The sequence below is a fragment of the Carcharhinus amblyrhynchos genome, unplaced genomic scaffold, assembly GCF_965287045.1.
Source record: "Carcharhinus amblyrhynchos unplaced genomic scaffold, sCarAmb.v2.hapA scaffold_38, whole genome shotgun sequence".
NCBI classification, from domain to species: Eukaryota; Metazoa; Chordata; class Chondrichthyes; order Carcharhiniformes; family Carcharhinidae; genus Carcharhinus; species Carcharhinus amblyrhynchos.
In genome coordinates, this window is record NW_027649779.1 from 2,245,647 (window position 1) to 2,301,843 (window position 56,197).

The window sequence follows — 56,197 nt, forward strand, 5'->3', positions numbered from 1 at the left end:
TGTTCTATGTTCTATGTTCTTTGTACTGTCATCTGTAAACTCCATCTCCTCCCAATGCCGTGTGTCAGACATTCGCTTTCCGTGCTTTCCAGGTGAAGCTCGGGTTTACCAACTGTCTGTTTCTGTATCAAGTAGCTAATGTAACCTTGGAGCTGGACAACCAGAGGGAGCTGGATGAGAGGCAGCGAAAGAAACGGGAAGAGAAGCGACATGATAACGTTTGGTAAATGACTTGTGCCCGTTACCCTCCGTGATGAAAGCCTGCCGTGTGTTACCTTCCAAGTTTCACAGGAGACACAGTGATGAGTTGGTGGGTTTTGGAAATTGAAAGTGTCACATGAGCAGTTTGCGGGACTATTTCACCTCACTGTCCATTTCCTGTTCCAGCTAACAGGAATCACCGCTTTCATTGGCTGAAACAGTCACTTGTGTGAGATATAAACATGGCAATGTGAAGGATAAATGTGTATTTTGTGAATAAAAAGACAGAAATAAAACAGAAGGCAGGTGGTTCATGGATAAATTAATATTTTATAATATTGTTATCAGTTTCCCTGGTGGTCTAGTGGTATTTTTTGTTTTTATTTCAGATTTCGAAAGTCCGCAGTAGGCTACTTTATGTTTGTGTCTGGAGCTGACAAATGGCAAGTGACATTCCCGCCACACTGAATGCTGACAGGCTTGGTGATGCTGTTGTCTGTGTGGTGTTGGAGGGGTGCGGGGGGCGCTGCCGGGTGGAAGTGGTCTTGTGTTTGGAAGGTGCTGTTTAAGGTGCCTTTGGTGGATTCTTGCATCATGCAGACAAGTGGGGAACATTCTATCGCACTCCTGACTTGTGCCACGCCGATGGTGGACTGTCCCACTGATTCAGGGACTATTTCCTCGAGTGGATGTAGCTGTCACTCGGGGGCATAGCTATAAGGTTCATATAGGAGGATGTCCGAGGTAGGTTCTTTACTCAGAAAGTGTTTGAGGTGTGGAATGGACTCACTGCTGTGATAGTGGAGTCGGACACTTCAGGAACTTTCAAGCGGTTATTGGGTCGGCACATGGAGCACTCCAGAATGATAGGGAGTGGAATAGCTTGATCTTGATCTTGATCATGGCTTCGGACAAAGCTCAGCACAACATCGTGGGACGAATGACCTGTACTGTGATGTACTGTTCTATGTTCGATGTTTTTTGGGAGCCAGGAGGAAAGTTACTCCTGCAGGATTCCCAGCCTCTGACCTGCTCTTTTAGCCACTGAACGAACTGATAAAATGTGTGCTGAGTCAGAATAGGTCTATCTTCTTTCCTGCTCTGTGTTGTCATGAATTTTCAGCACTTTTGTCTTTTCCTGAATGTATTTTGAGGCTGAAGTAAGAGCCAAAGTCATATGATTGTAAGATCTGTGTTCAGGTAATATTCAATAGTGGATTCACTGGCGGGAGGGGTGCGGTTTCCAGTCATGTTGTTGACGCTGGATTGATAACGCAGAGAAGCAAATGACGCTTTGAGAACCAGGGTTCGAATTCCAACACAGCAGGTTAACTCAATTCAAGGCAAAGTAGAATGACTGCGAGTGAGAATAGCAAATTTCAATTATGTAACATTTCCTCACTAAATCGAATATGTTTTGACCATGTTTCCGCCAATTTTGAAGCTTCGGACGGATATGTAAATAGTGCTGCAGCTGGTTTGGTTGTGGGCCAGTGGTGCAATGGATAACGCGTCTGACTACGGATCAGAAGATTCCAGGTTCGACTCCTGGCTGGCTCGATATGTTACTTTACTTCAAAAACTCCATGTTCGTGTTGATGAAAAATATTTTTCATTAATTTTAGACCAATTCTGGGAAATGTTGACCAAATGCAATCAGCTTCTGTGAAGATATTTATCTTAGCTACTTATTTTTCAAAAAAAAAATGTTGACAAAAAAAGAAAAAACTTTTCTTTTGAAAGAAAAATGTTTCTTTTTTAACTGAAAAATTCTCATTAAAGTATTTGGGAAAAATACGTCAGCAAGCTTAAGCTACCTTTTAAAAGTTGGAAATTTCTTGAAAAAAAACATGGAAAATTACATTTTTCAGAATGGTGAAAATATTTTCTAAAAAAAAGTTGATGAAATCTGTTGAAGAATTTCTTTTAAGCATGTTTAATTTTAAGAAGCAAAATACAGAGTTTTTTTAAAAGTTGACAAATTTCAGTTAAAACAGATGGAGGAATTTCTTCGGAGTAAGTTTTATTCTGAAAAGTTCAAATTAGCCAGAAGTTTCTGGTTTGTGATGCTGGGATTGTTGTCCATTGGAGAGCAGATTGAGGAGTGATTTAATCGAGGTGAACTAGATTAGGGCAAGTTTATAGGAGGAGAGGCAATTTATAAAATTTGGGGCAAGTCGGGGACATCACACATGCACACACACCTACACTCTCTCTCTCTCTCTCTCACGCTCACACACACACACACTTGCTCAATAATTGCCAGACTCGAGTCGAATTGCTATTATGCGACACAAACCGCTTCTTTTTATTTTCCAACAGAGGAATTAAAGAGCAGCAAAAGAACGAAAAGCACTGACATTGCAGACACCTGGAACCAGAGGATTATCACACTGTGCATTGTCAGACCAATTGAACTGGCTGACAAATTGTCCTCTCGATTGGTGCTTTGTGATACATTTAAACAAAACACACTTCAGCAAATCAACCATCTGCATGTGAAAACAAGGTCTCGCCGACATTTGAACTCGGATCGCTGGATTCAGAGTCCAGAGTGCTCACCATTACACCACGGAACCACACAGACGCACCGAAAATCCTCGTTCAATATTTCTGCCGCCTTGAATAGCAGAGAGAAATGTAAATCCCGTTGAGCAATCCCCTCAATGGCCAACACCCATTCATACTTGCATTGCCCTTACTGGTTCCTCCTATAAAAATGCTGGAAAATCTCAACATCTTTAACGAGAATCAATAAATAGTATTACAAAACTGAAACATTAGTTCTTCTGATCCGGGAATCTCAAACACGGGGACACAATCTCAGGATAAGGCGCTGATGATTTAGGACAGCAATGAGGAGAAATTGCTTCACTCAAAGACTCGTGAATCTTGGGAATTCTCTACTCCAGCGGGTTCCGATGTTCCATCATTGAACACATTTCAGTTTGGGTTAGACAGATTTATGATCTATCCAGGAATGAATGGAAGCAGGAACATGGAATTGGAACAAATGCTCAGCCACAAGTTCATGTTTCAATTGTATTTCTTTAATAGTATAATGGAAGCATATATATAATGTTATATGTAATATGTTTGAAGTCAGTTGTCATTAAATAATGTTGGTAACTCCAGATAACTGTACAGCCGGGAACAATTGAGAGCTATTTTTTATTGGCACCCACGGACACTTTGCAAACAGGCAAGTGTTTGCCGATGAAGAGAAAATAATGAAATTGCGTCCCTGTGTGAGTTTCGAACCACCAACCTTTACAGTTAATAGCCGAACGCGCTGACCAATTACGCCGCAGAGACTAAGGCAATCGCTGTTAAATACATTCTAAACTAGTGTGTCAATGACCACAATTCAATTTCTGCAAAACCTGTTCCAGAACTGCAGCATGACCGCACTGTTTACAATTCTATACAAGTCTCTTTAGTTCCGTTGATCCCGCAGCACTGCTGTAGTGTGTTGGTTAGTCCCTTTCTCCTATGAACGGGCAGGTAAAATAAATCCATTTCTCTTATCACAGGGAGGAATTTAACGGGAGGGAAGGGAACTGACCACCAGTAGCCCAACCATCCAATGGTTTCCACTCAATCATTAATAATACCATTCACAACTGCACCTCCTTCCGAATATTGTGATCCATTTCCCTCAGGATTTCTTCCAAGATTTAATACTTCCCTTGTTTTCTTCTAATTTTGATATAAGATTCGCTTCAATATACAACACAAATGGAATTACAAACCTGAGGGAGAACAGTAGGAAACAAGTCACTGGATAACACAAATCCCATGGTGCTCATTTCCAGATTCCCAACACTCAGCTTTTCAACCAAATGGAGGAATTTATCACTGAAAAGTTTTGGAAAGTTGGTGTGAATTTTATTTGTGAATCACTCGGGTGTTGTGTAAATGTTACTCGAAGGTTCAGTGAGCGGGATATAATCTATCTGCATTTTGCTGAGCTTGTGTTCGGTGTGTGGGGAGGTTTGAACGGGTTTGGACCTTGTGTCCCGGGGATGGGCAGCAACCCGCCGATTGAAGCTGCAGTCGCCGCTTTCTGCTGGCGATTGGAGACTGCGGGATATAATCCTGCTGCTTCTCCCTGTCTCACTCACTGTGGAGCCGCAGAAAAGAGAATCATTGATGGGTTTGTTTCCCGGTCTGAAATGTGGCCTCGAATAGCGGTTATTAACGGAGGTAACGCTGCGGCAGCCTTTAATAACCTGGCAAAAATAACCGGAACGTAGTCCTCCAGTGGCGCAATCGGTTAGCGCGCGGTACTTATACAGCAGTATCAGCCAGCGGGCTATCCCGAGGTTGTGAGTTCGACCCTCACCTGGAGCATTTGTTTTAGGTGAGCGGATCGTCCAGTGGTCTAATCCCTCGACCAGCTCATCATCTGGGAATCACCAGAACGGTCGTGGAATTTGAATACAACAAATAAGATCGGAATAGAAAAGCATTGATGAGCATGAAACTGCTGTCTATTGTTGGAAAAAAAATCATGATTCACGAAATCATTCATTTCGGGTGCAGTAAATGCGAATGGAGAGTGGGATTGTCTCACGCCTGGCCAGTTTGTAGGATTTTGCAAGCCCAGGAAAAATGGTGGGGGTTAAAAGTCGTGTGACATGAACCCAAGATCCCGATTGAGGCCATTCTCATGTATATGGAATTGGGTTATCAGTTTCTGATCAGAGATTCTGTGTTGTCGTGTGTCTTGAAGGCCGCCTTGGAGAATGCTTATCGGAAGTTTGGTGGTTAATGCCCTTGACTTCTTCAGTGTTCCCCACGGGAAGGGAATATTCTTGCCGGTGATTACTGAGAGATGATCCTGAAATGTGCAGCAGACAAAACTCATCTCCATTCAGAAACACAATGAGCTGCAGTGAAGAGCCCGCTCTATTTAAACTGAATTAACCTCGTCTGGACCCCAGAAAGAACAACATGGTTTCCTGTTGAATTGGCTCAGGGTCTTCACTTGAGAAAGGACAGGATACAAGACGAGACTGAGATTTGAGCGTTCTGCCAGGAAATAACTGATATTTATTGTCACGGATTGGAGGAAAGCAATAAATCTTCATTCCCTGACCTGCAATCAAAACAGCAGTGAAAGCTTCAAACTCTAACCACCAGACCAACAGATTACAGCGGGTTTACAATTTGCTTTGTCCACGATACTTTTGTTATTTTAATTTCCACGTCAGACCACTTGAACCACAATCTGACACCTGCAAAATGGCACCTTCTTTTTCAACACCAGGGACATGATCTAGTCTGATATAAACAGAGATGTGGCCCGCTGGACTAAAACGTGAGGCAATGCAGAATAAAGTAATAACTGAGAGAGGATAATGTGTAAAATGAACTATGGTATGCTTTAGCGCAGAAATAAAGGAGAGAACGTCTAACACCGTAAAACTGACACCGGGCCTAGAATAATTTTGTCTGGTGCTGAACATTGTATAACATAAACTAAGAAAAAAATCAGGCCAAGCTCTTAGGTTGATGTAAGATTTCACAGGGGCAAGTTCAGCAATAAATGAATGATGGAATGGAACAATAATTAGAGACAGGGTATTATTCGGTATAAACAGAGAGGTGAACTGGTGCTGCAGTGAGTGAGATATTGGCGAGGTTTCTTTATACGTGGCAGGTTCCAGCAATGTAATAACTGGCATAGAGCCTCGTATAATGCAATCAGTAACATGTCCTGGTGTAGTCTCAGGAGAGAAAGGTTTTAGTGAAGTAGCTACAGAGATATGGAGTGTCATGACATCAGCCAAGAATTAATTCTGCGCTGTCATAACTGCCATAATACACGGTGTAACTTCAAATGAGACTTGGTGCAAGATAATAACAAGCGGGATTTTGCTGAGTACAGAATCAACTGAGAATCACTGTCATAAAATCAGAAATATGATTTTGTATCATATAATCTGTGTCCAGTTCAGGATGGGCAAAGGCGAAGTCTATTGCAGCAATAACTGAGACGTTCTCTGTTTCGTGTTCGTGCCAAAATTCACTGCTTCACTGCCATCTCGTGGATCTCCTTTGCTATTGCAGATGTTGTGAAGCGCTCGTTTTAGTTGCTGTTTCTCATTCTTTCATTGGCTGTCTCGCCTGCTGCAGTAATTTCTGTTTAAGGCCTTAGATTGATATAAACTTCGACAGGGACAAGTACAGCAATAATTGAAACATGAAATAGGTCAATAATTAGAGTCAGGATATTATTCGGTCTGAACAGGGAGGTGGACTGGTGCAGCAGTGAGTGAGATATTGTCAATCTTTCATCATACGTGGCAGGTTGCAATGTAATAACAGAGATGGAGCCGCGTGTAATGCGTGTTCTGGTGCAGTGTCAGGAGAGAGAGGGTCTAGTGGAGTCACAACAGAGATATGAAATATTGTGGCATTAGCCGAGAATTAATTCTGTGCTGTAATAACTGGCAGAATGAACGGTATAATCTCAAATGAGGCTTGGTGCAGTATAGTAACAACTGGGATTTTGCTGAATGTATTTTCACTGCCATGTAAAAGCGGACCTGACATCTGCACTGTAATGTGATGAGGTTGGAAAAACTCAGGACGTTACATGGCATGTGTGCATAAGGAAACAAAGATAAACCTTCACCTCCATCACCTTTCATTAACATTGGGAATGTTTAGAAATAGAGGAAGTTTTTTTAAAGACGTGAAATCCAAAAGGAGGAAATATAACAACATCTGGCAGTTTGGAAATTGCGATGGGTATTTGGTCTGTTACAGCTTGTGTGAAATGAGGTTTGAAGACAGTGCGAGACAAAATATGGTGCCAATTAGTAGATAGCACAGAAAAACCAGCAGGGGCATGCTGCCGAAACCCGGGATTGAACCAGGGACCTTTAGATCTTCAGTCTAACGCTCTCCCAACTGAGCTATTTCGGCTGCCTGGTTAGCTAAACGCTTCCGTCTCCCAAATATCTAAGAGAGCAATGATTTCTGCCCACTAGTTAATGCATCATTTTCATCTTTCTTCGAATAATCTGAATCAATTGTACTCAGTGATAAAAGCAAATTTCTGCGGATGGGAAAAGAGGAAATGCTCCAAAATCTCCCAATGTCTGACAGCACCTGTAAGGAGTGAAAAAGGCCGACTTTTCGAGCCAGATGACACTTTATCAAAGTTCATTGTACAATTGTACTCACTATTCATTTCAATATTTCGTATCAATGCATTTAACACATACGTCTTCATTATGAATTAAATATTTCTGAACTTGAACATCACTGAATTGAAAACATAACTGACCAACAGAACCAATCGAATCACCGGGTAATACAAATCACATTTTTGAGATTGACTATCGTTAGCTTTTAAAAAAAGTCAACTTCATTTAAATGGAGGAAAATCAAGAATTATCTGTTCATGACACTTGAGCGTTTTTTATTATGGGTGTGAAACATTCAGGCGCATACATTCCGGCCCATTACAGGAAAGTCCAGTAGATCCGCACTGAGTCTCGATTCCCTCATCTGTCTGAGTGGCTTTTCCTGTTTCTTAGTGATGAAAAACGATTTAAAAAAAATTCTTCTGTGAAATGTTCGCCATTGCCCCTAGTTCACTTACAGTATCACTTGTATTTGTCTGTTTGAGCTCACACTACTATCAGATATTTCAGATGGTGATTATCCACATTAGTCTGCTCCTATGGACCCATTATTCTGTTGGAGAATGAACAGGATGGGAATAAATGCTCGGTGTCAAAATCGAACTTTCCCGTCAGTGCACCTTATTTCACAGAAAGTATTTGAGGGTGAAATCAGAGCAATGATAACATGTCTTTAACATCGAGGTTCGGATAATGTTGAGCAGTCAAACTTAAATTTAACAATTTTCCCTTATCCAACATGAGAAAGCTTAATGAATGTTTCTACCCGGTTTCGAACCAGTGATTTTCCGCGTGTGAGGCGAATGTGATAACCACTACACTACAGAAACAGCTGGAGGCACAACAGAGGAAATCTGCCTGTCTGCAATGTTCAACTAGGCTGTGTTGCTGCAGGTTCCGATGGTCAGACTGAGAGCCCATGTCACTGAATTCAGGAAGATAACTGTTACTTTCAATCTGATTGTACAACTTATCCCCAACATCAACATTTAAAAGCGTTCGTCTCGCAAATATCTAAGGGAGCAATGATTTCTACCCAATTATTAATGCATCATTTTCATCTTTCCTCCAATAATCATCCGCATTTTGTATCATCAGCGCTTTGTAGCCTGTCGCTCCCGTTTTCCTTTGTTCTTTAAATGTGACATTTGCAATTCAGATACTAAAGAGGAAATCTCCCTGATACTGATTCCGACAGAACTGGAAGTAACACAGGATTGTTGTACAGCAATAAACCTACATTCCCTGAGCGCGAATACGAACCGGTGTCACGGTGGTGAAAGCGCCGAATCCTAACCACTAGACCACCAGGAAAGCTGGTGCAAGTTTTATAATATATTACTTTATCCATGAGCCACCTGCCTTTTGATTTATTTCTGTTTTTTTTCACCAAATACAAGTTTATCCTTCACATTGCCATGTTTATATCTCACATAAGTGACTGTTTCAGCCAATGAAAGAAGTGATTCCTGTTAGCTGGAACAGAAAATGGACAGTGAGGTGAAATAGTCCCGCAAACTGCTCATGTGGCACTTTCATTTTCCAAATCCCACCAACCTCATCACTGTGGCTCCTGTGAAACTTGGAAGGTAACACACGGCAGGCTTTCATCACGGAGGGTAACGGGGACAAGTCATTTACCAAACGGTATCATGTCGCTTCTCTTCCCGTTTCTGTCGCTGCCTCTCATCCAGCTCCCTTTGGTTGTCCAGCTCCAAGGTTAAATTAGCCATGGAAATGTGGGGACTGTGGGAAGGCATTCGATTACCCACCCCAGCTGTAGATTCGTCGGCGCAGTCACAGTGGGGAGAGATCATTCTCACCTGCTAACAGTGGGCGATTCAGTGATGGAAAATCTATTGAATATCAAGGGGCTGTGATTAGATTTTCTCTTATGGACATTGGACATTGTCTGGCATTTGTGTGGCGCGAATGTTACTTGCCACTTGTCAGCACTTGCTAGCCCAAAACATAAAGCCTAATAGAACGTAACATACTGCGGACTTTCGAAATCTGAAATAAAATCAGAAAATACTGGGTGCTGTCGGTATTTCTGGCACTATCTGTGGAGCGAGAATCAGAACGAATGCTTCCCGTCCAGATGTCACATGGCAGACGCGGACATGATGAGTGTGGGCTCCTGCCATGTGGGTGTCTGAGTGGGCTCTTTCCGTGCTCGAAAACTCTGTGCCTTTTTTTTCGGAGCCAGTCAGCAGAAAGCCATCCCCGCCGTTTGCACCTAAAACAGATCAGGATATTTGACTTGGTCAAAAAGAAGCGAACACCGGGCTTGTCCGGGATTTTGAACCCGGGACCTCTCGCATGCTAATACCTTGAGATACCCTAAGCGAGAATCATACCCCTAGACCAACGAGCCCGTACGCCAGTAAACGGCAAAATAAAATTGTTTAACTTTCTACAAAGCAGTTCTGCCACCTCCAGTGAAAGTCGAAACTGGTGAAAACAAACTCACCGCATCTGCATTTGTGAACTTTAATCTGCCAAATATTGTTATCTCGACTGTTTGCAACTGGGGGCTTTTGTTTATAAAGTACACATGTTACAGTCAATAATTTTAACTCAGCGACTTCAATATGTAGCAACTCTGATTCTGCCTTTGATATTTGATCACTGTTGAAAGGTGTGCTCTGTCAGACAGTTGAAAGATCTGGAACAGTTAAAGTACAGATTGATGGTATTGTTCACCTGAGAGATCTGCGGGTTTGTGTGAATGGGGAAGGATTGGACTTGATCCGATAGTAATATGAGTAAATTATGAGTATATGTCAAATTCCCCAACAGTGACAATCCTTAACCCCAGTGAGGGAAAGCACCTAGACAGGACTGTATTGGCACGTTCACTATAAGTAAATTTTCCCTGATATTTAATCCCATGTGTTGTCCTGACAATGAATCATTGATTATCAACATGTGCCAGATTATCAATGAGCCCGGCGGGACCCTCATTCTCTGTGGCTCTCAGTGCACAGTAATACACGGCGCTGCCTGTCACCTGCTAATCCTTCATGGACAAGTGAAAATTGTTTTGTTTTAGGTTGAGATTCCCGCTGAAGTTTTCAAAACCCGTTGTTTTTAAACTTTGCTGCTTTTCTGGGTGAACTCCAGCTCTCTATTCCCCCCAGCAGTGCCGCCTCTCAAACTGAGGCTTTCTCCATTCTGCTTTGTTAAACTCACAGTTACTGCTTCGTGAATGAAAACTGCTTGCAATCGGTCAAGGTCAAAAAGTTTAGTGTTCCATTCATGGAGAAGTTTTCTTGTCATTTTATTCAGAAATGAGTGATGATTCTGTCAAAACAAATGGTTAAATTTGACCCGTTACCATCCAGATTTGACCTTGTATCACCATCTCTGTCGGCAGCGTTTTGCATCATATCACTGTCTTTCACTATCTGTGTTTGTTCTTAACCTGCTGCTCATGCGACATTTCCAACCCGGAATCAAAAGTGCAAATCTCACTCCACCGATTCTGGCAGAGCTGCTTTGGACTAGGAAGTATTGCTGGTTTGTTTATAAAAAAAAATCATTAAATCTGAATGTATCAAAGATAGCCTGCGACCCTGAAAGTTTCGATTCCTAACCACAAGGCCACCAGGATCCCATCTGCCTGATTCTCCCAGATACTGATTACAGGAATGTGTACAGCGCCAATTGTCCGCACTCACACACTCCTTCCTGTCTGCTAAGATTTGAAATTGTTTATGTTTTCACATTGGCTTCCAGCGTGGTGAAAGCAGAGCTGTGATAAGCTGTTGCTGTTCAGTAGATTTACTGCAGTGATGTCTCTATCAGTTCGATGCTAACATTGTTCATTGGGTATAGTCAGCTACAGTGAACTGTAACGCAGTTGAAGGTAGCCTACTCATTTTTACAGGGGGAGCCAGCAAGGGCAATGCAAATACGAATTGGTGTTGGCCATTGACGGGATTGGACAATGGGACTGATATTTCGCTACGATGTTCAAAATGGCACAAGAATTGAGTGACGATTTTCAGGCGCCTGTTGTGGGTTGGGTTCTGTGGTGTAATGGTGAGCACTCTGGACTTTGAATCCAGTGGTCCGAGTTCAAATCTCAGCGGGACCTTTCTTTAATTTGGAAATGCAAATGATTTATTTGCTGAAGGGAACTTCGTTTAACTTTCTCACAAAGTTCTCATTGAGTGGGCTATTTGTCAGCCAGATTGAATCTGCCTATTGACTTGAATGGTGCTGATCTGAACATCGAGTGCAACTATGCTGCAATGGATTAGGTAATATTTAATTAAAACACATAAGCAGAATCTGGCTCACCGCATGTAAGTGTGTTAACCTGTATAGTTCCACAACGAATGCACTGACAGGTGTAATAAACTACACAGTCAGAGAGATTTTCCACGAGGAGGAACATGATTGCTCATCGTGTAGACTGGATATTGACCAGGAGAGAGAATTAGGCAGCGTTTTCATTCTTGACTTGAACAAAACTGTTCATTATTATTTGATGCAGAGACTACTTAACTCAGCATGAACAGATTAACCCCGTTTATTGTCTTTTGTACAATGCTCATTTCACTACTTAAAAAATCCACGATTTAATTCTCATTATTTTTATGCAATAATTTAACAGGGAACATACTATACACTCTGAGTGTGGAAACACATCAGAACCTATGGAAAAAAAATCTTAAACACATGGTGCACAATAACTTTGCCAATGTGTTTGATTTGATTAGCAGAATCCATGTATAAAAAAAACAGATCACTTAATTGTCTCCCTGGAGCCTGACACCAACGATAAATGTGGTAATCTCTGAGTACAGTGGAGAAGACAATTGGGGACTTTGATCGAAATGCACTCATCACCGAAAGGTCTTCTGTTTGCCATTTACTATCCCGTCATTGCTGCTATTGGTTTTCCAGGTAAAGTCTAACGATGAATTATTCATTATGAAAATCATTGTTTATCCCTCCCGCAATTCTATTTTCTTTTCCCAAAATGTTTCTCTACAGTACCGATATTGTGGGATATTTTTTCTCAGTTAAGTTGACAATCTTCTTCTTACCTGTTGTGATTTACCCTATTTTGCTGGAGATTCACCTTCTGCACCATGACAGTTTTCATCCTCCATTTTAATCATTACATTTTTCCCTCTGCCTGGCACAATTACTCGACCTGACTGGAAATACAATTAGTTGTGCTCTCATTGAACATGAAGAGAACAGAGAATCCAAGGCTGGGCGAGTGGAAACACAATGGGTACCATTATTCTGGCCGTTTGGCAGCAGACATTATCAATATAGTGAATGACAGCATGCATCACAAACAATGTCTATTACTTAAAGCGTAAGGAGCAAATTTCCTGACGTAATTAACGATTTGGGTCTCATGATTGTGTATGAATTGAAGTAAGCTTATTGTAATGTGTTGTTTCTCGCTTTTACCGATATGTCTCTGCATTATCTGCATAACTTACCCTCTTTAACAATATACTATATTACCTTAACCAGGGTAATGTTATCACTTCAATCTTACAAGTTCGCCTTCTTTCTATTCCCAGCTCATATTGTAGGTGAACCATTTGGTTGTTCATGCTGTCACTGTGGCTGCATTACCACAACACTATCCTCATAGTAAAGTAAGTTCTGGTGTGATTTATCACTGTGACTGTGGGGGCATTGCCGTACTCTAAATGTAGCTCTGTTATGTTGTTGAGGCTGTTAATGAATAGTCACAAATTTATCCCGATGTGCGGGTTTTTTTGTTCTTTTTATTGTTTTGTTGCTTGCAACGGGAAAGACAATCCTCTATAAAGTTGGTGTTGATTTTCTTTTAACGTTTTATTTAGACAGTGTCTCAGGTTATTGTTTTTATTCCAGAGATGAAATCATAGCCAATGCAAAACTCTATGTGTGCTAAACTCTTGGAGTAGATCTGAAGTCCACTACAATTTGGCAGTTCTACTGACTGAATCATGTTGTTAACTTTGCAAGTAGAAGATATTTATTCACTACTCTAAACCATTTTTTCAATGGTTTCAATGAATTAAAAATCTGGAGTCCAAAACCATTCTCAATTCAAAGCACGTTCTTGTGTTCTAAATGAAATACATTTCCAGTTTTCTTCTCGCATTTGAGGGACTTGACATGTTTGTACAATGAAAATTATGTGATGCATTTCTGCTATATTAATATATATTTAATATTAATAGCCATCGGATTTGCCAATGACTTGGTCGTGTCTTCTCTCTTCTCTATTGGTGGGACAAGACACAAACTGATTGTATTTCCTGTAGCTGATCAAACAGTGAGGTTAACATTCAACATGTTTTTTTTCTGACAGTTCAGTGCAGTATTGAAGAAATGCTTCATTTTAGGAGTTTTGTTTTAAATCAGTGAATCAGGGGGTTCTTCAACTAGGATTGCCAATTCTGATCTCTCATCATGTTTGCTTCCTGATGCTTCAATACTATAATGATTTTCTCTTCTATTTTTCTATTTTGCATATTCATTGAGATTATTTTGTCTACAACACAGCAAATTTGGCAGTGATTGTGATCCTAGCCCGTGGAAGATGCGGTCTCTCTGGATGTATCACTTACTATTTGATATCAATGGCGGTCACAGATCTCATGGTCATTATTGCAGCTGTGATATTAAACCGGATTGCCCGTATTTATTTCCCATTCAGCTTCCTCTCCATCACTCCGGTCTGTAGTCTGAGTTTTGTGATAATTTATGGAGTCAGAGATTGTTCTGTCTGGACAACAGTCGCGTTTACCTTTGATCGATTCGTTGCCATTTGTTGCCAGAAGCTGAAGACGAAATATTGCAGCAAGAAAACGGCGATGAAGGTTACAGGGACAGTTTGTGTTCTAAGCGGTGTTGTTAACACCCCCTGGTACTTTACATATGAGCCGTCATTTATCATCGACGGCATACCTTGGTTTTGTAATGGAATAGCAATACTTTATACGTCACTAATATGGATCGTATTTGACTGGACTCTTATCATTTTAACACCTTGTCTCCCATTCATTCTGATTTTATTGCTTAATGTGCTGACCGTCAGACACATTGCAATGACCAATAGAGCCCGCAGGAGACTCCGGGCACAGAGCAATGGAGAGAATCAGAGTGACCCAGAGATGAAGAAACGGAGGAAGTCTATTGTTTTACTCTTCTGTATCTCGGGGAGTTTCATCCTGTTGTATTTGTTATTTTTTATAACTATTCTCTATGTTCAATTTGCGAATGTTACATACTCCTCAGTTTCTGATTCCAGCAACTTAGCATACATGCTGGATGAAAGTGGGACTATGCTTCAGCTTTTGAGTTCCTGCATCAACCCTTTTATTTATGCAGGGACTCAGAGTCAGTTTAGGAAAGAATTAAAGAATGGGGTAAAATATCCCCTGACACTCATTGGCAAATTATTTAATTAATCAATTCAATGTAATCCACCTGAATTGCATATTAATATCAAGCTTTAGCCCTGATTGTCTATGGAAGGCCATGCATTCACTCCCATATCCACTGTGGCATATTAAGGCACGATATGTAATAAATAATGTATAACTTGTCTAAACTGTTGTCAGTTAATCCCCAATCCATTGTCTGAACTAACTGGCGTCAGGCGCTTTCCAGGAAGCCCTGAGAGCCCCATAGTTACTCTACATTCACGTAGAGACACAGAGTCCGATTATTAACTGTTACTGGCTTACCAGATTAAAGAAATATAAATATCCAGCTTTGGTATCAATTAACCCGAGATGATAGAACATTTTCTGAAATTTAACGAAAACATGTCCTCAAACTCTGGCATCTGCGCACGAGGCGCTTTTCCCCGTCCAGATTCCTGGGCCCACAAACATAGAAGACAGGATTTGACACAAAACAATTGATAAAGACTAAATGCAACTAGTTCAGCTTCCATAAAAGAAAAGAAGTACTCCGGAAGGTGAAGATAAAAACATAAAATGCTGGATAAGCACAGCAGGCCCGGCCTCATCTATGAGGACAGAAACAGCGTGAACATTTCTAGCTCACATGACATTTCTTATTTTTCCATTCGGACATGCTGCCAGAGCTTTTATGGCTATCTAGTGATTTCTGTTTTTACTTTACCTTCCATTAGGGATATTGACCAACAATGCCTAAATATCCAGGGTATGGGAAGTTATAAAATGAAGGCAACAAAAGTACATATTTGGAAATATTAATTCACAAACACATCGTTACAATGTTTCAAATGTAAGGAGCATCTTATCTCCACGATGTCCAAAATGTCAATTTCGTCTGATAGCCGCATGATACAACAGTAAAGCTGTTCTCTCTTATTTACAATCAATCTTAATCTATTCGTTCACAACAGATTCATGGAATGAGATAGGCCTCTTTCCAATTTGTGCAACTTTTAGTAAAAGGGAGCCGAAATTATTTGCATGAGTGCAAAGGAGCCCTGGTGACTTCCTGTATTGGGTCTGATGGCAGCAAGCGGCTTCCTGTATGGAAAAAAAAGGAAAGCAACGATGTACCTTTTGTGTTTCCAAACAAGGCTTTCCTGACGACACAAACAACATTCCCTGATGTGATTCCAATATTCCTGATTTGGTCCAGGAGGAAACAAGCGAGGTAAATGTGCATCCCACTGCAACGGATAAGATGTATGTTGAATCCAGAATGCCTTTGGTAACTTGATTGCATACAAATAAATTATCAATGCCCTATATATCCTGTTCCAAAGTGTTTGGAAGTATCCTGGACTGGATTGGAGTGGCAGTGATGAGCTTCTGAATTTCACAGAGAGTTTTGCCACATGGATGATGCTATGGACTTGGTGACTTGCAAATGCTGCTCTGATCCATACTGATGTTATGACTGGATACGTCACATCCGAAGATGGGACTTAGAATGATCGATCATAACATTGAAGAGTGTGACAGAGGTTACTGATGAACATACCAAAAAAAAGTACGAGAACATGCAGACATTGGGACCAGAAACAGAAGTACGAAACTTCAGCCCTTTGAGACTGTTCTGCCATTCAATCGCATCATGGCTGATCTCTCCCTGGCCTCCCCACTTCACATCCCCAATGTTCCCCTTGTCCCTTTTTACGTCAAAAATATATGTATCACCGTCTTGAAAGCCGCGGAGCAAGTGCGACGGGGCTCGAAGTAGATGAAGGCAGCTCACATGAGAGTCGAGATTTCCAGTGTTACTTTGAAAAGTGATTAGTTATTCCCTTGATCATGAAAGTAGCAAAAAGGGGCATGTTTGATAAGCTGATGGTAGTGTTTGTTTGTACAAGGAACGCAGGAATTCGTTTGCGAACAATCAGTTCGAAAGAGAAATGGCATTTTGAGCTTTCTTGTCAAAGGATTGGCGTACAGCAATAAATAGGTATTACTGCAGTTAATAGAGTTTATTGAGACCGCATGTGGAGAATTCTGCGCAATGCTGGTCACCATATTTAAGAAAAGATATTCTTGCATTGCAGACAGTGTGGTGAAGGGTCACTAGTTTGCTCCGTAAGCTCGGGTTTATTCTGTGATGAGGGGTTGAGTAAATTGGGCTGAAATTATCTTGTGTTTAGAGGAATGAGAGGTGATCTCATAAAAACCTGCTCCATTCTGAATGGGGTCGAGAGGATGGACGCTGAGAGATTGTTTCCTCTGTGCGGGAATCTAAAACAGCATCAGCAAAAAGAGCGTTTAGGGCAGTATGGAGCTTGTACATTCTCCCCGTTTATACATAGGTTTCCTCCCTGTACTCTGGTTTCCTCCAACAGCTCAAAGATGTGCTGGTTAAGTCGATTGGACTTGGCAAATTGTCCCTTAGTGTCCAAAGGTGTGTAGGTTAGAGGGATTAGCAGGATGGGTGCGTGGGGCTGCGGGAATGGGACCTTGATGTGGTCTCAGTCGGATAGTCGTTGCAGAGTCAGACGGGCCGTATGGCCTCTTTCAGCAGGGCAGTGGTTCTATGAGATCAGAGGAATTTACGTCATGCAAAGTGCTGTGCATCTTTGAAACTCTTTCCCAAAGAGGGTTGTCGCTGCTCCTTCATTGAACACGTTTCAGACTGACAAAAGAATACGGTCTGTCTGGGAATTAAGGGATATAGGGAGCCAGTGGGAAAATGGAGTTGAAGCCCAAGGTCGAATATGATGGCATTGAATGGTAGAGCAGGCTCGATAGGCCGAGTGATCCATTCCTGCTCCTATTTATTGTGTTCATGTGTGTGAGAAAAACAGTAATTCATGTTTTTAATAAAAACAGATTGCCCCAGAAGTTCTCAGCAGGTTGGGAAGTCTTGTTGAAGTTGTACAAGACATTTTAAGGGCACATTCGTAAAACGGTGTGCAAATTCTGGTTATCCTATTGTAGAAAGGATATTATTAAACTAGAAAAAAGCGCAGAAAAGATTTATTAGGATTTATTAGTACTTGACGGATTGAGTTATAAGGAGGGGCTTTTATTTTCTCTGGAGCGTAGGAGGATGAGGAGTGACCTTATAGAGGTCTATAAAATAATGAGGGACATAGGCAAGGTAGATAGTCAATATCTCTTCCCAAAGGTAGGCTAGTCTAAAGCTAGAGGGCTTAGATTTCAGGTGAGAGGGGAGAAATCCAAAAGTGTCCAGGTGGGATTTTATTATGTCATACAGAAAATTCCAGGGGTGGTCGTGGATGCGGGTACAATTTTATCTTTAAAAAAATTTAGATAATTACATGAGTACGATGGGAATAGAAAAATATTGGCCAAATGCGGGCAATTGGAATTACTTTAGAGGTTTAAAGAAGGATGGCATGGACAAGTTGGGCCGAAGGGCCTGTTTCCATGCTGTTAACCTCCATGTCTCTATAGTAGGTCTGGCAGCAAACATGAAGAGAAAAACAGAGTTAAGTTTCAGAATCCAATATAATGTTATTCAAAACAGTAACATCTTCGAGTTATAACAATTTGCACAACATTTAGACAGGGAATTGAATTCCATCCAGGCAACGAATGTCCTGAATTTAAACTGCCGCTATATTCTTGTAGTAAAATTATTCAGGAAAGTTAGCTGTAATTTGAAAGGCTCGAGGCTTGATCGCACCGTGAGCCACACAGTTTTCCTCTATTCCTGCTTCTACTTATATTTCCAACATAGACACACTGTGTGTCCTTCTGCAACAAAGAGACATGGTTCAAGCTTTGCTGGTCTCGCTGTTATTCAGTAAGTTGATATACAGATAGATCTATGAATATTCATTTCAAATAATACAAGAGCTATTAGATTATGCTTTGGAATATTTCCAAACTATTAGAAACACTGTGTTCACAGTAACTAATAGAAGTTGTTGCTGTGATTGCAGATATAGAACTGGAACACACCACCACACCGAGTGAATCCACTGTCTGTTTAAGTGTTGATCAGTGAAAATGCCAATTATCCTCTGTGACATACAGATACCGAATCAATAAGCAATAGCCAATCAGAATAGAAACCAGAATCAGTCAATCTTTCTCTCTACTTTCAAACATGTTGTTATTTTCTGTTCCATTTGCCAGTGAGGTGAATGAAAAAGTGAACACAGTTTGTGATGTAAAAATGTGCTCACTCCTTCTGGGAACAAAATCACATTGATGCACAGAGCAACACAGACACACACACACACACACACACACACACACACACACACACACACACACACACATACACACACACACACACAAAGACGGACAGAGACTCGGACAGAGACTTGAGGAGATGCAAACATCCAGAAATCAAGGATGTTAACAGTTGGTTTCAGTCTTGTTCAATTTCTGGCTGGAGTTTAGCAAGTTATCGCTGATGAGCATTAATGAAGGAATCTGAAAGTGAAACAGGAAAAAAAAACTGGAATATTTGGAAGGATTTGATTGCATTGAACGAAGGATTAATTCTGCAGTCACTTAAAGGAATGAATGCTGAGCAGAGCAGTGGGTGAGGTTCAAATCTTCGTGAGAAAACATCAGTTTCAAATCCACTTTCACTGCTGTTTTGATTGCAGGTCAGGAAATGAAGCTTTATTGCTCTCCTCCAATCCGTGAAAATGAATATCAGTTATTTCCCGGCAGCAGACACGAATCTCAGTCTCACCTTGTGTCCTGTCCTTTCTCAAGTAAAGAATCGCAGCAAATTCAACAGGAAGCCATATTCTCCCATCTGAGGAGCAGACGAGGTTAAGGACAGTTTAAACGGAGTCGGCTCTTCACTGCAGCTCATTGTGTTTCTGACTGGAGATGGTTTTTGTTTGCTGCACATCTGATTCGGTGACGATTTCTTCATCGCCCATCCCAACTCCACTGATTTTGACATGTTTCAGTATCAATGCAGTGAAATGACAGGATGATCACAGTGCTTCCTGTGGTAGTGTGGCCGAGCGGTCTAAGGCGCTGGATTTAGGCTCCAGTCTCTGTTGAGGCGTGGGTTCGAATCCCACCACTGCCAGAGAGCAGTTGAACGCAGGGGTGTGTGTGGTCTCGTTATTATTTTGACAAACACCCTTGTAAGAACGGGATATTGCGCTTGACTCATCGATCGACAGTTCCGACGCGCCATTGCAAAAAGAAAAACTCACCAACCTCCTCAGAATGCATACAGGGGACAACGTTAGAATCCCTTCCTTCTCTAGTACGTCTCCAGAGTGGAGAAGCTTCTTGGGAACCTTCAGCATGCAATTGATGAAGACAAATATCTCGCGAAGGCCATCTCCACACCCCCCTACTTGCCTTCAAAACACAGTTCAACCTCAAACAGACCATTGTTCACAGAAAACTACCCAGCCTGCAGGAGAACAGCGACAATGACACCACACACCACCGCCACGGCAATCTCTGCAAGGTGTGTTGGATCATCGAAATGGATGCCATCATCAAACGTGAGAACATAATCCACCAGGTAGACCATATATACACATGTAACTGAGCCACCGTGGTCTACCTCATCCACTGCATGAAAGGGTATTCCGTATCATGGTATATCGCCCAGACCATGCAGACGCTACCACAACAGATGAATGGACACCGCTTCACAGCCGACAAGGCTATTCCATTCCTGTCGGGGAACACTTAAGCAGTTAAGAGCATTCAACCACCGATCTTCGGGTAAGCTTTCTCCAAGGCGGCCTTCAAGACACACCACAACACAAAATCGCTGAACAGATCTGATAGCCAAATTCCAAATACAGAGAACGGCTTCAACCGGGATTTTGCATTCATGAAACACGACTTGTAACCCCCACCTTTTGGCATGGGCTTGCAAAATCTTAGTAACTATCCAGGCTTGAGACAATTCACACTGCTTTAACCCGTCCTTATCCCCCTCTCCACTTAATCTCACAGTTACTGCTTCTGAGTGAAAACTGCCTCTTCTTCACTGGAGGTAGGAGAGTTCCTGCTTAATTCAATGAAAGTGTTTTCTTGTCACTGAGCACAAGATTTGGACCCAGATCTGCGAGATATTTGTGTCAGTAGAAGGAATGAATTTTCTCCCATTTACAGCCAAATTTTAACATCAGCATTTTATATCATCTGCGCTTTGTAGCCTATCGCTCTCTCTTTTTTTTGTTCTTTTCATGTGACATTTCCAATTCAGACGTAAAAGAGGAAACATCCTTGGCACTGATTCTAGCAGACCGGGGAGTAACGCAGGATTGTCGTACAGCAACAAATCTACATTCCCTGACCGGGAATCGAACCCGGGCCGCGGCAGTGAAAGCGCCGACTCCTAACCACTAGACCACCAGGGAAGCTGATGCCATTGTTTTAAAAGATGAACTTGTTCATGAACCAATTGCTATTTATTTTACTTCAGACTTTTGAATTCACCAAATACAAGTGTATCCTTCACATTGTCATGTTTATATTACAAAAAAGTGAATGTTTCAGCCAATGAAAGCAGTGATTCCTGTTAGCTGGAACAGGAAATGGACAGTGAGGTGGAATAGTCCCGCAAACTGCTCATGTGACACTTTCAATTTCCAAAACCCACCAACCTCATCACTGTGGCTCCTGTGAAACTTGGAAGGTAACACACGGCAGGAATTCATCACGGAGGGTAACGGGCACAAGTCATTTACCAAACTGGAAAGCAGGGAAAGCGAAGGGATGATACACGGCATTGAGAGGAGTTGGAGGTTACAGATGACAGTTCAAAGAAACACAGATATCTTATCTTCCTGATCCAGTTACTGATTACAGGAATGTACACAGTGAGAATTATCCACTGTCACACTCTCCTTTCAGCCTTGAGCTCGGAGTTAAGTTCTGAAGTGTTTGAAGTCTTGTTACAGTAATTCAGGGTTTTGTTGAGACCACATTTGGAACAGTCTGTGCTGTTTGGATCCCCGCGTTTCAGACAGAATAAAAGCAAAATCTGAGGATGCTGGAATCTGAATCAAAAACAGAAAATGCTGGAAAATCTCAACAGCTTTAATGAGAAAGTATAGATAGCATTGAAAAGCTGAGACATTTTTCCTGATCCGGGAATCTGAAACACGGGGGCACAATCTCAGGATAAGGCGCTGATGATTTAGGACTGAGATGAGGAGAAATTGCTTCAGTCAAAGACTGGTGAATCTTGGGAATTCTCTACTCCAGAGGGTTCCGATGCTCCATCATTGAACACATTTCAGTTTGGGTTAGACAGATTTATGATCTATCCAGGAATGAATGGAAGCAGGGATATGGAATTGGAACAAATGCTCAGCCACAAGTTCATGTTCCAACTGTATTTTTTTAAAGTTTAGTGGTGTAATGGAACATATAATGTTATATGTGATGTGTTAGAAATCAATCGTCATTAAATAATGATGGTAACACCAGATAACAGTGCAGCCGGGAACAATTGACAGCTATTTTTTTATTGGCACCCACGGACCCTTTGCCAACAGGCAACTGTTTACCAGTGAATGCTGATGGTGAGGAAAATAGTAAAATCCCGTCCCTGAGTGGTCTTGAACCATCAACCTTTACAGTTAACACTCAAACGCGCTAACCAATTGCTCCACAGACACTAAGCCAGTAGGCATAACGTAAATTCTAAAGTAGTGTGTCAATGACCACAATTCTATTTCTGAAAACCTGTCCCAGAACTGCAGCATGACCGCACTGTTTACAATTCTATACAAGTCTCTTTAGTTCCGTTGATCCCGCAGCGCTGCTGTAGTGTGTTGGTTATTCCCTTTCTCCTATCAACGGGCAGGTAAAATAAATCCACGTCTCCTACCACAGGGAGGAATTCAACGGGAGGCAAAGGAACTGATCACCATTTTTATTATGGGAATGAAACATTCAGGCACATAAATTCGGTCCGTTACAGGAAAGTCCAGTAGATCCGCAAAAGTCTCGATTCCCTCATCTGTCTGAGTGTTTTTTCCTGGTTCTTGGTGATGAAAAACGATATATGAAAAAAAATTCTGTGAAATGTGCGCCATTTCCCCTAGTTCACTTACAGTATCACTTGTATCTGTCTTTTTGAGCCCACACTACTATCAGATATTTCAGATAGTGATTAACCATATTAGTCTGCTCCAATAAACCCATTAAATCTCTTGTAGACTGAACGAGATGCGGATAAATGCTCGGTGTCAAAATCGCCTTCCCTGTCTTTTCGTCAAAATAACGTGCTTATAATTTCACAGTAAGTATTTGAGGGTGATATCGGATCAACGATAACGTGTTTAACATCGAACTTCGGTTCATATTGAGCAACAAACTGAAATCAAACAATTTTCTCTTCCACCACACGAGAAAGTTTAATAAATGTTTCTGCCCGGTTTCGAACCGGGGCCCTTTCGCGTGTTAGGCGAATGTGATAACCACTACACTACAGAAACAACTGGACTTGTATGCTATCGAATCTGCCTGTCTACAATGTTCAACTGCGCTGTGTTGCTGCAGGTTCCGATGGTCAGACTGAGAGCCCATGTCACTGAATTCAGGAAGATAACCGTTACTTTCAATCTGATTGTACAACTTATCCCAAACACCAAAACTTAAAAGAGTTCCTCTGGCAAATATCTAAGGGAGCAATGATTTCTACCCATTCATTAATGCATCATTTTCAACTTTCTTCGAATAATCTCAATCAATTGTACTCAGTGATAAAAGCAAATTACTGCGGATGGGAAAAGAGGAAATGCTCCAAAATCTCCCAATGTCTGACAGCACCTGTAAGGAGTGAAAAGGGCGGACGTTTTGAGTCCAGATGACACTTTATCAAACGGAGTTACTCCGATTGAGAAGACAGACAGGAACACAGGTTGAATGGCTGTTTGTCGATATAAGCGACAGAATTGCCAACATTGAGACTGCAATCCCTGCCCAGAGGATGGATTGGGACTTTCTAACTGAGATTCAAATCCTGTCATTTTCACCTCCCGTCATTTCTCATCGTGACTTATTTTTGTTGAAAATTATTGGAAATAAAGCAATGGGCACAGAGATGGTCAATTCATTACAAATCTCTCACATCAGCAACACTGAAGGTCCAGTGATCAGGATCGGCGCCGTGACGCGGTTTCGATTCCCAGTCACGGAGTGAATCATTTTCTGTTTGATTCTTTATTTAATGAAAACACGCCCCACAGCGTCTGTGAAGGGAACAACATCTAAATCTTCCAGCTGGATGAACTGGCATCGGGGCTGGAGAAGTCAGAGATGTAACACTAACGATAAACTCTGAAGGACATGCATGTCAGACACACAACATACATGTCAGATACACAACATACATGTCAGATACGCTCACAGCACACATGTCAAATCATGTCATTTTCAAGTTGCGTCTTTTAACTTCCTGCTCTCCACCTCAGACATTTCCCCATTCAGCAAAAATCCCCCACCTCAAACCCCATCCTGCTCCTCAATCCACTGATAATGCTACTCGTACCAGGAGGATCCGACAGCGTTTGGCTCCATAGCTCAGTGGTTAGCGCACTGGTCTTGTAAACCACGGGTCGCGAGTTCAATTCTCGCTGGAGCCTCCAAGCAAAGCTTAGCTGATATAAACTGTAGTAAAAAGGCAGGTAGTAATAAGTAAGCGAAAGAGAGTGTTCTTATGGGGGCAGGTCAGGTGCATTTTCGGAAAGCAAAACGATTTTCTTCTTTGGGAGAAGAAATCGAAAGAGCAGAACATATTTGACGAGCTGAAAAATCAAAATGTTGATATTAAGAATAGGATAGATGCGTTTATACAAGGAATGCTTAAAGTTAGCATGTAGGTGCAGCAGATATTTGGAAGGGAAATTACATTTTGTTCTCATTGCCGGCAGACTGGAGTTTAAAAATAACGAGGTGTTTCTGCTGCTACACAGGATTTTGTGGAAACCAGGTTGAATATTCTGCGCAGATGTGACAGTCACATTTAAAAATGTTTATGCTTTGCATTAGAAACGGTAAAGAGAAGGTTCATCAGATTGTTCCCTGGGGTCAGTGAGTTGTCCTGTGATGAAATTCTCTGGAGTTGAGAAGAATAAGCGATGATCTATTTAAACTTACACAGTTCTGATTCGGTTTGATAGGATGAAGGCTGAGAGATTTTCTTTTTCTCTGCTGGTCGGGAATCTAACCCCCTGCGGCACAGATGAGGGGCTGGTCATTTAGGGCTAAGATAAGGAGAAATTACTTCACTCAAAGGGCAAGAATCTTTGGTATTTTCTGTGCCTGACAGTTATGTACGCCCCATCATCGAGCACATTTAAGGTTGGGATAAACAGGTTTCTGATCTCTTGGAGAATTCAGGGATACGGGGAGCTGGTGGAAAAACTAAGTTGTCTCCCAAGATCAGCCATGATGACATTGAATGGTGGGAATCTCGATGGACCGAGTGGTCTGCTCCTCCTCCTATGATTCCTGTTAGAATAAAAACAGGAAGGACTGGAATTTCTCAGCAGGGTTTGCAACAAATGTGGAGCAAGACACAGAGTTAAGTTTCCGAGTTCAATATGATTCTTTTCAAACCAGTAACTGAGTGTGAATTATAACAACTAGCACAACATCGAGACTGCAAACACTTCCAGTATCACTTGTAACTGTATGTTTGAGTACTCAATACGATCAGATATTTCAGATGGTGATTAACCACATTAGTCTGCACCTATAAATCCATTAAATTCTGTTGGGGACTGAACGAAATGCGAATAAATGCTCGGTGTCAAAATCGAACATTCTCCTCAGTGCACTTTATTTCTCAGAAAACATTTGAGGGTGAAATCAGAGCGGTGATAACATGTTTTTAACGTCGAGGTTCAGATAATGTTAAGCAATAAACTGAAATCAAACAATTTTCCCTTCCCCGACATGAGAAAGCTTAATGAATGTTTCTGCCTGGTTTCAAACCGGGTACCTTCCGCATGTGAGGCGAATGTGATAACCGCTACACTACAGAAACAGCGTGAAACGCGGTGGAGCAAATCTGCCTGTCTGCAATGTTCAACTGCGCTGTGTCGATGCAGGTTCCGATGGTCAGACTGAGAGCCCATGTCACTGAATTCAGGAAGATAACCGTTACTTTCAATCTGATTGTACATCTTATCCCCAACATCAACATTTAAAAGCGTTCGTCTCGCAAATACCTAAGGGAGCAATGATTTCTGCCCATTTATTAATGCATCATTTTCATCTTTCTTCCAATAATCATCCGCATTTTCTATCGTGTCGCTCCCTTATTTCTTTGTTCTTAAAATCTGACATTTCCAATTCAGGTGCTGAAGAGGAAATCTCCCTGATGCTGATTCCGCCAGAACTGGTGCAGACCGGGAAGTAACACAGGATTGTTGTACCGCAATAAATCTACATTCCCTGACCGGGAATCGAACCTGGGCCGCGGCGGTGAGAGCACCGAATCCTAACCACTAGACCACCAGGGAAGCTGATAAACGCTTATAAAATATTAATTTATCCATGAACCACCTGCCTTTTGTTTTGTTTCTGTCTTTTTATTCACCAAATACAAGTTTCTCCTTCACATTGCCATGTTTATATCACACACAAGTGATATAAACTTGTGGCCACAGTGCAGAATCCAAACCACTGATCCAACAGGGAAGCTGACAGTGACTTTCCCAATAAGCGGATCATTGTCATTTTAGCCTTTCTCTTCGTTCTCTTCCGTCACACAATAGGCAGGTTTCTCATTATAAAAACATACTCTGCTTATTTCCACACTTGACACCTGTGGTGGTGAAAACGATGGCGTTGCACCATTGGAACACCCGGGTTCCGCCATCACCAGCTCAGTGTTACCCTGTTACTCCGGGACCCGGCAGTCAGAGTGTTCTCCCACCCCCAGTAAGTCCCCAGAGTTCAGAAGCTGTGACATCTTCTTCAGAGCCTTCAGTGTATACTCGATGGAGACGAATATCACGCGAAGGCCATCTCCACGCCCCCACTACTTCCCTTCAAAAAACAGAGCAACAGGAAATTAAGAAACGACGAGCTTCAGGACAGTTTAAATGATGGTGTCCCTTCAGTACAGCTCATTGTGTTTCCAAAGTGAGATGATTTCTGTTTGTTACACAGTTCAGGCTGCCCTGATTCAGAGAAGGATCAGGCTCAATCCTCCCGATGGCCTTTCCCAACTCCATTCCTTTAAACGAATTTCAGTAACATTTCCATTAAATAATATGATTGTGACATATGTTAATGTGGTTGTGTGGCCGAGCGGTCTAAGGCTCCAGTGTACGTGGAGGTGTGGGTTCGAATCCCAACGCGAGCCAAATGGATTTAAATTTCGATCCTTACTGCTTTTGTAAGATTGAATGCAGGAGTGTGTGCAGTGTCGTTTTCGTCATGTGATTCTTCTGTGAAATGTGCGCCATTTCCTCTAGTTCACTTACAGTATTACTTGTATCTGACTGTTTGAGCACACACTACTATCAGAAATTTCTGATGGTGAATAACCATATTCGTCTGCACCTATAAACCCATTAAATTCTGTTGGAGACTGAACGAGATGCGAATAAATGCTCGGTGTCAAAATCGAACTTCCCCGTCAGTGCACCTTATTTCACAAAAAGGATTTGAAGATGAAATCAGAGAAATGATAACATGTCTTTAACATCGAGGTTCGGATAATGTGCAGCAACAAACTGAGACCAAATAATTTCCCTTCCCCGACATAAGCAAGGTAAATGATAGCTTCTGCCTGCTTTACGAACCGGGGACCTTTCGCGTGTGAGGCGAACGTGATAACCACTACACTACAAAAACAACTGAAAAACTAACGGAGCAAATCCACCTGTCTGCAATGTTCAACTACGCTGTGCTCCTGCAGGTTCCGATAGTCAGACTGAGAGCCCATATCACTGAATTCAGGAAGATAACCGTTACTTTCAAACTGATTGTACATCTTATCCCCAACATCAACATTTAAAAGCGTTCGTCTCGCAAATACCTAAGGGAGCAATGATTTCTACCCATTCATTAATGCATCATTTTCATCTTTCTTCGAATAATCTCAGCATTTGTATCATCAGCGCTTTGTAACCTGTCGCTCCCTTTTTTCTTTGTTCTTTAAATGTGACATTTCCAAATCAGATACTAAAGAGGAAATCTCTCTGATACTGATTCCGACAGAACTGGTGCAGACCGGGAAGTAACTCAGCATTGTTATATGGCAATAAATCTACATTCCCTGACCGGGAATCGAACCCGGGTTGCGGCGGTGAGAGCGCCGAATCCTAACCACTAGACCACCAGGGAAGTGGCTAATTCTAAAATATTAATTTATTCATGGGCCACCTGCCTTTTGTTTTATTTCGACACAGGAGCACAATCTCGGGACAAGGCACTGATGATTCAGGACTGAGATGAGAAGAAATTGCTTCACTCAAAGGCTGGTGAATCTTGGGAATTCTCTACTCCAGAGGGTGTTGATGCTCCATCATTGAACACATTTCAGTTTGGGTTAGACAGATTTATGATCATTCCAGGAATGAATGGAAACAGGAATATGGAATTGGAACAAATGCTCAGCCACAAGTTCATTTTTCAATTGTTCTTTTTATGTTTAAAGGTATAATTACACATATATATTATATATACTACATATATATGATATATATATAGGTAATGGTGTACAGGTATATATATATGTATATATAATGTTATATGTAATATGTTTGAAGTCAATCGTCATTAAATAATGTTGGTAATACCAGATAACAGTACAGCCGGGAACAATTCACACCTATTTTTTATTGGCACCACGGACCCATTGCCAACAGGCAACTGTTTACCCGTGAATGCTGATGGTGAGGAAATAGTAAAAGTCCGTCCCTGGGTGGTCTCGAACCACCAACCTTTCGGTTAATAGCCGAACGCGCTGACCAATTGCGCCACAGAGACTAAGACAGACACTAAACATATTCCCAACCAGTTTGGGACCAATGATCACGCAATCTGAAGCTTAATTTTATTATTAATGCACTGGGCTTTGCTTCTATCAGGGCTCCAATTAACCTTGTCTCATTTATGACTGTTCATGGCAGTGTTCACTACAATCACACATTTGGTGCAGTCTTGTACAGTAATGCACTAGGCCATGTCTCTTTATATACTACGTTTGACTCATTTGAATCAGTATTGCAATAGGCTTTGCAACTGTTTACAGTACATTACATGCCGCTTCATTTATTAATACATGTGGACATGCCATGATAAATGCTACAAGTCATCGTCTCTGAATTATGATTACTTAGTCAAGAGTTCACTTACGTTACAGTAGGCTCCATCTCAGATATTATTGTGCTAGGCTCTGTGTCATTCACTACTGAACACACCCGTGTATCACTAATAAAGCAGACACTTTCTCACTAACTGTTTTTCTATAAAATGTGTCTAATAGATGGAATCGAACAAAGAGCGAGTGAGAAGAATAGATGGATATTCACTAAAAAGTTCAAAATAATTGTGTGGATGAAATTGTGTTATAGATCAGAGTGAGTTAGGGCTCGAATTGTGCTGAAGTCAAAAATTATAAGAAGGAACTATATTTACATATACACAGAACATATTATAGAGGCAGGGTTCGGGCTGGATTTCTGAACGGACTAAGGAAAATAATGAGCGCCGAGGAATGGAAAATCCAGCGAAAAAGAGACATGTGTCCAATTATAATGAAATATTATTTGATAATGTCTGGATGATAAAAGAGACAAATCTTTAAATCACAAAATGGTAAGTTTATACAATAATTAGCTGGTAATCGACATGTACAGTAACCGGAAGGTAAATATGAATGCAAGTATTAAATTCACTATCCTTCGGCCAGATTTTCCTGTGAATGTTACTGACAGAGATATTAATGCCATTGCTTTACTGATTGTTCCCTTTCCATGGAAACAGGGAAATAAATTTTCCTCAAATAGCTCCTCAAACCTGCTGCGCTAACCTTGAGATTAAAGTGATACAACACCACCATCTGCTGGCGGACAACAGCGACTGCAGGCGCTGGTGCTTGTGAGTCTGCGAACCGGTTACTGAAATATGAATATTGAACGATATTGTCCGAGATTGGAGTTTATAGATGGATCTCGGCTGGCGTATTCGCCCTTTTTATAACCAGGCACCGCAGATAAACTGTGTTCTTCATTTCCCATTGGGAGATAATGTCTGGAGATTGAAGTTGGGATTATTTGAAACTTCAAATTGTACATTCGAAGCAGTTATCAGACGGTAATCAAATTCAGAATCTTAGTGGGTAAACATTTCTGCCCTCTGCAATTCATTTGTCAGACATTTTCACGGTTTAGTCTTAAAAAAGGCACAAAGAATCAGACATTTACGGGAATGCACACACACACACACACACACAGGTATTGGAGCCTACAGAGAAACAGGGGGGCATACACAGATTCAGGCGCAGACATATAGAGATCCTCGTAACTCGAAAGATGCAAGGGCACGCACAGAATCAGAGGTGTATACAATGTCTCAGCTTGGACACTACCAAATTTTCTCTCGTCGTTCCAAACTTTTCAATGAGTTGAAGCAGGCAACTGTTTACCCGTGAATGCTGATAGTGAGAGAAATAGCAAAAATCCGTCCCTGGGTGGTCTCGAACCACCAACCTTTCGGTTAATAGCCGAACGCGCTGACCAATTGCGCCACAGAGGCTGAGACAACAGCAGTTAAATATATTCTAAACTAGTGCGTCAATGACCACAGTTCTATTTCTGAAAACCTGTTCCAGAACTGCAGCATGACGGCACTGTTTACAATTCTATACAAGTCTCTTTCGTTCCGTTGATCCTGCAGCACTGCTGTAGTGTGTTTCTCCTATGAACGGGCAGGTAAAATGAATCCATGTCTGTTATCACAGGCAGGAATTCAGCGGGAGGGAAGGGAACTAACCACCAGTAGCCCAAAGATCCGATACTTTCCACTCAATCACCAATAACACCATTCACAACTGCACCTCCTTCCGAATATCGTGATCTATTTCCCTCAGGATTTAGTTCCAAGACTTAATATTTCCCTTGTTTTCCCCCAATTTCGGCATGACATTCGGTTCAATATACAGAGTGAACGGAGAAAGAAGAAGCTTTGCATTGGCCGGGAATCGAACCCGGGCCTCCCGCGTGGCAGGCGAGAATTCTACCACTGAACCACCAATGCTGTTTTTGCTGCTACTGCCCCCACATGCTCTCTCTTCCTTCACACTCAGCAGCATTGTAATTTCCTTACTTTGTCGTTTCGTTCCCCAAATGCCCACAAATGCTCTCACTCAAATCTCACACGCAACATCGCACAAGCCTCTCATGCTGTTCAACACCTTCCTTTCATTCACAACCACATCTCAAACTTTCAACCTCCCTCCAAAACACAAGCACTCTGCAACAGTCCCCCTCTCACACAGTTTCATTCTCCCAAATATGCCTCTGCTTTCACCGCATCAGTCTAAACACGCTTAAAACTTGTTCAAATCATTTGCACACTGTCTCTTCCACTCAACTCATATCACTACAATACGCATCATGCCATTCTGCAAAAGCTTTAAGTTGCAACATTTCTTCAAAGCTGGTACGCAGTGCGACACCAGGCCAAACTTCCGCTTTCAACACTTGATAACACCTATATAGGGTTACAAGTTAACTCGGAATGAGTTAAAAAATAGGGCTGAGGAGAGCTAGTAGGGAGCATGAGAAGTCCTTGGCAAGTCAGATAAAGGAAAACCCCAAAGCTTTTTACTCTTACTTGAAAAAAATGCATTAAATCTTCATATATCGAGGCCAGTCTGTGACATCTGAAAGCGCTGAATCCTAACCTCGAGACCACCCGGATCCCATCTGCCTGATTCTCCCAGATACTGATTACAGGAATGTGCACAGCGCTAATTGTCCGCACTCACACACTCCTTCCTGTCTGTTAAGATTTGAAATTGTTTATATTTTTCACATCGGCTTCCAATGTGATGAAAGCAGAGCTGTGATAAGCTGATGTTGTTCAGTGGATTTACTGCAGTAAGGTTTATGTCAGTTCGATGCAAACATTGGTGTTTGAATGTGGTCAGTTACAGTGAAATTTAATGCAGTGGAAGGGAGCCTACTCATTTTTACAGGAGGAACCAGCAAGGGAAATATAAATATGAATAATTGTGCAACGGGACTGATATTTCTCCCTGCTGTTCACATTGGCACAAGTATTGATCCACGATTTTCAGGGTCTAGCATCATGCTGGGTTCTGTGGTGTAATGGTGAGCACTCTGAATCCTGCGATCCGAGTTCAAATCTCGGCGGGCCCTTGTTTTAATTTGCAAATACAGATGATGGATTGGCTGAAAGGCGTTTCGTTTAAATTTATCACCAAGTCCTCATCGAGAGAAAAATTTGACAGCCCGTTCAAGTGCTGTTACTCAACTCAAGGGCAATTAGGATTGATAGTAAATGAATAAAGACAATCTCAATAATGGACCTTTTCCTCACAAGTAAAAGCAAACTTTCTGACAATTCTTGTGCCTGAAACTTTCGAAACGTCGAGTTAATATGTAACAACTAACGCATTTTTACTTGCGGGCCAGTGGCGCAATGGATAACTGCAACTGACTACAGAGCTAGGCGATTCTAGGTTCGTACTCCTGGTTGGCTCAGTACGGACCCTTAAAAGGTGTTCACAAGTTCCTTGTTCCTTCCGATGGGAAAGGTATTTAATACCTTCATACTTATTCAGACAAATGCCGGCAAGCATATTTTCAACTTCTCTGGAGAAAGTAATGTTCGGAAATTGCTAATGAACAGCAACCGACTATTTTAAGTATTTTTTCGGGAAACAAATCATTTAATAAGATTAGGATATTAAATAAATGCTAACCTCAAATACATTTTAGACAAAATTCAGCATGTCTTAGAGAATGCACACTATTTTGTCAAATTTTTCATAAAATTCAGCATTTCTGACTTCATACAAATCATACAATATTTTGTATCAATGCATTATTTAACACATATGTCTTCATTATGAATTGAATATTTCTGAAATTGAACATCGCTGAATTGCAACCATAACTGACCAAGAGAACCAATCGAATCACCGGGTAATATAGATCACAATTTTCAGATTTACTATCGTCAGCTTTTAAACAAAGTCACCTTCATTTAAATGGAGGAGAATCAAGAATTATCTGTTAGTGACCCTTGAGCGTTTTTTATTATGGACGTGAAACATTCAGGCGCATAAATTCCGGCCCGTTACAGGAATATCCAGTAGATCCGCACTGAGTCTCGATTCCCTCATCTGTCTGAGTGGCTTTTCCTGTTTCTTAGAGATGAAAAACGATTTTTAAAAGATTCTTCTGTGAAATGTTCGCCATTTCCTCTAGTTCACTTACAGTATCACTTCTATTTGTCTTTTTGAGCTCACACTACTATCAGATATTTCAGATGGTGATTAACCATATTAGTCTGCACCTATAAACCCATTAAATTCTGTTGGAGAATGAACGGGATGGGAATAAATGCTCGGTATCAACATCGAACATTCCCGTCAGTGCACCTTATTTCACAGAAGGTATTTGAGGGTGAAATCAGAGCAATGATAACATGTCATTAACATCGAGGTTCGGATCATGTTGAGCAGTAAACTTAAATTTAACAGTTTTCCCTTATCCAACATGAGAAAGCTTAATGAATATTCCTGCCCGGTTTACGAACCGGGGAACCTTTCGCGTGTGAGGTGAATGTGATGACCACTACACTACAGAAACAGCTGGAGGAATAACAGAGGAAAACTACCTGTCTGCAATGTTCAACTAGGCTGTGTCAACATTTAAAAGCGTTAGTCTCGCAAATATCTAAGGGAGCAATGATTTCTACCCATTCATTAATGCATCATTTTCATGTTTCTTCCAATAATCATCCGCATTTTGTAACATCAGCGCTTTGTAGCCTGTCGCACTCTTTTTTCTTTGCACTTTAAATGTGACATTTCCAATTCAGATCCTAAAGAGGAAATCTTCTTGATGCTGATTCCGACAGAACTGGTGCGGACCGGGAAGTAACACAGGATTGTTGTGCAGCAATAAATCTACATTCCCTGAGCGCGAATCGAACCGTGGTCACGGTGGTGAAAGCGCCGAATCCTAACCACTGGACCACCAGGGAAGCTAGGGCAAGGTTTATAAAATGATAATTGATCCATGAGCCACCTGCCTTTTGATTTATTTCTGTTTTTTTCACCAAATGCAAGTTTATCCTTCACATTGCCATGTTTATATCACACACAAGTGACTGTTTCAGTCAATGAAAGCAGTGATTCCTGTTAGCTGGAACAGGAAATGGACAGTGAGGTGAAATAGTCCCGCAAACTGCTCATGTGACACTTTCAATTTCCAAAACCCACCAAACCCATCACTGTGGCTCCTGTGAAACTTGGAAGGTAACACACGGCAGGCTTTCATCACGGAGGGTAACGGGCACAAGTCATTTACCAAACGCTATCATGTCGCTTCTCTTCCCGTTTCTGTCGCTGCCTCTCATCCAGCTCCCTCTGGTTGTCCAGCTCCAAGGTTAAATTAGCTATGGAAATGTGGGGACTGTGGGAAGGCATTCGATTACCCACCCCAGCTGTAGATTCCTCGGCGCAGTCACAGTGGGGAGAGATCATTCTCACCTGGTAACAGTGGGCGATTCAGTGATGGAAAATCTATTGAATATCAAGGGGCGGTGGTCAGATTTTCTCTTATTGGTGATGGACATTGTCTGGCATTTGTGTGGCGCGAATGTTACTTGCCACTTGTCAGCACTTGCTAGCCCAAAACATAAAGCCTAATAGAACGGAACATACTGCGGACTTTCGAAATCTGAAATAAAATCAGAAAATACTGGGTGCTGGCGGTATTTCTGACACTATCTGTGGAGCGAGAATCAGAACGAATGTTTCCCGTCCAGATGTCACATGGCAGACGCGGACATGATGAGTGTGGGCTCCTGCCATGTGGGTGTCTGAGTGGGCTCTTTCCGTGCTCGAAAACTCTGTGCCTTTTTTTTCGGAGCCAGTCAGCAGAAAGCCATCCCCGCCGTTTGCACCTAAAACAAATCAGGATATTTGACTTGGTCAAAAAGAAGCGAACAAAGGGCTCGTCCGGGATTTGAACCCGGGACCTTTCGCATGCTAATATCGTAGCATACCCTAAGCGAGAATCATACCCCTACACCAACGAGCCCGCACACCAACAAATAGCAAAATAAAATGATTTAACTTTCTACAAAGCAGTTCTGACGCCTCGAGTGAAAGTCGAAACTGGTGAAAACAAACTCACCGCATCAGCATTTGTGGACTTTAATCCGTCCAATATTTTTATCTCGACTGTTTGCAACTGGGGGCTTTTGTTTATAAAGTACACATGTTACAGTCAATAATATTAACTCAGCGACTTCAATATGTAGCAACTCTGATTCTGCCTTTGGTATTTGATCACTTTTGAAATGTGTGGTCTGTCAGACAGTTAAAAGATCTGGAACATTATAAGTACAGATTGATGACATTGTTCACCTGGGAGATCTGCGGATTTGTGTGAATGGGGAAGGATTGGACTTGATCTGATAGTAATATGAGTAAATTATGAGTATATGTCAAATTCCCCAACAGTGACAATCCTTAACCCCAGTGAGGGAAAGCACCTAGACAGGACTGTATTGGCACGATCACTACGAGTAAATTTTCTCCGATGTTTAACCCCATGTGTTGTCCTGACAATGAATCATTGATTATCAACATGTGTCCGATCATCTATGAACCCGGCGGGAACCTCATTCTCTGTGGCTCTCAGTGCACAGTAATACACGGCGCTGCCTGTCACCTGCTAATCCTTCATGGACAAGTGAAAATTGGTTTGTTTTAGGTTGAGATTCCCGCTGAAGTTTTCAGAACTCGTTGTTTTTAAACTTTGCTGCTTTTCTGGCTGAACTCCAGCTCTCTATTCCCCCGGCAGTGTCATAGCTCAAACTGAGACTTTCTCCATTCTGCTTTGTTAATCTCACAGTTACTGCTTTCTGAATGAAAACTGCTTGCAATCGGTCGAGGTAAAATAGTTTAGTGTTTCATTTATGGAGAAGTTTTCGTAGCATTTAGCCCAAGAATTTTACTCCGAAATGAGTGATATTTCGGTCAAAGCAAATGGTTAAATCTGACCCATTACCACCCAGATTTGACCTTGTATCACCATCTCTACAGGCAGCGTTTGTTCTTGACCTGTTGCACATGTGACATTTCCAACCCGGAAGCAAACGTGCAAATCTCACTCCGCCGATTCTGGCAGAGCTGCTTTGGACCAGGAAGTTTATACAAGTGATTAAATCTCAATGCATCGAAGGCAGCCTGCGACCCTGAAAGCGCCGAATCCTAACCACGAAACCACCAGGATCCCATGTGCCTGATTCTCCCAGATACTGATGACAGGAATGTGCACAGCGCCAATTGTCCACACTCACACACTCCTTCCTGTCTGCTAAGATTTGAAATTGTTTATTTTTTCACATTGGCTTCCAGTTTGATGAAAGCAAAGCTGTGATAAGCTGATGTAGTTCAGTAGATTTACCGCAGTAAGGTCTGTATCAGTTCGACGCTAACATTGCCCTTTGAATATAGTCAGCTACAGTGTAATGCAATGCGATCGAAGGTAGCCTACTCATTGTTACAGGAGGAACCATCAAGGGCAGGTTTGGGTAATTAACGGGATTGTGCAATGGGCCTGATATTTCTCCCTGATGTTTAAAAGGCCACAAGTATTGAGTGACAATTTTCGGTTTAGTGCTGTGTGTTAGGTTCTGTGGTGTAATGGTAAGCACTCTGGACTTTGAATCCAATGATCCGAGTTCAAATCTCGGCAGAACCTTTCTTGAATTTGCAAATGCAGGTGATTGACTTGCTAAAGACCGTTATGTTGAAATGTCTCACGAAGTAGTCATTGAGAAGACAAATTATCAACCAGTTTTTCCTGCAATTACATTGCACATTGGCGCCGGATACCTGAAACGTTACTGTTTTCATCGTTTCGCTGCTTTTTGACTCCTCTGTTGGAAACGGTTGGTGTCACACAATAACGATTCCACTAGAGTCTGACAATTACTCAGAGCAAGTGTGTGTGTGTGTGTGTGTGTGTGTGTGTGTGTCTGTGTGTGATTTGCGATAAATACCTGCTGTCTTCCTTCAGATTGCTGTTGATTCCATAGGTGACGTTTCACACTCTGGCCTCTCGCCTCCCAACTTTGTTTAAACTGGGAGAGATAACAGAGTGAATTACACCTCAAGCTGGACACAATGCCCACACTGTGGCTTCTCTGCCCCTCAGCGCGAACAATGGTTCTCTGGGGCTGATGCAATGATCATGATTGGTATGTGGTCTAACCCCATGTTAAAAGCATTGGACAACGTAAAGATTATTCGTCTTGACAATACTTCAGCAACAATAATAACGATTTTTGCTCTGGGACTAGCTGTGTCCCAGCCAATCTATTCAAGTACAGCTCTGACACTACCAAAGACACAACATTGTGGAATTTTGGCAGACATACCTGATCGCAAAAGGCAGGACAAATTCAACTCGACCAAATTCCGCCCAATGAGCGGAACTCAGTCAATGTAGTAGAAAGTGTCAAGGATTATTGAATAAGCAATAATAGTAATGGTAATAATAATAATAATGGTAATAATAATTATTTGCTCAGTGATGGTACTGCCTCACAGCGACAGGGGCACGTGTTCAATTCCGATGTATCATCAACGTCTGTGTGCAGTTGGCACATTCCCCCCGTGTCTGCATGGATTTCCTCGGAGTGTCCCGGTTTCCTCCCCGAAGATGTGCGGATTAGGATGATTGGCCATGTGAAATTGACCCTCGCGTCAGGGGATTAGCAGGAGAAACATGTGCAATTAGGGAAATAGGGCCTGGATGGGATTGTGGTCAGTCCAGTCTCGATAGGCCGAATGGTCTCCTTCTGCACTTTAGGGATTTTATGTGATATTGAAGAAAGGCATTAGTACAAACGATGTGGAAGAGTGGTGAGGTAACTGTGGCCAAGCCATGGCTTACAAGGGATGAATGGTAGGAAGGACTATAAGAATGGTAGGAAGGACTATTACTTACGGGGCGAAAAACTGCAGCAGGCGACGGTGCAGAGGGACCTCGGGGTCCTTGTGCATGAGTCGCAAAAACCCAGCTTGCAGGTGCAGCAGGTGGTCAGGAAGGCGAATGGAATGCTGGCCTTCATAGCGAGGGGGATTGAATATAAAAGTAGGGAGGTCTTGCTGCAGCTGTATAGGGCATTGGTGAGGCCGCAGCTGGAGTACTGTGTGCAGTTTTGGGCGCCGCACCTGCGCAAAGATATTTTGGCCTTGGAGGGAGTGCAGAGGAGGTTTACTAGGCTGATGCCGGAGTTGAGGGGGTTGAGCTATGAGGAGAGGCTGAATAAACTGGGCTTGTACTCGTTAGAGTTTAGAAGAATGAGGGGAGATCTCATTGAGACGTATAAGATGATGAATGGGATGGATAGGATAGAGGTGGAGAGACTCTTCCCGCTCAAAAAAGACAGTAGGACTAGGGGGCACAGCCTCAAGATAAGGGGGGGGGGGGCGGTTTAGAACGGAGTTGAGGAGGAACTTCTTCACTCAAAGGGTGGTGAATCTCTGGAATTCTCTGCCCGTCGAAGTGGTGGAGGCTGCCTCGCTAAATATTTTTAAGACGCGGGTTGATGGGTTTTTGATAAGAGAGGGGATTAAGGGTTATGGGGAGAAAGCGGGAAAGTGGAACTGAGCAGCGACAGATCAGCCATGATCTTATTGAATGGCGGGGCAGGCTCGAAGGGCTAGATGGCCTACTCCTGCTCCTATTTCTTATGTTCTTATGCTCTTATGAAGAAACATACAAATTGGCAAATTAATCCATAGACTTGAGAATTTGGAGCAGTTTAAAATACAGCAAAAAAAGGGCGTAGGGATTGATTGGGAAGGGGGCAATAGAGTATGAAAGTAAGAAGGTGGGAAACATAACATAAGTTGATCCATTTGTGGGCATTTTCAGAAAATTATTTAGGCTCTAAGATGATCCCTAAAGATTGGAAGGTAGCTAATATGTGTCCGCCATTCAAAAAGGATAGAGAGAAATAGGGTGAACCATAAACCAATGAGCCGAACATCAGGCTTGGGAAGTTGCTCAGCATTTGGAAGGCAGTGGTATAGGCAGACGAAGTCAACATGGATTTGAAAAAAGGAAATCATGCTTAGCAAAGCTACTGGGAGTGTGTGAGAATGTAACTAATATAGGTGACCAAGGAAAATCGGCGGATATGGGTTATTTAGACGTTAGAAGGGTTTCGACAAGGTCTCATATAGCATACAACCATAAAAAAGTTAAAGCGCATGGATAGTGTCTTGAAATTGGTAGAAATCTGCTTGGCAGATAGGAGGCAAAGAGTTGGTAGAAATGGATTTTTTTTTTCCAATTGCCTGGCAGTGACCGGTGAGGTACCACAGGAATCCGTGCTAGGAGCCGAACTGTTCGTATTATATAGAATTGAATTGAAAGAGGGAAATAAATGTATTATCTCCAAGTTGCAGATGATGCAAAGTTAGGAGAAAGGGCGAGCTCTGAGGAGGATGCAATGATGCTTCAGTGTGATTTGAATAGGCAGAGTGAATGAGCACACGCATGGCAAATGCAGTATAATGTGGGTAATTCTGAGATTATGCACTTCGGTAGTAACAGTAGGACGGAAATATTTGAATGGGTATAAATTGAGAGGTGAATACTCAGCGAGAGCTTGGTAACCATGTGTATTCACAAATGGTACAGCGGGCAGGAAGGAAGGCAAATGGTCTGTTGGCCTTCATAACGACAGGATGTGAGAAGAAGGAGAGGGAAATGTTACTGCAATTTTATAGGGTGTTGGTGTGCCCAAAACCGGAGTATTGTGTGCAGTGTCTGTGTCCTTACCTGAGGAAAGATGTCCTTACTGCAGAGCAGAGTGAAGTCTGATTCCTGGTCTGTCGTGGAGGAGAGACAAAGTCAGTTTGAATTATATTATTTGGAGTTAAGAAGAGTGAGAATGATCTAATAGAAACTGATAAAATTCTAAAAGTGTTAGGCAGCATAAATTCAGAAAGAAAATTCCAGACGGCTGGGGAGTCCAGAACTAGGGTTAATAGTTTGAGGATAAAGGGTAAAACCTTTAGAACTGAGGTGAAGAGAAACTTCATCATCCAGACAGTGGTGAATTTGTACAAGTGATTATGGCCAAAACATTGCGAGATTTCAAAAAGAAATTGGATACAGCTCTTGGGGCTAAAGGGATCAAGGGATATGGCGGAAGGCACGATCAGGATATTGAATTAGATGATCATCCATGATCATAGTGAGTGGCGGAGAAGGCTCGGAAGGCCGAATGGCCTATTCCTGTTCCTTTTTTTTTCTGTTACTGTGTGTGTGGGTCTGTGTTTGTTTTGTTTTCCTTTGAGCAACAGTGTGTGTCTTTCTCTACACGTTCTTTTGATACTGCATGTGTGTGTCTGTGTTTAGCTCTGTGTGGGTGCATCCGTGCATATGATTTCGGAAACTCTGCTTGTGTGTGTCTGTGCCTGTTTGTTTATCTGCGTGTGTGTATTTAGCTGAGAGGCAGTGTGTGTGTGTGTGTGTGTGTGTGTGTGTGTGTGTGTGTGTGCCTGAGTTTGTCTGAACATATGTGTCTGCTCTGTGAGTGTCTGTGTTTCTGTGTCCTTGTTTGAGTGTCTATATATGTGTTGTCTGACAGTGTGTCTGTCTGTTTGTTTGTCAGTGTGTATCAGCGCGCGTCCATGTGTGTGTTTATCTGACAGCGTGTGTATCTGTGTGTGTGTGTGTGTGTGTGTGTGTGCATGTGTGTGTTTATGTTTGTATGTCATATTGCCTGAGATAATCAGCCTGTCTGTCCATGTCTGTGTTTGTGTGTGTGTGTGCGTGTGTGTGTGAGCTTTTGTCTAAGACAGTTTTCGTTGTTGTCTGAGTGTGTGTGCATGTCTGAGTGTGAGTTTTTCTGTGTGAGTGCTTGTTTGTGTGTGCGTGTGTGAAAGTATGTGTGCGTGAGAGAGAAAGAGAGTGAGAGAAAGAGAGAGAGATTGAAAGTCAGAGAGAGAGAGACTGAGAGATAGATAGAGAGAGACAGTCAGAGAGAGAGACTGAGAGAGAGACAGTGAGAGGGAGTGAGAGTGAGAGAGTGAGTGAGAGAAAGAGAGAGAGAGAGAGATTCAGTGAGAGAGGGAGAGAGAAAGAGAGAGACTGGGAGACAGAGAGAGAGGGGGATTGCTCGCTATAATACATGACTGCAAGGTTCTGGTCTTACTTGCACTGAAGCACTTACAGTAGCTCCTGCTCATCGCATGTTCACTTTTCCATTAACTCTTTCAGCGCTGAGCCATGAGCTCAAATCTATAACACACGTCAGAACAGATTAATTTCCATGTCCTGAAACCATCGGAACTGCCCAATTTGTGCCTTTTTCTCTCCTTTTGGTCTCTGTAGTTGTAATTTTGGTTCTGGCTGTTTGCAAATAATGTTTGAGTTGTATTAATGTCGGCACCTCTGATCATCCAGAGGGAAAACAGAGAGAATCGTGACAACCGCCTGTTCCCGCTGTGCAATGGGCAGTCAGCAGAGGGCGGACGTAAGGCGCATCTGGACATTGAAACAGAAATGCTCATGTATTCATACAGGTTGCTCAATAATTAATTCAAAACTGAATAGCATGTTTGGAAGGAGGAGATGGTAGGACAGTGACCATGCCACTGAAGTGTCCCAGACTAATAGTATAGGCATACCGTTCACATCACTTCCCCACCCAGCACCCTCAGTGCGCCGAATGCAATTTGATTTTTTTGAATTCAACAATAACATTTAAGTCTATTTATTTGTGTCGCTGGTAGCTTTACATTAATATTGCAATAATGTCACTGTGATAATCCTCTATTCGTCACACTCTGGCGCCTGTTCCAGTACATTGGTGTAGAATTTAGCATTGTCAATATACCCAACCAGTACATCTTTCAGACTGTGGGAGGAAACCGGAGCTCCCGGAGAAAACCTAAACAGATACGGGGACAACATGCGGACTCTGCACAGACAACGACCAAAGCCAGGAATCGAACCCGAGTCCCTGGTGCTATGGTACAGTAGTGCTAACTACGATGTCAGTGTGCCATCAACCTGGGTATAGATAGGAGTGTGAGGAAGAACATACTCGTTATAGATGGGGTGCACCAGAAGTTCAGCAGACTGATACATGTCCTTTGAGGAGAGATTGAGGCGTGTATTCAATTCAATTTGGAAGAATGGGAGATCTCATTGAAAGGTATAAAATTCTGACAATTCCAGGATTATGACCCATCAGTACTGAAGAAACGGCCCTTATATTTTCAAGTCGGGATGGTGAGTGACTTGGAGAGTGAATCTCCTTTTGATTGTATTCGCAGGTATCGACTGCCCTTGTGATTTTATCGTGGTAATGGCTGTGTCTTGAGAAAGTACTGTCTGGTGCTCTCGACACACGAGTTCAAATCTCACCAACGGTGACAGGTGGAGTTTAAATGTAATTAATAGAAATGTAGAATTGAAAATTCGGCTGAATAACAGAGACCATAATAAAACTGTCATCCGTTTTTGCAAAAGCAACTTCTGTGCACCAATGATGCAACAATGCTCATTGGGGTTTGGAAGAAAATGGTGGTGGGGGTGGGGGGGAGCAGGTGGTCTTATAGAAACGCATACAAACATGAAGGGAATAAATATGATAGAAGCAAGGAGGTTGTTTCCACTGACAGATGAAATTAGAACTAAGGGACAAGACTTCCTCATAAAGATGGGGAGATTTTGGATTGTGTTGAGGAGGAACCTCATCACCTAATTAGTTGTGAATCTGTATAGATCCCTATCCGGTGAAGCAGTTGAGGCTACATCATTAAACAGTTTTAAGACAAAGATAGATTTTTGAGCAGTAAAGGAATTCAGGGTTATGGTGAGTGGGCGGGTAAGTGAAGTTGAGTCCAGAAAAGATCAGCTATGTTTTTATTGAATGGCAGATCAGGCTCGGAGCGCCTGATGGCCTATTCCTGCTTCTAGTCTTTATGTTCTTTCAGAAAGGAAATCTGCCTACAACGTGGACTGTGTGTGAGACAAGACCGAGAGAAATGTGGCCAATATTTATCGATCTTCTGAAATATTCATTTAGACAAGAGGCGAGAGGTTACAACAACCACATGGGGCAGAAGAATAAAAATAACTCTTCATCTCTTACATCTTCCAGCCCTCATAACAAAGACATCAATCTGAAACCTGAACTCGGTTTCTCACTTGCACAGTTACTGACTGGCTTAATGCAGGCAGCGTTTCCTGTTTTTGTCTGAATTGCTGCACTTTGGCCTACGCTGGTTTCTTCCCTGAGAAGAAATGTGTGGCTCATTTCGAGAATTCCAACTCACAGCCTGTTTTGATCCTCGCTCTCCCTGCCTACGAGTCCCTCCTTATCCTGCTGCAATGTTCCAGTGAAGCCCCAAGGGCACTCTTTAAAAAAAGGGGGTCGCACATTTAGGTGAGAGAAGAGTGGGAAGGTTTTCCTCTCAGAGGGTCATGTGTCCCTCAGAAGGCAGTGGAAGCAGTCTTTCAATATTTTTAAAGGCAGAAGGAGCTAGATTTTTGGTAAACAAGAAGGGTGAAATGTAATTAGGGTTGGCAGAAGCTTATAATAAGATCAGCCATAATCTTGTTTACTGGCAGAGCAGGGAGAGAGAGGCCAAGTGACAAACTGCTACTTCTCCGTAGCCTGTATGTTACTGTATACATATTAAACTTTCATGGTGGCTTAGTAAGGTGCACGTGTAAGAGATGTAGCAAGAACTGTTCATGAAATCGATGATGAGCAAGTTGGGTTTACATCACCAACTCTTCCGCTCTGGGATTCATTGTTTCAAAGACCAGAGTAAACATTTTCTGGGGTGACTTTCAAAAGAGAATGATTACAGAATCGAAAATATAACATGCAGAGGGACATGTGTCAACGGCAAATGCAGTCGGGCATTTTTTTTTAGCTTATTGAGATAGCAAACATGTGCTTGTTAGGCCGAATTGTCTCGTTCTTTAATATACAAACCTGATGAGTAACAGGATTGACTGGAGTGTAACACTTTCATTTGATTCATTAATGGTTGCTGCCTGAAGAATCGTCTAAACAGGAACTTGTTAATTCTTAGATTCTTTCTCAATAATTTTCATTCATTTGCCTATGAGTGTTGTTTGCAAAGCCAAAAATTGTTACTGGTCCGAAACACAAATTACTGCGGATTCGTTTATCCAAAACAAAAAAAAGAACATTCTGGAACATCTCAGTGGGCCTGACAGTATCTGCGGAGAGAGAATAGAACCAAAGTTTAGAGTCTCGATGACAATTCGTCAGGGTAATCCGGACTCGAAACGTTAACACTATTCTCTCTTACAGATGATGTCAGAGCTGCAGAACCTTTCCAGCATTTTCTGGTTTTGTGTTGCTCTTTCTAATTGCCCTTGAACAGTGTGCATGTCTGAGTGTGATCTTTTCTGTGTGCTTGTTTGTTTGAGTATGCGTATGTGCGTGTGTGAAAGTATGTGTGCGTGAGAGAGAGAGAGAGAGAGAGAGTGTGTGTGTGTGTGTGTGTGTGTGTGTGTGTGTGTGTGTGTGTGGGCAATCCCTCTCTCTCTGTCTCACACACACACACACACACACACTCTCTCACACTCTCTCTCACGCACACATAATTTCACACACGCACATACACATACTCAAACAAACAAGCACACAGAAAAGATCACACTCAGACATGCACACACACTCAGACAACGCAAACTCTTAGACAAAAGCTGACAGACACACACACACAAACACAGACATGGACAAAGACAGACAGATTGTCTCAAGCAAAATGACACACAGACATAAACGCACACATGCACACACACACACACACAGATACGCAACACACACAGACACACACACACACATAGATACACACGCCGTCAGATATGGTTTGCTAATGGCCATCTCAGATCATGGTTCACAGTCAACCAGGGGACGGAATGGCGTGGTGATATTATCTCCAGAGTAACAATCCAAAAACTCAGCCAATCTTCTGGGGTCGCGTGCTTGAAACACAATTCAATAAAACAAAACCCTGAAATTTTGAATCTACTAATGACAGTGAAATCATTGTCAATTGTCAGAAAAAAGAAAACATCTGGGTCACTGTGCCCTTTAAGGAAGGAAATCTGCCGTGCTTACCAGGTTAGGCCAACACGTGAGTCTAGAGCCACATCAATGTGGTTGACTGTCAACTGCCCTCCAAGGGCAACTGGAGATGGGCAATAAACGCGCATGTTCCATGAATGAATAAAAATGTTGTATGTCAGGAGTCACATGAAGGGCAGACTTTGCAAAGAAGACAGATTGTCTTGCTTAAGGCCCTCGACTTGACTGGGGTCTTGGGACGGGATGATACGAGGAAAGATCGGCCAGAGTCCAATGGAGTACAGAAGATTGATTAATGATTTTTTGAAACACACATGATCCTTTGGAGGAGTGTGGGGGGTGTGGGGGTCGGAGGGGGGATGGGGGCAGCGGGGTGAGAGTGGAAGCTGACGGAATGTTTAACCTTCGCGGGACAGATTGGAAAGAGAGCGAATAAAATAATTGTTTCTCCTTTTAGAGGCCTGTGTGCCTTTGGAACTGTCTTCTGCAGAAATCTCCTGCAGCTTCAGTCGCTGGGAAAGTCTCTGAAAAGATTCAGGCTTGTCGACAGTTGGCAACACCTGGCCTCTCGCCACTCCCCCCGGCTCTGACTAACTGCCATCTCGCTGCTGGAGTTTCCAGTCCCGGGTCATTAAACCACAAGTTCTGATCTTTGAACAAACTGAGAGGCTCAGCGACCTGTTGAGTGAAACCGCACACTCGGAGGACTTCTTTCTGCCGTTGGTCGCCTTGTCAACCAGACTCTGGTTCCCCCAATCAGCAGTGAACGCATGTATCATTACATCTCAACAGTTTCTATCAAAATAAAGAACCCAAAGTCGATTAACCCTCCTGCTGCCAAGAAGCAAAAGAAAATCAACACCTGATAGGATTTTCAGAGCATGAACTTTGAGACTGAGAATGTAATTTGTGTCATTCCTGTAAGAGAGCTGGATCATTCCCCTTAAAATATCAAGTACAGGTTGAGCAGTCACACTAAAGTTTGATGGGTATGATGCGAGGGATAACGGTCTCTGGGCAAGTCATCCAGAGTCCTAAGCACAGTGGTTAGCTCTGCAGTGCCAGAGACATTGGTTCGACTCCAGCCTTGGGTAGCTGCCTGTGTTAAATTTGCACGTTCTCCCGGTATCCGCATCGGTTTTATCCGGATGCTCTAGCCTCCTACCTCAGCCCAAGGATGTGCAGGCTGGGTGTATTGGCCATACCAAAATGCACCTTTGTGTCCCACAGATGTACAGGATTGACCGTGGGCAGAGGGGAGGGTCTGGATTGATTTCTCTTTCAGAGAGTCAGTGCAGACTCGATGGACAGAATGGCCTCTTTCTGCAATGTATTGTTTCTACGATTCTATTTTAACACAGACACAAAACCCATCATGATAAATTGTTCCCCCCTCCCCCTTCAGGGATGTTATAACGGCATCTTATAATGGCATGGTGATTAATCCAGAAAGCCAGAGTTAATGCTTTGAGCATACATGAGGATTTAATTCCAGCCATGGCAGTTAGAGAAACCTGAATTCAATAAAAGCAATCTGGAATTCAACAATCGAACCATGAGTCAATTGTTATTAAAACCCATCTGGTTCACTACATGAGACGTCATCACCACGGTCAATGCAAGCCATACGGTTCAATGGTGATTCGGGATGGGAAATACATTCTGGCCCTGCCCACAATGCACTTATCAATGAGTGAAGTAACAAATACATTATATGTGGGAGCCACTGTCCTGGCCAACATTTATAACCCATCCCTAATGACCAGAATTACCACTGCAGCCGATGTAGTTAAACCAGGCGCAGTAGAAGAGTTTATCTTTGGGTGTTGGGAACATTTTGGGATTCTTCTCACTTTCCCAGCCTGGTTGAGGTTCGCACCTCGTTTCTGTCATTCCGCCACATTAGGAAGCTACCCATTAACTTAACTCCCATTGATTTTCGTTGTTATACTTTTAGGCGGGTGGGGTAGGGCAGGGGCTGGGGGAGGGGGTGGAGACAGCAGCAAAATGATAAGACCACCAAAACAAAACATTTCTAAATGGAGGGCTGTGACAAGGGCATTCCTCAGGGATCACTGCTAGGACCATTGCTATAAATGATTTGGAGGAAAATGTAACTGAATTGATCAGTAAGTTTGAAAATGACACAAAGGTTCGTAGGTTTGCGGATAGTGATGAGGATGATCAGAGGATACAGCCGGATATAGATCAGTTGGAGACTTCATCGAAGAGGTAGCAGATGAAGTTTAATCTGGACAAATGTGAAATGATGCATTTTGGACGATCTGAATCAGCTCAGAAATATACAGTAAATGGCAGAATCCTTAAGAGTGTTGATAGGCAGAGGGTTCTGGGTGTACAGGTACACAGGCCACTGAAAGTGGCAATGCAGGTGGAGAAGCAGTCAAGACAGCATATGGCATGTTTACTTTCTTCAGCCGATGCGTTGAGTTGAAAAATTGGCAAGTTATGTTGCAGCTTTATAGAACCTTAGTTAGGTTGCACTTGGAACATAGTGTTCAATCCTGGTCGCTACACTAGCAGTAAAAAGCGGACGCTTTGGAGAGGGTACTCAAAATATTTACCGGAATGTTGCCTGGTATGGAGGGCATTAGTAATGAGGAGAGGTTGGAGGAATTTGGGTTGTTCTCACTGGAATGATAGAAGTTGAGGGGTGACCTGATAAGTGGCTACAAGATTTTGAGAGGCATGGACAGAATGGATAGTCAGAAGGTTTTTCCCCGGGTGGAAGAGTCAATTACTAGGGGGGGCACAGGTTTAAGGTGCGAGGGATAAGGTTTAAAGGAGATATGTGAGGCAAGTTTTTTTACACAAAAGGTGGTGGGTACCTGGAGCTCGCTGATGGGGGAGGTAGTGGAAACGGATACAGTAGTGAGTTTTAAAGGGCGCCTTGACAAGTACATGTATAAGATGGAAATAGAGGGATATGCTCCCCGGAAGGTTAGAGGTCTTTAGTTCAGTCGGGCAGCATGGTTGGTGCAGGTTTGGAGGGCCGAAAGACATGGCCCTGTGCTGTAATTTTCTTTGTTCTTTGTACTGGAATGACTATCGAGCGAATGAACCTCAGCCCTGAGACCAGGGTTCAAACCTGTGGACTTTCAATTATTTCACTTCAAAAAATAAATTGGTTCCAAATGGTGGGATCTGCTATGGGGAGCCGATATCCTCATGGTGGGCCGAATGGCCACCATTTGTGCTGCGCGACGTCAAGTGCGCTCTGTTGACCAAACCAAATGTATATTTTATCACCGCGTTAACAAAGAGACAGAAGATATCCTTCAGTAAAGACTGCAGGTTTATTGAATATTAATAGCAACGCGCATGACAAAAGTACAATGTTACAGAAATGCACAAAGGTGTGATTAACGAACCAGAGGAGCATAAGACGGAGGAGCAGAAGTGACCATTCAGCCCCCCGGGTTTGTTTCGCCTTTCAATGAAATCATGGCTGGTTTGATATTATCCTCAACTCCACTTTACCCCCTTATCCCCATAACTCTCACTTCCCCTGACTGACCGGGTGATCTTAAATGTGTATGAATGTCCCATCTGTGAAATACCCTGAGAGCAATAACCGGATTTTAGGTTAAGCTAATGGTGAGATATTCAAAAACTCTTGTTGATCTTATTTGTGAAATGCAGTGTAATGATAAAGCTCTGCACAGTGACACAGGGTGGCTCTATTATCTGTAAGGACCCGGATGTACAGGCTGGGGTTTGGTGCCTCCGTGACACTGGGAGGAAAATCTGGAGTCCAAGATTCAGTCCGGGAGTGAGAATATCACCTTGGCTACAATCTAAAAGCGGGTGGCATCCCACTAGCCGCCTGATATTCGCTCTGATCCACTTCCTTTGATTCAGAGAAGTAACTCCAGGCTGTCAAACTCACCCTTCCCTCCACTAGCTCTTGAAATACTAAAAATGGAACACAGAGGCTGACTAAAACTGAGTGGATCAGGTAGGGGTCATTTTAAACCCAGCTTACCTACTCACCATTCAAATCTAACTACTGAGTTATTGAGTTTGATGAAAATCCAATCAGACCCTTGCTGATTAAATATATCTTACGCTCTTAAATTGCATGCAATAAAAATAGAACGTTTAAAATAACTACCAGAATAAAACAAACAAAAGGGAAAGGTGAGGTGCCATTAGCTAGATTGCCCTGTAAAGGGGCTGGCACTGTCACTGTGGGCTGAGTGGCTGCTTTCTCTGCAATAAGATGGTACTATTCTAAGCAAAGAATATAAATATCGAAGTTCTATATGTCCTAAAATTGAAAATGCTGTTTTCAAAAATGTCTCCGACACTAATGCAGGCAGAGACCATATAAATGTTAGCTCCACACTGTTGCTGAAATGCGTAATTGAAATGTTTGTGTCGCATAAGCAGTAGAGATCATACAGAACCACGAGTTTCAAATCAAGATAACAGTGGGAAAAAGTTACCGAAATGAGGATATTTAAAAGTTAAGCTGCCATTTAAAACAAGCGAGTTTGAATTGCTTGAAGTGGAATCTATGATCAGGAAGTGTCTGGATTTTGATGTCCCAGTCAATGAGTTCACATCTGAATCCATTTAATGAAATGAAAGGAATAACAGTGTTAGTACATCAAAGATCAGCAAGAAAATAACACGTTTTATCTTAAGAGTCTCCATTAACCTTCTCTATTAATATTCTCAGAAGCCAGTGCAAGTGCACAAGAACCCCTACAGTGTAAAGGGATGTGATTTGGCCCATAGAGCCTGCACTGACTCTCTAAAAGAGCCACACAGCTCAAGACCAGAGGATGGGTGTGAAAGGCCAGTCTACCAGTGACACCCATAATTAAACACAACTCTGGAGAGGTTTAAGAAGTCAAGGCTGCGATTGGGGGCGGGGGTTGGAGGGACCGGGATGAAAAGCGATGAGAATGGGGCACTGGGATAAGATTCCGTTTGTCCAAATGGATCCAAGTTACTGTTCACTCCACGAGTTAGTTTCAGCGCCTGCCTTAACAGCGGCCTCCCGAGATCCCGTCAATGGTCTGTGTCCATCTCACTTTGTCTTTCTGGGCACGTATTTAGGGACCGATCTTACCTCAGAATAGCCACACCCTGGCCGTCATCAGGACATTGAAAACAATGCTCTTGAAAAACAAAATTCTCAGCCCCATCACCGTCAAACAGAAAAAGTTCACCCTCAGCCGATCTGCCAAAATGAAAGAAACAAATTATAGATCTGGTTTGATACATATATCATTTGGAACTAAAAAACAACTGAAACCACTAATGTGTGTGTTTTTTTTTCATTATCTAACTGCTTGAATTTGTCCGTCTGTCCATCCTGTCCGTCTGTCTGTCCACCGGCCCACCTGCCTGCCTGTCCATCTATCTTCATCTCTCTTTCACTCTGTATCTCTCTCTCTCTCTGTCTCTTTCTTTCACACTCTCTCTCTCTCCCTCACCTTCTTCCCACCCCTCACCACTCCCCCCCCATCCCTCGATTTATATATCTCTCTCCTTCTGTGTGATGATCTATTTTTCTCCCCATCTCACTATATGTTTATCGTTCGATCTCCGGCTCTGCACCCCTGTCTATCTGTCCACTTATCAATCTGTCTATTTGCAAATGTGTTCCTTAGATAAATGTTGAATAAAGCACATACCGTTTTCCGTGTCATGTGATCCTGTCGAGGAATCATATCGACTTGTAAGGCATTTAGTTTGATCTGGAAGGGCACAAAAATAAATGACTTATTCAGTGAGCAAGTGACATTACTGTAACCATGTTTGTTCTCAATATCACTTCCAATAATGTTGTTACCAATAGCCACGAAGAAAGTAAGAATCAAACAGCACGATTGGACTTGTTCACTTGATTATTCACAACGGAGAAACATTGGTAACTCTCCCATTTAGTTCGGCCCAAATCTGAGTTCAAAGAGTGTACGGTCGATTACCCAGAATCCAGGCCATTCCATCGGGGCAGTATTTCACTGTCTTCCAAAGAAGTGGTGAAACCGAGGCCTGATTTCAGCTCTGCAGTGGATTAATGATATCAGGACATTTCTCCAGAGGAGCGGGATTCTCCAGTACACTGGTTAGTATTTAATACTTTCCTAAATTCGGTGATACACCAGCAGCTGTGGGTCCTGGACACTGCCCTAAATTGTAATAGTCAGCTATTATTATTTTTATTCACTTATAGAATGTGGATATCGCTGGCAGGTCAGCATTTACCGTCAATCCCTAATTGCCCCCTTCTGAAGATGGTTGTGAGTACCCTGCTTGAAACTCTGCAGTCTGTTAGGTGTACGTACACACACAGGGCTCCGAGGGAAGAAGTTCCACCATTTTGACAGAGCGACAGTGAAGGAACTGCCAAAATATTTCCAAGTCAGGATGCTGAGTGACTTGGAGGGGAACATCCAGATAATGGTGTTCCCGGGTATCTGCTGCCCTTGTCCTCCGAGATGATAACGGACATATTTTTGGAAGATTCAGCGGAAAGAGACTTGGAGAATTACTGCTGTGTATCTTGTGGATGGCACACACTGCTACCACTGTGCTTCGGTGGTGCAAGGAGTGGGTGTTTGTGAATGGAATACTTAATGCTGGAGCGGCACAGTGGTACAATGCTTAGTACTGTTGCAACCCCCTACCCCCACCCCTCTAACTCCCCTCCCCCCGCCCACAGTGTCAGGGACCTGGATTCGATTCGTGGCTTGGGGGTGACTGTCTGTGCAGAGTCTGTAGGGTTTCCTCTTGTCAGTGTGGGTCTGATCCACAAGATACACAGCAGGAATTCTCCAAGTCCAGTTTCCTCCCACAGTCTGAAAGTCGTGCTGATTAAATGCATTGGCCATGCTAAATTCCCCCTCAGTGTCTCCGAACAGGTACAGAGTGTGGCGACTAGGATATTTTCACAGTAACTTCATTGCACGTTTAGTGTAAGCCTATCTGTGACACTAATAAATAAACTTTTAATCAAACTCTTGTCCTGGGTCATGTCAAATTTCTGAGTGTTGCTGGAGCTGCATTCATCCAGGCAAGTGGCTAGTACCCTACCACAGTCATGGTTATGTCTTCTAGATGGTACAGAGGATTGGGGAGATTAAGAGATACATTATTCAGCACAGGATTCCCAATCTCCGACATGCTCTTGCAGTCAGAGCACTTATATGGATAGTCCAGTTCAGTTTATGAGCAACGTTAACCCTCAGGATGTTGATAGTGGGGGTTGACCATTTAGAAGTCTGCAGGATTATGAGAGGCATGGACAGAGAGGATAATCAGAAACATTATTTCTCAGTATGGAAGAGTCAATTACTAAGGAGCATAGATTTAAGGTTTGAAGGAAATGTGTGAGGCAGATTTTTTTTTACACACAGGGTGGTGGGTGCCTGGAACTCGCTGCCGGGGGAGGTAGTGGAAGCAGATATGGTAGTGAGATTTAAGGGACATCTGGACAAATACATGAATAGGATGGGAATAGAGGGATATGGTGCCCGGAAGGGTAGGGGGTTTTAGTTCTGTCGGGTAGCATGTTCAGCGCAGGCTTGGAGGGCCGAAGGGCCTGTTCCTGTGCTGTAATTTTCTTTATTCTTTGTTTCAGTCATGGTAATGCCATTAAATGACAAGAGCCGATTGTTACCTTCTTTTCTGTTAGAGTTGGTCATTGCCTGGAACATGTGTGGTGCAAATGTTATTGGCAGCTTGTCAGTCCAACCCTAGATATTGTCCAGCTATTGCTCCATTTGTAATGCATTACTTCAAGATCTGAGGTGCCCTGAATGGTGCTGAACATTGTTCAGTCATCAGCGAACATCCCAACTTCTGACCTTACAATGGATTGAAGGTGATTGATGAAGCAACTGAAGCTGATTGGGTCTGAGACACTGAGGAAATCCTGCAGTGAAGTCCCGAGACTGGAATAAATGGCCTTCAATCATTAGTCAGCTAATCTTTCAAAAAGACAACATTTTGACTGACGAAGACATTGAGAGTCCTTCGGCGTTAAGAGGATGGATAATATTTAGTGGACGTTCTTCCTATCATAAAACACTCTCAGAGGAGGCAGTAGCGCAGTGACATTGTCAATCCAACCACTCAGAATACTGATGCGTGTTCGAAATTCGCCGTGACAGGTGCGAAATTTGAATGTTTAAAAAAATGAAATTAAAAGTCTAAAGATGACCAATGAAATTATTGTCGATGATCATTAAAACTCATCTTGTTCACCAATATCCTTTAGGGAAGGAAATCTGCCGTTCTTACATTGTCTGGCCGGAAAGTGACTCTTAAATGCCCTCTGCTGATGGGCAATTTAGGATGGGCAATAAATGCTGGTCAAGCCAATGACACCCACATCACATGAATGGAAATAAAATAAACTTACCGATGTTTACTGAGTAATTCTGATTATTGTGAAGTGCCGTGCACGTGATGATTGGCGATTTCCCGGATTGGGTGAAAGAGAGAAAACCCGAACTCCTGTAATTCCCGCTCTCCAATAGGACACTGGATCTTGTCACATTAACCTCCTGGTCGGATTCCCTGGACAGGGAGAGCTTGATTGTCTTGGGGGAGAAGCCCGAGGCCAAACATACTGCAGCGATGGTGGTGTTGGGGGCTTCCGGTGGCACTGGCGGATAAAAGACGCTCAATTTTGGTTCTTTCGGGTCTTTCGCCTCTGAAAATGGAAGAAATAAAAGGGGAAAAAATCAGAATCCAACAGGGTGCCATCCCCCAACCTGCTGTGGCATTCGATTAGACCACATTTTTCTGAGCCTTAACCCTGTGTAAGTTTCTCCATTAACTTACCGAATGCTGAGACTGGATAAGTAATCTTTTTGCCTTGGCACAGAGAAGGTCCTCTCTCTCTCTCTCTCTCACACACACACACACACATAGACACATGCACACATGCCTATGCAGACAAGCAGACATACCCACATGCACAGACACAAATGCACACACGCACACAAACACAAAACAGACACACACACACACACACACACAAACACGGGTGAGATCCTAATTGAATATTTCTCACCATTATTCACTGTTGACAAAGGCATGGCTGTTCGGGAACTTGGGGAAAAATAGTAATGTCTTAGGGAGTGTACATATAACAGAGAAAGAGGTGCTGGAAGTCTTACAGCGCATTGAGATAGATGAATCCCTGAACATTAATGAAGTGTATCCCAGGATATTATGGGAGTCGCGGGAGAAATTTGCGGGTTCCCTAGCAGAGATATTTAAATTATCGTTAGGCTCAGGTGAGGTGCCTGAAGATTGGAGAGTGGCAAATGTTGTGTCTTTGTTTGAAAACGGGCTGCAGGGAAAAGCCTGGAATCTACAGGCCAGTGAGTCTCGCATCTGTGGTGGCTAAATTGTTGAAATACATTTTGAGAGACAGGATCTACAGTCATTTAGAGATGCAAGGACTGATTAGGGACAGTCAGCATGGCTTTGTGAGTGGAAAATCATTTCTCAGAAATTTGATTGAATTTTTTAAGGGATAGCCAGGAAGGTTGGTAAGGGCAATGCAGTTGATGTTGTCTACATGGAATTTAGCAAGGCGTTTGATAAGGTATTGCATACTAGGCTGTTGTATAAGGTTAAATCTCATGAGATCCAGTATGAGGAAGCTAAATGGATACGAAATTTGTTTGATGACAGACGCCAGAGGGTTGTTGTAGAGGGTTGTTTTTCAAACTGGAGGCCTGTGACCAGAGGTGTGCCTCAGGGATCAGTGCTGGATCCACTGTTATTTGTCATCTATATTAATGATTTGGATGAGAATATAGGAGGCATGGTTAGTAAGTTTGCAGATGACACCAAGATTTGTGACACCAAGAACAGCGAAGAAGGTTATTTCTGATTGCTGTGGGATCTTGATCATTTGGGCCAGTGGACTGACGACTGGCAGATGGAGTTTAATTTAGATAAATGAAAGGTGAGACATTTGGGTAGATTGAACGAGGACAGGACTTACTCAGTTAATAGTAGGACTTTGGGAACAGTTACAGAACAAAGAGATCTAGGGGCATAAGTTCATAGTTCCTTGAAAGTGGATTCACAGGTGGACAGAGTGGTGATGACGGCATTCAGCATACTTGCTTTCATTGGCCAGAACATTGAAATATCGGATTTGGGACGTCTTGTTGAAATTGCACAAGACATTAGTGAGGCCAACATTGAATACCATGTACAGCTCTTGTCAATCTATCATAGAAAATATATTATCAAACTATAAAGATTGCAGAACAATTTTTTTTAGGATGCTTCTGGCACTTGATGCTTTGAGGTATAAGGAGAGGTTGGATAAACTGGGACTTTTTTCTCTGGAGCGTAGAAGGCTGAGGGGTGATCTCATCGACGTATATAAAATAATGAGGGGTATAGATCAGCTAGATAGTCAATATCTTTTTCCGAAAGTTAGGGGATTCAGAAACAAGAGGGCATAGGTTTAAGGTGAGAGAAAGAGAGAGAGAGAGAGAGATACAAAAGTGTCCAGAGGGCTATTCTTTTTTTTCGTATAGAGGGTGGTAAGTGTCTGGAACAAACTGCCAGAGGTATTAGTAGAGACGGGTACAATATTGTCTTTTATACCGTTACATGGGTACGATGGGTATAGAGGAACATGGGCCAAATGCTGGCAATTGGGATTAGCTTAGGACTTAAAAGAAAACGTGGGATGAACAATTTCGGCCAAAAGCCTGTTTCCATGGTGTAAACCTCTATGATTCTATGACACACACACATGCACCTCGAGGCAGTCATACCCAGATACATGCAGAGAGACACACACTGACACATTGAGAGACACACACGCCCAGAACCACACACAGATACATACAGACTGGATTTGGGGACCAAATAAAATATTTTCAATCTTGATGCTGACGCACACTTAATGGTGAGGGGGATACATGGATGACTTGAAGGGATTTGGGACAGGCTGAGTCAATGGGCAAGAACATGGCAGATGGAATAAAATCTGAATATGTGGGAAGTTATCCACTCTGGCAGAAAAAAAAGTCATCAGAAAGGCAGAGTAGTTCCTAA

The 56,197-nt window shown here is 42.5% G+C and overlaps 14 non-coding genes across 14 annotated transcripts; 5 read left to right on the plus strand and 9 right to left on the minus strand.

The window, feature by feature from the left end:
* The first annotated feature begins 1,688 nt into the window (after window positions 1-1,688).
* trnar-acg (transfer RNA arginine (anticodon ACG)) lies at window positions 1,689-1,761 on the plus strand. The gene has a single exon. It is a non-coding gene; the product is annotated as a tRNA-Arg (tRNA).
* A 5,303-nt stretch (window positions 1,762-7,064) lies between these two features.
* Window positions 7,065-7,137, minus strand: trnaf-gaa (transfer RNA phenylalanine (anticodon GAA)). Its single transcript has one exon. It is a non-coding gene; the product is annotated as a tRNA-Phe (tRNA).
* Window positions 7,138-8,118: 981 nt separating this feature from the next.
* trnav-cac (transfer RNA valine (anticodon CAC)) lies at window positions 8,119-8,191 on the minus strand. Its single transcript has one exon. It is a non-coding gene; the product is annotated as a tRNA-Val (tRNA).
* A 3,200-nt stretch (window positions 8,192-11,391) lies between these two features.
* On the plus strand, window positions 11,392-11,463 carry trnaq-uug (transfer RNA glutamine (anticodon UUG)). The gene has a single exon. It is a non-coding gene; the product is annotated as a tRNA-Gln (tRNA).
* An 8,287-nt stretch (window positions 11,464-19,750) lies between these two features.
* trnal-uag (transfer RNA leucine (anticodon UAG)) lies at window positions 19,751-19,832 on the plus strand. The gene has a single exon. It is a non-coding gene; the product is annotated as a tRNA-Leu (tRNA).
* A 1,228-nt stretch (window positions 19,833-21,060) lies between these two features.
* Window positions 21,061-21,132, minus strand: trnae-uuc (transfer RNA glutamic acid (anticodon UUC)). Its single transcript has one exon. It is a non-coding gene; the product is annotated as a tRNA-Glu (tRNA).
* A 2,015-nt stretch (window positions 21,133-23,147) lies between these two features.
* trnav-aac (transfer RNA valine (anticodon AAC)) lies at window positions 23,148-23,220 on the minus strand. Its single transcript has one exon. It is a non-coding gene; the product is annotated as a tRNA-Val (tRNA).
* Window positions 23,221-24,296: 1,076 nt separating this feature from the next.
* Window positions 24,297-24,369, plus strand: trnat-ugu (transfer RNA threonine (anticodon UGU)). Its single transcript has one exon. It is a non-coding gene; the product is annotated as a tRNA-Thr (tRNA).
* A 1,812-nt stretch (window positions 24,370-26,181) lies between these two features.
* Window positions 26,182-26,253, minus strand: trnae-cuc (transfer RNA glutamic acid (anticodon CUC)). The gene has a single exon. It is a non-coding gene; the product is annotated as a tRNA-Glu (tRNA).
* A 1,762-nt stretch (window positions 26,254-28,015) lies between these two features.
* On the minus strand, window positions 28,016-28,087 carry trnae-cuc (transfer RNA glutamic acid (anticodon CUC)). Its single transcript has one exon. It is a non-coding gene; the product is annotated as a tRNA-Glu (tRNA).
* A 571-nt stretch (window positions 28,088-28,658) lies between these two features.
* On the minus strand, window positions 28,659-28,732 carry trnan-auu (transfer RNA asparagine (anticodon AUU)). Its single transcript has one exon. It is a non-coding gene; the product is annotated as a tRNA-Asn (tRNA).
* A 1,696-nt stretch (window positions 28,733-30,428) lies between these two features.
* trnan-auu (transfer RNA asparagine (anticodon AUU)) lies at window positions 30,429-30,502 on the minus strand. Its single transcript has one exon. It is a non-coding gene; the product is annotated as a tRNA-Asn (tRNA).
* Window positions 30,503-30,932: 430 nt separating this feature from the next.
* On the minus strand, window positions 30,933-31,003 carry trnag-gcc (transfer RNA glycine (anticodon GCC)). Its single transcript has one exon. It is a non-coding gene; the product is annotated as a tRNA-Gly (tRNA).
* Window positions 31,004-36,645: 5,642 nt separating this feature from the next.
* Window positions 36,646-36,717, plus strand: trnaq-uug (transfer RNA glutamine (anticodon UUG)). The gene has a single exon. It is a non-coding gene; the product is annotated as a tRNA-Gln (tRNA).
* The last annotated feature ends 19,480 nt before the right edge of the window (window positions 36,718-56,197 follow it).